The 72,089-nt window shown below is 44.0% G+C and overlaps 2 protein-coding genes across 6 annotated transcripts in view; one reads left to right on the forward strand and one right to left on the reverse strand.

Moving 5' to 3' along the window:
• Positions 1-2,976: 2,976 nt before the first annotated feature.
• HHIPL1 (HHIP like 1) lies at positions 2,977-33,291 on the reverse strand. Its single transcript, XM_081911642.1, has 9 exons — positions 32,959-33,291; positions 23,255-23,901; positions 17,185-17,328; positions 14,962-15,290; positions 10,931-11,057; positions 9,409-9,554; positions 6,841-6,922; positions 6,573-6,655; positions 2,977-4,650 (listed from the first exon to the last, which is right to left on the reverse strand). The coding sequence occupies exons 1-9, from the start codon at positions 33,217-33,219 to the stop codon at positions 4,028-4,030; spliced, it is 2,442 nt and encodes an 813-aa protein (XP_081767768.1). The 5' UTR covers positions 33,220-33,291; the 3' UTR covers positions 2,977-4,027.
• A 29,950-nt stretch (positions 33,292-63,241) lies between these two features.
• The window catches only part of CCDC85C (coiled-coil domain containing 85C), a 165,748-nt gene continuing 156,900 nt past the window's right edge, over positions 63,242-72,089 (forward strand). The window contains exons 1-2 of one of the 5 annotated variants that reach the window (XM_081914051.1): positions 63,254-63,984; positions 64,327-65,078. In XM_081914051.1, the coding sequence (XP_081770177.1) occupies positions 64,373-65,078 (706 nt within the window). In that variant the 5' untranslated portion in view covers positions 63,254-63,984; positions 64,327-64,372. Of the gene's footprint in view, positions 65,079-72,089 lie in introns of all 5 variants that reach the window. The other 4 variants (XM_081914053.1, XM_081914054.1, XM_081914052.1 and 1 more) reach the window with 4 other exon arrangements.

The raw sequence follows: 72,089 nt of genomic DNA on the forward strand, positions 1-72,089 counted from the left end.
CCTGGCCTTGACTCGATGTTTTGACGTCCTGGTTTCCTTCTTCCGCATGATGCATTAAAAACATACTGGCCTTGACAGTCCTTAGTCTGGATTTCCTGACAGTTTTCTCAGACTGAGTCATGTCTCATGGGTTTTTTACCTACTTCCCTGCGACTCGTGGTCTTTCAGTTTTCTAGTTAACAGCGCAATAAAAATGCTCGGATGAAAGACTGAATGTGTTTGGGATGCACGGATTCAGGTTTACAAGGGGGAAAGTCAGGCTGCCCCAGATTTGATTACTGTCCCAGCCCAGCTCCCCCGTGCCAAGGGGCTCCCAGGCCTCACAGTGCCACTGCTGCTACATCACTCAATTTAAAACGCACCAACTTCTAAAACAACCAGAATGTGACGGGCTCAAACAGGATTTTAACTTATTAACAGGTTGCTGGAATTGGGGGATGCAAAATCTGAAAGGAGAAGAGAACACATCCAGATGGTTTCTTGCACGGTGAGGGCACAACTGTGCTACTGCAGTAGACACACCTATGAATCAAGGTGTTGCATTACTTGCGAAGTCAGACATCTGAAGGCATCTGAAGGCAGCCCTCTTTAGGGAAGCTTTTAATGTTAAATAGGTTATTGTATTTTAATATTCTGTTGGAAGCTGCCCAGAGTGGCTGGGGAAACCCAACAAGATGGGCGAGGTATAAATAATAAATTATTATTATTATTATTATTATTATTATTATTATTATTATTATTATTAGTCAGGTATAGATACCGGTAATTATAAAGAGAGCAGCACAGCTGGAAGCCTGCTAAGCAACTTGCTAAACAGAACTGGGCCAATAAGATATGTGTGGCTATGATCAGTACCGGATTTACGTATAAGCTAAACAAGCTATAGCTTAGGGCCCCACTCTCTTGGGGCCCCCCCAAAAATGTAAAGGGGGAAAAACTGGATGTACATTTCCAAAATATAAGATAAAAAAACAAATAAAATAAAACCTACAGATAGCACCAGTGTTTTGTTATGTGCAAATGGCTTTAGATACCTATTAGGTCCATAAATTACCATATAGCATCTATTCAGCGACAATTTGTTGTTGACAAAGGACAGCTAGACATATAAAGGGCCCCATTACCTTCAGCAGCTTAGGGCCTCATGAAGCCTAAATCCGGGGCCCTGGCTATGATTACGTACAAACATGCTCAGCAAATGCAATAAACGCCAGTTATTGGTGCTGCAATTGCCATTTCTCTTACGTGGAAGCACCTTCAATTGCAGTCACTTTGGAGTAGGCATGATTAAAACTGTTGTCACATTACGTGCTGCTGCAATCCTGTCTGGTCCATGGGCCAAATTTGGTGCGCTAGGCCTCCCCCATTTTTCTTGTGAGGCTGTTTCTTGTGAGGCCCAAACCACACATTTCCCCCCATAACAGAACTACCCGAGGGGGAGGTGGTCAGGTAGCCAGATTAGCTGCTTGTGCAGCCAGTCCCTGCAGAAAGCAGAAGTAATAGGGACCTCCATCTTGCTTGATCACCATCTCCCCTCACCAGTACAGGCCAACCTTTGGCAGTGGGGTGGTGGAACCCACTTGCCAATCACCCCATCACATCATTGTCAGATGACTGACAGGTGGGTGGTCCCGTCCAGCTGTCAAAGTCGGCCCATGGGGCGTGGCCCCAAAAGATTCCTAACTCCTGCTATGCATTTCTAAAGGTAAAGGGACCCCTGACCATTAGGTCCAGTCGTGACCAACTCTGGGGTTGCGGCGCTCATCTTGCTTTATTGGCCAAGGGAGCCAGCGTACAGCTTCCAGGTCATGTGGCCAGCATGACTAAGCTGCTTCTGGCGAACCAGAGCAGCGCATGGAAACGCCGTTTACCTTCCTGCTGGAGCGGTACCTATTTATCTATTTGCACTTTGGTGTGCTTCCGAACTGCTAGGTTGGCAGAAGCAGGGACTGAGCAACAGGAGCTCACCCCGTCATGGGGATTCGAACCGCCGACCTTCTGATCGGCAAGTCCTAGGCTCTGTGGTTTAACCCACAGCACCACCCGTGTTCCTTATGCATTTCTACTTAAAAGGTAAGCCCCACTGACTTCAGTGGGCATTATTCTCAGGTAAGTGTGTATAAGACATTGTCCCACCTTTCATTTATATGAAAAGTTTCTCATAGCTGTTGAGATAATATTTAAATTGCGTAGTCAATTTTTCAAAGGCCAATAATAATAATAATTAAACAGGCACACACCTTTTTTTTAAATAAGCGACAATTGTAAATATTAAAAGACCACCTCCAGATTTTCTGAATTGCAATTTTGAGAGAGGAAAACAAAAACACAGAGAAATACAATTTTCTTCATACCAGCTACCTGGAAACCTCAGTTGGTGAAGTGTAACTGTTCATTAGAAGCAATGCTATGGCTTCTTGCATATTAGCTAAAGGTAAAGGGACCCCTGATCATTAGGTACAGTCATGGACAACTCTGGTGTTGCGGCGCTTATATTGCTTTATTGGCTGAGGGAGCCGGCGTACAGCTTCCGGGTCACATGGCCAGCATGACTAAGCTGCTTCTGTCAAACAGCGCACGGAAACGCCATTTACCTTCCCATTTATTACCTTACCTATTTATCTACTTGCACTTTGACATGCTTTCAAACTGCTAGGTTGGCAAGAGCAGGGACTGAGCAACGGGAGCTCACCCGTCGTGAGGATTCGAACCTCCGACCTTCTGATCAACAAGCCCTAGGCTCTGTGGTTTAACCCACAGCGCCACCCTGGTGTTTATAATGTTTCCCATCAGTTACCTTGGGTTATAAGACCTAGGCCCTTGGATCCACATTAACAGTCATGCATCTTTTAAGCACTTAAGAATTTCTGAGCTTGGGTGGGATATTCTCCATAATGTTTCAGTTATTTATTTGTAAAATGTGGACCACAGAATATAAATCCTTACATCAAAGAATAATATTAAACCACCATGAGATGTTTGCCACGTGATCTTATTTTTAATCCAGCTTTCCAACACAATCGTTCTCTTATTTACAATGGAAACCTTTTAAAAAATAAAAAAGGGAAACGAATGCTGGCTAGTTATATATTACTCCCATTTGTAAAATGGCAAGCTTTCACTGACCACAGATGTGGTCAGTTTAGAGACAGTGTACTGCTTTTGTACATCTGGTATACACAAATAATTGGCTAGATCCAGACTTTATTCATGATTAAGCGGTTGAAATCAATGGGTGGTGCCTAACTTAAATCTCATTGACTTCAATGAGTCTACTCTATGCAAGTGTAAGCGGAGAGTGAATGGAAAACTGATAGCTGGGGAATATGAAGCTCTGTTAGGTGAAGTCAGAGAGAACTGCTTCCAGATGGGGGCTTAATACTGTAAACATGTGGTTCAGGTAGTGCACAGTTTTCTGGCATCAGTTCCCCCCTCCCCTGCCCCGAATTTATCATATTTTTTCACTAAAAGGGTAATCCAGACTGAATGCAAAGGAAAGGTGGACTGGCATTTTGAGGCCAATGACATAGTGTGGAAAAAAACTTGCATGTCTTAGAAACACCCACCCCATGATAAACACTAATCTGAAAGAGATAGGGATATGGTGTCAGATTTTTGTTAGCGTAGAGGCAGCCAAAATTGTTGAGCTTTTTTTTAGGGGGGCGGAGAGCCATCTGTGTTAAGGGTGCCGAGAGCAATTGGAGAACCCTTTTCATCTTGCAGAGCTACGTTTTGCAGAGTGGTTTTAACGAGCAATCCCTGTTCCCAGAGAGTTCTGGGGAATGCAGCTCTCTGTAAGGAACAGAGGTCTCCTTGCAGCACTCAGTCCCCACGATTCTATGCAAGAAGCCATGATGTCCAAAGTGCTACGACACTGATTTAAACATCTAGTGCGGATGGGGCCCGAAGTCTGGATCTAGTCATTAGGATTTCTAAACCAAGGTGTGTTAATTACTCATTAAGGGTGTGGGTTTGCTTGTTTATTTGACAGGACAAGACTTGGTACCATCCTGTGAGTCCATTCTCCCTACTGTTCAGTCTCGAAAACATCTTCGTGACTACATATCACTCCCGCGTCTTCTTTGTGGGAGCAATTGTGCCTCCCAATGTTTGCGTGGGAGCATTCCAGGAGCGTCTTCTCACGCCCTGTGCACTGGACGTCATCAAGGAGAATGGGAAGCGAGTGACCCTCCCCGAACGCTGCTTTCTTAGTTGCCCGGATCACAAAGGCAAAGCCCAACTGGCGGCACACAACCGCGGCTGCCTTCGAGTTCCACAAGTCGTCGCACACAGTGCCCCATTCTCCATTGATAAAAATCTCAACCCTCCCCCGATCTTTCCCTTTTGCGCTGCCGTCCATTATCCGGACTGCACCATTCCGTGGCTCCGGGGGAGCACTGGTGGGCTTCTTCCTCCTCCTCTGGCCTCTTCTTCCACCGGCCCTTCCTCCCTTCCTGGGCTTTGGGGCTCTTGTTCTCGGTGCTGCCGTCGTCATCTGCACTCTGTTCTGATTTCTCATGAGGGTCAAGAGTTGCTCCAGCCAATCTGGAGTTGTCGCTCGAGGAGGTCCTGCAGTTGCTCTGCTCCTGGTTGGAGCTCTAGTCGTGGCTCTTAGCTTAGGGCGCTGCGTTGGCTTTTTAATTATAAGCTCTAGAGTGCAAAAAGAGAGACTTGGGTCAGCATTTTAAACAGACCCCTGAAGACCCTGGGTCCAGAAAGCGTCCTCTGCATCACTGCTAGCAACAAGCCAGGAGTTGCCTGGAAGATTCAGGACCCAGGACCCCTCCAGAAGATCCAGATCTTCTGAATATTGAGCGTTCATCCCAATTTTACATGGTTTTGTGTGTTCTGTGGTATTTTATGTATTGGGGGGCTGCCAGGACAATATAACACCAGTCCTAAAGGATCTTCACTGGCTCCCAGTACGTTTTCGAGCACAATTCCAAGTGTTGGTACTGATCTTTAAAGCCTACACCCATTCACAGAAATTGGGTTCTTATTGGATAAAGGCGTGGAACAACACTGCAGGAGAGCTGGGGTGGCCTGCAATGGGGCAGGGGCCCAACTGGTTCTATGATTCTATGGAGCCTGGAGCCAGCTTCTAACGGGGTCGTATTTGCTAGGCTGCAACCTCTCCCCTTTACTGAACTGCCACGCTTGCCGCAATAAAACCCACATGGCTTCCTTGGAAGATGTGGCAATGGCATTATTACGCCAACTCCGCAAGTGGAAATGCAGGCACATGTTTCTGTGGGCTGGGATATTTCTCTCTCGAGATTTCATCGTGAACCGGTTCAGTACACCGCCTGCCATCTACCCGCTCTTCAGAAAGCATCTCAAACGCATTGTTCCTTTCCTTTTCTTTTTGCTGTACCCTTCATTACTACTTCAGATTGGCTCGTTATAGCCTGTGGGAGAGCCAGCTTGCCTGATATGCCAGATACGCTCATCCATTGGTGGCTGAAAATATCGAGCATTCAGAGCCTATTCTCTTCCGTAATTGGAATGTGAATAAAGGGAGTTGCTAAGGGCAACCCATGACACATTCTGCACAAAGGGACGACAACGAATCTTTCCCTTTTCAGTTCTTAATGAGAAAGGCAGCAGGAAGAAGACCTATTTCCTTTTACCATCACAGGTTCCAAAAGCGACTGAGCTGTTTTCTCCCTGCTATCCCCCCCCCATTCATCAACCTCAAGATCTAAAGAAATAGTCTTCAAAGGGTGTTCAGTGTTCATGCCACAGTTGCAAAGAGCCTATGGGAATCTCCGTGATTCGAGCAGCATATTTTTTACATGACTTTCACAACTATTAGAGTGATGTTTCCTCTAAGAGAAAAGACCCACTTCTGCTTCGTACTACAGAATATGTAGAGTGAAGAACTTTTTACCGGTCATAACATGGATGAGTATTTTATCCACAACATGAGAATGCCTGTGCAATTATTCTATAAATCGCCTTTTGCCTTGTTGAGACTAGCACCTCACAAGAAGCTTGATGCAGCTTCAGAGTAAAACTTCCTGTATGTTTTAAATTATGGCTGTAAATTTTTCAGTGGTAATTATATTGTGAATATAAATAAATATAAATATAAATATAACATTTTAGTGCAAAGGCATCACTTTTTGCAAATGAAAGAGATTTTGACCTTGGAAGGCTTGCAATAAATGAAAACGTGGGCAACCCACCCTAGGAAGTTTTGAAAGGACATTCATTGTTTCATTTGCACTACAAATGCAGAATGAGCAAACAAAATTCAAACACCAGCAAAGAGGGCCAAGGCAGCCAATTTTTATTTGTGAGAATGGAGCTCAACTTGCCATTTTAACAGTCAGTTTTCTTGCATGCAGTCATGCCTGCTTCCTACTTGAAGCTACAAGCTTGAATGAAATAGAATTTCTTTGTGTTTTATGTTCTGAACTCTGCATCCAGTTTCTTGGCTTGTAGCTTCCATCAGCCCCCGCCCCCCTGAAACCAGAAGTGTTCATTAAAAATTCTTGTGCGAACCAGAACTTTGCCCCTCAGAAATCCCCAATGTGAATATTCATAAATAAAATATATGCGGCACTCACTTTCCTTTGGAACAAACTTTGTGAGCTTGCCTTTCACTTTCACTGGTAGAGGCTCAACGCGGCATTTCCCAGGCGGTGCTCTCCTGAAAAAAATAGGAAACAAAAAAGAGATTATTATAATGAAGCCTAGCCCTCCTCCCCCTCAGAAATGTTAATGGTTGTGAGAAGAATAAAGACTACAGAACAAAAATTGAAGCACTACGACTTGAGTTTTTTTCCTTCATATCAGAGAATAAACTTTTCTGAGCCAAAACGCACTGTGCCTTACCGTGACGTGTCAACCATTTTGTAAACTACACCATTGGGAGCGGTGGCACTCGGGACTCCAGTTGACATGAAATAAAGTTCTCCTTCATGAAAAAAAAACAAAAACAAAAGAAGGCATGAATCTTTCACATGTATCCTGGGGGCTCCACCGAGTGCTTTACTATCACAAAGCTAAGTAGCACAATGAAGTTTGTCAGCAGCAAACTCCAAAACCAATGATTGAGGAATTCTTATGCATTCTCCAGATCGTCAATTCGATTTAAGTAAATGAAGACTTGTGGTGTGATCTGGGAACTAGAGACCTTTTCAGTGGTGGCCTCATATCTGTGGAATTCTGTCCCAAGGGAGGGAAGTGTGAGACCCACCCCCCTGCTCCACTTTACTGGATTTTTTTAACCTATTCAGTTCAGCATAGCAAGGGAGTTCCTCTTCATGTATGTTAAAACTACTACCTTATTTTCAGATAGCCTTGTTTTGCTTCCAGGTATAGGTAAAGGTAAAGGGACCCCTGACCATTAGGTCCAGTCGTTGACGACTTTGGGGTTGCAGCACTCATCTCGCTTTACTGGCCAAGGGAGCCGGCGTACAGCTTCCAGGTCATGTGGGCAGCATGACTAAGCCACTTATGGCGAACCAGAGCAGCACACAGAAATGCCATTTACCTTCCCGCTGGAGCGCTACCTATTTATCTACTTGCACTTTGACGTGCTTTCGAACTGCTAGGTTGGCAGGAGCTGCGACCAAGCAATGGAGCTCACCCTGTCACGGGGATTCAAACCGTCATCCTTCTGATTGGCAAGGCACCCACGTCCCATTGTTTTGCTTCCAAACTGATACCAAACAGGTGGTTTCATGTATCACATACCTCATACAGTTCCTAAGCTCCAACTCTCTACCTTGAGACTCTCATTCCTTAAAATGACATCCATTTATTGGCTATTTCAGTGCTATCCCCTTTTTAAAAACGAATGGTCCATCTAGTTGTTCTCCATCATCTCTGTTAACAGCAAGTACCATCTATTTGAGTGTCCAGAACCACCACCAGCCCTCAGTATAGCTCAGGGATCTTGGCAAAGAGTCACAATTGCAGACGTCAAGAAACTTCGGTTTACAGTTGCTGGGAGCCAAAACTCGTAAACTGCAAAATTGTGGATGCTGCTGCTTAGCAACAATGGTCAACACTGACGGGGTGACGCTTTTGCCTGCATGTGCTATGGATTGTAAAATGAATTTTCTCTTATAAACCCGTCTCGAGCAAATCATGCTGCAGATCTAATCAACAGAACTGCCCAAGGGAGCGTCACTATCTCAAAGGTCCTTCCTCTCATCCCTGAAGTCTCCAAATCCACGGACCAAGGAATCATCCACATAACTGAGCACCCTGGGTTTTATTTGTCATATAGAAACTCCGAGGGTGGCTATTATCATTAGTTTCCAATTTCGACGACTGAAAGCTTATCTTTTTCAAGAGTTAGCCTTAACCAATGAAACTGATTGAGGGTTGATTTGGGATCACGCTTCTTCATGAAATGCACAAGTAATTTATGGAATTCATTACTGCAAGATGTGCTGATAGACTTTTTTAAAAAAAGAAAAGAAAAAGAAAACCCACAATGATTAGATAGATTCATGGAGAATAGAAACAGGCGCTAGCTAGGATGAGCCGAAACGAAACCTTCATGACTTAGGGCATCCCAGGGGCCAAAGGACAGGGAAGTTCTTCCCCTCCAACTGTAGAAAGGGAGGCAGAAGGAGAGATCCAGAGATACAAGCAACCCGGTTGCGGGGTAGAGAAACCTCTGCTACCATTGCTACTTCACTGTCACTACTCCAATGGAAAAAAATATGTCATCCCAGGGCGGGTGGAAAACCTGCAAAAAGAACTGTAGAAGAAAACACCATCCAAATGAAGAGGACGGAGGAGAAACACGGGGACCTGACTTGGCACAGAACATTTGACATGGCAGAAGCTCTCCAGGGGTATCAGAAGGAGCCTTTCCAAGCCTTACCTGGAGAATGACAGGTGAGGACTAAACCTGGACAAAGCATGTGCTCTGCAACTCAGCTGTGGTCCCTGCCCAGATCATAATGGTGTGTTGCCAAACTGTCTTAGCAGTGAATGCGTTTTCCAGGGGAAAGGCGATGGAGTGGGGGGGAATAAAAGCTTGACGGATCAATAGCACAGAGTTGCAGCGGACCTAAGGTGGGCTGAGGAAGAAGGCTTTGGAGCAAAGAATCTGGCAACCGAGGAATGAAGAATTACGTTTGCCCAAAGAGAAGAAGAAGAGTTTGGATTTGATATCCCGCTTTATCACTACCCGAAGGAGTCTCAAAGCGGCTAACATTCTTCTTTCCCTTCCTCCCCCACAACAAACACACTGTGAGGTGAGTGGGGCTGAGAGACTTCAGAGAAGTGTGACTGGCCCAAGGTCACCCAGCAGCTGCCTGTGGAGGAGCGGGGAAGTGAAACCGGTTCACCAGATTACGAGACTACCGCTCTTAACCACTACACCACACTGGCTCTCTGAGAGGGTTAGCCACACATATTGTTTAGCAATTTAGTGCTTACCGGCCTCGTCTTCAGCAAAAGAGATGATATACTGATAGTAGTTATTGATAAGTCCAGGAAACATGCAGGTTTGCCCTGTTCCCATGCATATTTCATTGTACTGCCAATCCCCAGTTGCTCGATTCTCTCTCAAGGACATGAGGCGCCTGTAAGACAAAAAGCAAATGAGGAGCCCAGGGTGGGGCAGGTGCTTATTAACTTGCATAAAACAATTTGAGAGAGAACTTTGTTTACGCCTGCTCCAATCAAGATGATTAAATGTGTTTCCTCCTTCTCTTCAGAACACTGGGTGCCTTCAACAGCAAATGGGAACTGAAGATGCATATAAGGACTGCCTGCATTTCTGGCACAGCTGAAGTGCACTCCTGAGCCAAATTAATTTGCAGCTCTGACCGCGAGTGATGAACATCATTTGCATATTGAACAGGGGAGGTGTCAAGCTATAGCTGAAGGTCAGTCTTTGTTCTACAAGAATAAGAACATAACAATTTTTTTACCTTTTAAATTGTCTCCTTATTTCCAGTACCTAAACCCTATTGCCATCTTAATCATGAGGACTAGATACCTTTTTTTTTAAAAGAGGCAAAGGTGGGATTCCTTGGAGCACATAAGGCATGGGAACTTGCACATGAAACTCATGGAATATATATTGCTAACTCCAGTTAAACATTGGCATATAACTGGTCTATTAAAGTCAGGACACGCGTGAGCTTTAAAACCATGAAGGCTAGAAAGGCCACCTGTAATTGGAAGCAAAGTATTAAGCACTGAGATTATATCAAGCTGTCAAACACTATTTTAACTAAAGACAATTTTTTGAAAATGTTTATGGCAGGGCAAAATATTCAGATTGCTCTGGACTTAAGTTAAATATAAATCTGACTGCATTCAAAGCATGTTTACACATAGAACAGCAACATTAACCCCTAATCCTACTGTTACATTCATAGACCTGAACATTCGTATGAATATAAAGAAATAGGCTAATGGGATACACGAGTCAGTTGTGATAACGTATTAGTGGCTGAACGCTAAGCAATCATTGGCAGATCGTTCAGTGTTTACAGCGCGATAGGTTTTTGCATCTCATACTTGAAAATTCTGAGAGGAGGAATTTCATTCAGTATGCATTGAAAGCCACAAGATATATATAATTGGCGCTTTCTGAAACAATAATGTAAAGCAAAAACAGAGTTATCCTTCAAAGTTCATGCTGATCTGAATTTCCAAATGCATTTCTCCAGCCAACAATGTTTACCAAAAAAAATGCACATATTAAGGGAAAGTGTGCATTAAAATGTGCTTATTAGGAGAATTTCACATTAAATGCAGATGGATTTTCATGAGGATGTTCTTTAAAAAATATAAGTAAAATAAAATTGCTGCAAAATGTAGAGAACTGAATTTAAGATGGGGGTAAAATGAGGAAACTGGGAGATATGAAATTAACAGTTCCTCTCATCCCCGATTCCAGCTGGAGTTGTTGGTTGCTCACCTAATGGCCGCTCTGCCTGTCACTTACCCGCTCATAAAATCTCCAAATATGTACACCCCATTCAAGTTTGGAGACTCACAACCCCGATAGACATAGCCTCCTGTCACCGACTTCCCCATTTTGTGTGGATAAGCATATATGGGGAGAACATCATCTGCAGAGTGGGGAAAAGAGAATTATCATGCCTGGAGGATGCAAATCAGCCATCGTATAATCATTCATATATCATGGTTCACTGAAGGCTGGAAAGTGTTACACTGAATTCTGTTTTTTATTCTATAGCTTGCTTTGTTTTAAACCCCCATAGAGTAGAAACAGTGTTAGAAACTGAGATGTGAAAGCTAGGAGCTCAATGGCACCTTAAACTTAGGTTATGGGCACAACAATGGAATATCTAGGCTCAATTTTTAACATAACAAGAATACAAAGCTGAAAATGAAGGAACTGCAGCTAAAATATTATGTTCATTTTTCACATGGACTAGTCCTTCCCCTGTCCACCCCCGCCCCCTAATATTCTTAAGAGGGTCTTTTCTCCAGTCTTCAGAAAGTAGCTGGAAGTGGGGAGGCAGAAAAAGGTCCTCCTTTCCATCCAATCTGCAGTTTTAAATATGAAATCTTAGACGCAGTACTGTTCCCAGAGCTCAGAAACAGCTCGCGATAATGAAATTCCCTGTCACAAAATGAGCCTAGAACAATGGGCATTTCGAACACTGAATAGAAACAAGAAGGTATATTTTACAGAACCTTCTTCCAAAGACAGCAGCATTTACAGGGCTCCTCTACCAGAAGATATATCAGGGTTTTATTCCCCAAATACAACATGGTTTAATTCAAAATCCAGTTTATTTTAGCACTTAAAAGTCCCCCTAAGTAATGTTGCATTGTCTGCTTATTGTAGCTCTGGATGTTCCTAGCATGAGCAGGAACATAGGAACCTGCCATATTCTGAATCAGAGTAAGTCCATCTAGTTCAATATACACAGACTGGAAGCAGAGAAAAGTCCCAGCCTTATTTTGAGACACTAGGGGACTGAACTTGGGATCTTTGCCACTGAGCTACAGTCCTGGCACAAGCCACAAACATTTCTAAGGCAGTGCGTTGGAGCTGGTTTTGAGGCTCTGCTGCAACCTTTATGAATGTATAATACATCATAGCAACATTTATGAACTACAGCCAATCCTTGTTTTATGTGGGACTTCTGTTCCAGACCCCTTCCCCCCATGCATCAGCGGAGCATGTGTAAGCCCGCCACTTTCCATGACGTCTTTAAGACATTTTGGTGTCTACTTCCAGATTCAGCACTATGCGCATGTGCACAATCACGTGGCGTCCAGACGCTCCTAACCGGGAGTTCCCTGTATTATAAACTGATACACACACAAATTTGAAGTCTGCCCCAGGCCTCTTGGCTTCCATAAATAAGTCACAGGAGCGTCTACAAACAATTATTCACAGGGGAAGGGCACCATGTTGGATCATTCTGCTTCCTCCAACAAGAAGGGGAGAATAACCTGATGAAAGAATACCAGCCTAATTGCACATGATGTCTGAGCTCATAATGGCTTCTTCACTTATTGCATCATCTGATTTATTATTTCAATCTGATGACAATTAAAAGGAGAAACAAACTGCAATACTGCTTATGAGTGTCAGTCATCGGGATACAGACCCGTGCTAACATTCATCCCTTTTGCTCAGATCCAGTTAGCCAATTTCGTTCAGATGACACTCTAGTCTGAAGTCTAGACTTGCATGCTGGCCGACTGATCTGAAGTCTAGATTTCACAACCCTTCTCTACTGACCTGGCTCAAAATTTAAGAAGCTGGCTTGTTTTCTAAGCAGCAGTGATGGAATTTTATAAAGGACAAGGTAGCTTTTAAAAACAACAAACAGAATGACTAATCTGTGCATGGGATTAAGAGTTTAGAAACTAGGTTTTTATTGCTCTAACTAGACTGTGATTGTAAGCATTCTGGAATCAAGTTCCAGTGAAATCAACGAGGCTTACTTCCAAATACATAGGTTTAGGCTTGGGACTCTCGCATATTTATCCCTTATGGTAAAAAATAAATAAATGAATTTCCTAAGGAAAAAACAGAACACAGAAGCTGGTAACATGTATGCCTCTGTGGGATTTTCATTAAGTAATAGTCTGGACAGCAGAGCTAAATTTGTCTTTTCCACATATTTGCCGAGTCCCTAATGCAACCACTCTGAAAATCTGGCACACTAGGGCATCATTAGCAACATAGCTGGCTAAGAAGCAGAACAGCAGAAACGGAACAGCAGCTCAGATTCCTTTTCCTCTTCTCACTCACTGTATAATCTGAAGAGCAGCAAGCCTGCTTCAGCACATTCTGCAATTCAGTTCCTATCCTCCTGGCCTGAAATTGTGACTGGAAAGTCTGAAGCTAGGTCTGCGGCTTGTGACTCTTCAAGCCTGAACAGAGCCTACCAGTGGCCAGATTGCTCACCAGAACAAGACGGTTTGAGCATATTAACATCAATCCTGGCACAACTGCACTGGCTGCCGGTTAGTTTCCAGGCCCAATATAAATGCTGGTTTTGACCTATAAAGCCTTAAACAGCTCAGTGCCTCAATTCCTTAAGGTCTGCCTCTTCCCATAAGAACTGACCTGGTCCCTGTGCTTGCCATCTGACGCCCTTATAATAATAATAATAATAATAATAATAATAATAATAATAATAATTTATTACTATACCCCACCCATATGGCTGGGCTTCCCCAGCCATTCTGGGCGGCTTCCAACAAATTATTAAAATACCGTAATACATCAAACATTAAAAGCTTTCCTAAACAGGGCTGCCTTCAGATGTGTAATGGTGGTAAGGGGTTACTTGTGCGTAAGTTGCCTGCTAGTTGTGTCCGACTGCCTGGTTCACCATGCCTTGGCTGACAGCACACACTCCGTGGCCGGTCAGTCGCTTGCAGAATCTGTCAGTGGGCGTTTCTTGAACCTTTTCCAGCATAAGAGCTGTTTGATGCTAAGTCTCCTCCTACTTTCCCTGCGCGGAACTCGTCTGCGCAAGTAAGGGGAAGGCAGGGGTGTGCCAGCGCTCTCTCCACTAGTCTCTGATGGAGGGTCTTGGAGACCAGTCTCCAATTCCTCCATCTCCCTCCCTTCTCTACTGGTGTTGCGCTGAATTCCTTCCCCCCTGCTGGTCCCCACTCCGGCATCGCTCTGGAGCCCTGCCTCCGCCTCTCGCTCTGATGTCAGTTCCCTGACAAGATGTCTTCTAAAAGTCTGGTAGTTGTTGTTGTTCTCTTTGACATCTGGTGGGAGGACGCCACTAACGAGAAGGCCCTCTGCCTGGTTCCCTGTAACTTGGCTTCTCGCAGTGAGGGAACCGCCAGAAGGCCCTCGGAGCTGGACCTCAGTGTCTGGGTAGAACAATGGGTAGAACGATGTTTCTCTTTGTTTCCTTCTCTCTGTTTCCCATCCCAGAGAGGTTCGAAGGGTGGCAACAATCGAACGGGCCTTTCCTGTGGTGACTCCCTGATTGTGAACTGCTCTCCCCATGAGACTGTCTTGGCACCATCATTACATGCGTTTAGGCGGCAGGCAAAACCATTCCTCTTTACCCAGGTCTATGGCTATTAATTAATCTAAGGCCTGTGAAAGTGTGGGGGAAAGAACTGTTATTATACTGACTATTTTATTATAAGGCTGTCTGCCAGTATGCTTTTTATTATGTTTGTAACATTGATGTTCTAAAATGTGTTTTTAGTGTTGTTCACCGCCCTGGGATCTTTTGATAAAGGGCAGTATATAAATTGAAATAATAATAATAATAATAATAATAATAATAATAATAATAATAATAGTGACATCTCCATCCTCTTGATGTCCCAGGAGCATCCCTCCCTATATATATATACAGAGAGAGAGAGAGAGCGCGCGCTAGTGATCTAGCTGCATGAAGCCTGATGAGTCATGAGCCCAAAAAGCGTGCTTCCAATTGGGCGATCCAAATTGCCAAAATCACCAAAGCAATTCACTGTCCAATTCAATTACTCAGAAGCCATACTCACCTAATGAGGAATTGGTGCACAGTTTTTTGTCGTAGCAGCTAAACCCTTCTCTTGCTCTCCAGCCGTAATTTTTCCCTTTCTCAACTATGTCGATTTCTTCGAATTTATTCTGCCCCACGTCGCCGCAGAAAAGCCGGCCTTTCCCTTCCTTTGTGTAGGGGTCACCTCTGTCGAAAGAGCAGCGCCACATATTCCTCGCCCCATAAGCATAGACTTCTGGCCGGGCTTTCGGCTCGTTAATGAAAGGATTGTCCGGTGGGATTCTGTAAAGAGGCCCATGGTCATTGTTGTCCACATTGATCCGGAGAACTTTCCCTAACAGCGTTGACCTGTCAAAGGGCAAAACACCAAAATAACATTCTGTTAAAACTTCCCCTTCCATTAGATTATTGCAATACATGAACGCAGCAGCAAGGTTTCCATAAGCAGGGAGGCTAACAGTGCATATAAATTTTATTAGGAGTTCAAACAGATATTTTTGAAGATTTTGCACAGAAGTGCTACGGCATATTAAATAACCAGAAGTGATTTAGTAAATGAATCAAGCGTTTCATTAAGCAATGGCTGGTCTCTGAGATGGGCTGCATAATGTGTGCAAATGTATTTTCAGCTGACTGTGTTTTTGTCTGTTTTGATCCCATTTGAATTGTGTGCTTCCTGAATGTATTTTAATGTGTTCTGCTACTCACCCAAGTTTTCTACTAAATTCACTGGAAAAGGTGAATTAATAAGCATGCATGTCTTTCTTCCTCACAAGCCATACTGGGTGAGAAGATATTGTTAAACCCTTCTGCCTATGTAAATAATAGGTGGTTTGGAATGCATTCTTCCTCGCAGGAACCCTAAAAATTGGGAAAATGACTGGCAAAAGGGCAACATTCATTTTGCTCAGCGGACTGCCTGTGCCATCACTGGGCTTTCTAGTGAGACTACCAAGCTGAGACTGTTTATTCTGGACATTCACACACCAGAACTTGGAGCAAGACCATCTTATTTCAAAGGGGCTATTGAGAATGCTTCCCAAGGATATGCCCTTCTGCGGTCATCCGTGTGACATGTTTAAACTAGTGGCTTTAATGATTTCTTTAAAATCTTCCTTGGCTGCTGACTGAAGTGGGTATCAAGCTACCAGAAAAGCAAGCTCAGTTTTGGAAAACAGCAAAATCAGCTTTTTGAATCACATTGTAAGAAAATCATTATATCATATATGGGACAAATAGAAGAATTTACTGGAAAATAAGACCCCGTGGTGGATTTCACCACTAGAAGTGTTAGCGGTCAAAAAATTAAATATGGAAAGAGGTTGGTTAACTTATAGAAAGTGGAAGATAGAGGAGGAAAATCAGTTGAAACTGAAGAAAATATAAAACATTTGTTTACTGATTTGCTCCAATATCACCAACTAAATGATATATTTAAATTGGATAAAAAAGTGGGTTTTGGGAAAGAAATCTCAAGATTACAAAAAGATCTGTTGGAAAGTAATGAAAAGGTTCTGTCAAAAGTATATAAAATGTTGTTGGAGTGGGAGACAAAAGATGAAGAAGTGAAATCGGTAATGATACATTGGGCAAAAGATGTGGGGCATAATATACAATTTAGGGCATGGGGAAAGTTACGGAAGGTTGATTTAGGATTTATTTACCGCATGCTGTTCACTAAAGGAAAAATATATGAAAATGATGTATAGATGGTATTTAACTCCTACAAGACTTGCAAAAATGTACCAAAAAATGTCAAATTTGTGTTGGAAATGTAAAAATAATGAAGGTACATTTTTCCATATGTGGTGGACCTGTAAATTAGCATTTGGAACCAAGGGTACCTTTTTTTTTTTTGCACTAATTATACAAAAGTTGGCAAATTAGGCAGAAATTTGCCAGATCACAAAATACACAAAATCTGCTCAATAAGAGCATGCCATCATGCCAGCCTTCTCCAAGCTGATGCCCTCTGGATGTTCTGGACTACAAGTCCCATCAGTCCCAGTCTGCATAGCCAATGGTCAGGGATGATAGGAGTTGTAGTCCAGACCATCCAGAGGGCATCAGGTTGGGGAAGGTTGCATTATTGGACTGAGTAGCCCCAGCATGCAACCTGAGCACAAGAAAAGCAATAAGAGTATGCACTACTGCTGAAACTAATCTGACTTCTACATAAAATCAACCGAGTGCTGCCTGCCTGCCCCATTCCCAAATAATATCATGTCTAACGGACTCCTACTTGTTTTGAGCATTTCCAAACAATCCAAAAGGATCACCGGCCATTCCCCCATCTCCAGTGAAGATATAAAGATAACCATCATCTCCAAACAACAACTCGCCTCCATTATGATTGGAAGCAGGTTCATCTATCTCGAGAATTACCCTGCAGAGAAAAGAGAGAGAAATAATCATAGCAGCAAAACATTAGCAATACAGACGAACGCTACAACAAAATGCAGTCTGTTGACATTTGTTAAGGATTGGAAACTTGTTATGGAGTATAGCAGTTGTAAGGCATTATAACTGTTGGTTAGATTGGCATGGATTCATTTAATATGTTAAGGATGGGTGAATCTGTCCATTTTGGTTGCTTTCTGTTTCCCACTTTCCCCATCTTAAGTTCATGAATCAATTTGTGTTCCATGAAAAAGGTTTACTTTTTTTTTTTAAGGCAGAACGTAAAAGTATGGAAACTGTATTCCACAAACCACAAAAGCAAAACTGCATGAGGCAAAGTGTTAACACTTGAATTTATGAAGATAAAGCCAAGATCCTTTTGTTCCCACCCTTCCCCCAGACGTTGTTCATCTTCAAAGCATTTCAGCTCTTGAGTTGAACCAACACACACAACACAGAGATGCCTTAGCAAGAATACAACACTGTATACAATATGCCTCGCAAATCTCTGAAGTGGTTTTATATATATAATGGAGCAAGATGAATAAATGCTTAGTAGGGAATCCGAAGGAAATGCTGTCTGAATTTTAAAGTAAAGGCAAAACACACAGTGAGCCATGCTTGCAGGAAAAGCCTGTAGTTCCTATCTGAAGGACATACATAAAAGGGGTAGATAATCACATTCAATTAGCACTAGAAACAGGTCTTAGAGTCATAGCATTGTAGAGTTGTAAGAGATCCCTGAGGGTCATCTCATCCAACCCCCTGCAATACAGAAATCTCAACTAAAGCATCTATGACAGATGGCCATCCAACCTCTGCTTAAAAACCTCCAAGGAAGGAGAGTCCACAACCTCCTGAGTGAGTCTGTTCCACTACTGAAATGCTTTTACTGTCAGAAAGTTCTTCTGTATGTTTAGCTGGAATCTCCTTTCTTGTAATTTGAAGCCCACTGGTTTGTGTCCCACCCTTCAGAGCAGGAGGAAACAAGCTTGTTCCCTCTCCCTGTGACAGCCCTTGTGATATTTAAAATAGCTATCATATCTCCTCTCAGTCTCCTCTTTTCCAGGCTAACCATATCCAGTTCCTTCAACAGTTCCTCATAAAGCCTAGTTTCCAGACCCTTGGTCACCTTCCTCTGAACACATTCCAGCTTGTTCATATCCTTCTTAAAACAAAGTACTCCAGGTGTGGTCTGACCAAGGCAGAATAGAGCAGCACTATTACTTCCCTTGATCTGGACACAATACTTCTGCTAACATTGAGAGTGAGAGCACCCATTGTGGTCTTTACGGACATAAGAAGAATCTTGCTGGATCAGGCCAAAAGCCCATCTAGTCCAATATCCTGTTCTCAACTGTGGCTGACCAGATGCATTCTTGGAAGCCCACAATCAGGACCTAAGCAATACTCTTCTTGCTTATGGTACCCAAAAGCCAGTACTCAAAAGAGACGAACTGCCTCTGATAGCAGAGGATGAATACAGTCCTCATGGGTAGTAGCTACTGATAGCCTTCTCCTCCATGAAAACTGTCGAATCCTCTTTTAAAGCCATCATTGAATCATAATTTAACTATGCACTGATTGAAGAAGTGCTTCCTTTCTCTGTTCTGAATCTTCCCAACAGTCAGCCTCACTTGATGGCCCTGAGTTCTTATCTCTCTCCAGTTTCTCCATTCCATGTGCCATCTTAATATTTTGTTATCATGTCCCCTCTCCTTCTGTCCGCCCACCCACAGGCATGCGCGCACACACACACGCACACACACACACACACAAATATTTGCTGGCCAAGGCACAAATCCACTTAAAGACCCACTTCTACCTGCACTGATTAAAGTGGGCTGGTGTTGCTTTCCACCCTTCCTCACTGCTGTTTTGTCATGATGACCTCACGTCGAGCTAAATGTCTGGAGACGCCCAAAGTACAACCAAACAAAAGGCAGTCCAGCTGGAACTGTTCTCCTGTGTTCCAAGAGCCCAGACGGTTCAATGAAAAACAAAATGAAGGCCACCTGACGTTATCTTTTCCTACTTGCTTTCCAAAGACATGCTAATAAACGGCCACAGTTGCACATCTAGTTGCATCAACCTGCTTTGCACAACTAGCTTTGCCATTTGAATCGCTGTTTCCTGTTCAACCTAAGGAAACCTGGTCTGTTGCTACTCACCTAGCTATGCCACACCTTGGCTCCAGGCCAACTGACCCCATTATCCAACTTCTTCTGTTTTCTGTCGAGGGCCCTAGTGTTTGGCCTTAAGAGCATAAGGCTCTTAAGTCCCACTGCCCTATCCACTAGAAAGGAAAATGTCCTTTCTGCCACTACAGAAATCACCTGATTTTTGGCAATTCCAACCTTGACGAGCAACTCTTCCATACCTCCCTCAGGTAAAAAAATATAAAGGTAAAGGACCCCTGGATGGTTAAGTCCAGTTAAAGGCAACTATGGGGTTGTGGCACTCATCTTGCTTTCTTTTTTTTTATATATATAATTTTTTTATTAAGGTTTTTTCATACAAATACATATTTAACAAACAAAATAAATTTTATAACATCTTTTCATTCTACTTTGGACTCCCTCACGCCTTCTGCTTCCACTTGCATCATTAAAAAGAGAATTTTTCCAAGCAAATTATCGTTTTGTTTAAAATCTTAAATCCAATAATTTAGGTTAAACTCTAATATAAAATATAATTTGATGGTAGACAGTTGTTTCTACTCTGGCATCTTTGTTAGCATTCAACCAAATTACAGTACTTTTGTAGATAAATCTTGAATTTCTTCCAGTCTTCTTCAACCCTCTCCTCTCCCAGGTCGCGGATTCTGCCAGTCATCTCGGCTAGTTGCATATAGTCCATCAGCTGCATCTGCCTGGCACTCATCTTGCTTTCAGGCTGAGGAAGCCGGTGTTTGTCCAGACAGCTTTCCGGGTCATGTGGCCAGCATGACTAAGCCACTTCTGGCTTAATGGAACACCGTGACAGAAACCAGAGCACACGGAAGTGCCATTTACCTTCCTGCTGCAGCAGTACCTATTTATCTACTTGCAGTGGTGTGCTTTTGAACTGCTAGGCTGGCAGGAGCTGGGACAGAGCAACAGGAGCTCACCCTGTTGCAGGGAATCGAACCACCGACCTTCTGACTGGCAAGCCCAAGAGGCTCAGTGGTTTAGACCACAGCGCCACCTTTTACCTTTACCTCCCCCAGGTAGACACCTCCCCACCAGTGCTATTTTTTCCAGAAAAAGAGGTCCCGGAACTCACCATGAACACCTCCCTCATTCTCTTAGAATGGCAATGGCGTCCACCTAAGAAGTGCCGGAACTTCTTAGTTCTGGCCAAATAAAAACCCTGCCCCCCACCCTACAAACCAATAGGCTTTTGCAGGGCTCAGATGGTTACAGGGGGAAATACGTTGTGGGAATATTTCCTTGCATGAACTTTATTAACTTATCTTAGCACCCAAGCCAATATATTCACCATGCAGCCCTAGCAGGAGGAGGGGGTTTGCCTCCCTATTTTCTTCTGACAAAGGTAGCCCTAAACGCACAAGAGAATCTCATATTGGTGAGCAAACCAGACCAGGAAGATTTTAGGAGAGTAGAGATTGTCAACTGTCCTGTCCTACTGGTGCAAAGAGGCGCCCTTGGGTGTTGTGGATGGCTTCCCTTGCAGTCCCTTCCATTAGGTAGGCAGGGTCATGAAGCACAGACAGAACAGACCTAACGCCCATCAGGTCACTGGAGTCAATCACCACAGTGGGCTCGATTCCTGGCAGCAAAGTCATGGGAGGGAATAAAACATACCTGAGTTCTCACACATACATCACAATGCTATCACCCCTGCCTTTTGAGTAGCAACTTTGCTCTTCACAAACTAAGCGGGAATTGCAGCAAATTTCAGTGCAAATGTGCAGTGAAGAAGGGAACTGAGAAGCACAGGGATATATACATGCCAATGTGCAACGCAACAAGAACATCTTTCAGCTGGTGGCTAAAACTGAAGGGGATTTATCTGAATTCTAAATATTATTTCCCATGGACAGCTCTGCAAAACTTTTCGGTCCCTTGAGAACACTTAAAGCATGATTTGTTTCTGTTCATGCAATCTTAAGGCTATACAGTGGTGCCCCGCAAGACGAATGCCTCGCAAGACGGAAAACCCGCTAGACGAAAGGGTTTTCCGTTTTGGAGGTGCTTCGCAAAACGAATTTCCTATGGGCTTGCTTCGCAAGACGAAAATGTCTTGCGAGTTCCTGCGGGGTTTTTTTCCTCCCCCCCCCTTTTCCTCAAGCCGCTAAGCTGCTTATCAGCTGATCCGCTAAGCCCGCTAAGCCGCTAATAGCGCTAATCTGCTAAGCTGCTAATGGGCTTGCTTCGCAAGACGAAAAACCGCAAGACAAAGAGACTTGCGGAACGGATTCTTTTCGTCTCGCGAGGCACCACTGTAAAGGGAATGAAAGTCATCTTGACCAGGGATGGGTGGCCTGTTGCCCTCCAGATGATGGACTACAGTTCCCATCACCCTTGACCACAGGCCATGCTTTCTGGGGCTGATAGAGGAGTTGAACAGCTGGAGGGTCACAGGTTCCCTATCTCTGATCTAAGACAAAGCCACTGAGCCGCTCCGTACTAATTCCTCTGCAGCTAAACAGTCATTATCCAAAGCATTGTGTGCCAAAAGTAAAAGGCACTGGAGCCATAGGTGTCTGTAGACGCAGAACAGTTTAGTAAACACGCCCAGATGTCTGAAACCAAGCCAGATGAACCACATGCTGCAGAAAATGAAAATTCTCAGGAGGGAACACTCATTTGCAGACTCTAGTATGGAGTTTAGTAGAGTAGTATCTAGTTAGCCACTACATTTTCTCGGCCCTCTGACTCATGTCAATCTTATCCAATGCCCATCTTCAGTTGTGGCGATGGCCAATGAAGGGATCTTCAGAAAAACCATTTTACCTTTTTAAGTTTGTGGGCTTCCTCAGACTGGGGGAGCAGTGTATTCCAGAAGCAGCCAGGAAGCATCAAAGACACAAGCTGCATTTTGTCTATATGACACTTTTTCACACTTCCCTACTCTGAGTGGCTTGGTCTACCCATGCATCAGACTTCAGCTTTCTGTCTGCAATGGAAGCATGCTAAGATGCAGGTAACAGAATGTGTGGCTATTAGACTGTGTACACATTGGCATTTGCTCCGACTCCAATGTGCTCCCACGACTGGCATTCAAAGCCATGTTCACTTGAAATTACCTACAATCCGTATCTAGCCTGCGTTTTCTTGAAAACAACTGCTTTGTAAATGCATTTTCACTGTAACCAGTTTCCATCTGATTTGAAAACGGAAACTGCGGTTAATCTGAGATGTGTACATTTGAAACAGCCATCGCTCATGCCCAGATGACAGCTTCATGAATAGGAGTTATGGGGGGTTGCAGGACTGGGGAAACCAAACATGTTAGGTGGTACCTCGGTTTACGAACTTAATTCGTTCCGGAAGTCCATTCTTAAACCAAAACCATTCTTAAACCAAGGCACGCTTTTCCTAATGTGGCCTCCCACCGCCAGTGACCTTCCACCGTTCAGATTGTGTTCTTAGACCAAGGTAAAGTTCTCAAACCGGGATACTATTTCCGGTTTTGCGGAGTTTGTAAACCAAATTGTTCTTAAACCGGACTGTTCTTAAACCGAGGTACCACTTTACTGTACATTGAGTGAATACATCCCTGTTTCCTCCCTAGCATGTACAGCAACATGTACATGTGACTTGAAACACAGCACGCAGGGATGGGGTGGGATAGCACTTGCTGTGTTTTAAGCCACTAATGTATACACAGCCAAAACAATCCTTAGATGTGCATGTTTGCCCTCCAGCATCTTAAATAAATGTGACAGTTAAAGGTGCATACAATACCTTTCAGAACCATGGTCCACAGAGTTCATGTCATCAGGAGAAATTCTGAACTCACTGATTCGGATTCTCTCTTCATACTGCACTTCAACTGAATAGTAGACATACACTTTACCATTAAATTTGAATTTAGGATGGAAGACTATACCTAGAAAACCTCTCTCATCTCCTTCCCAAGGTGAGGTCAGTACAGCTTCACTGATGTTCAGAAATGGTTTTTCAAGCCGTGACCGATCTGGGAGGTAGGTCCAGACTAAGCCAACTTGCTCAGCAATGAAGAACCTGTGCGTTCCGTCGTTTGCATGCACCATGGCCACTGGATTCCTAAGCCCGTTGGCAACCTCAGCTAGGCACAGCTGTAGACATCCTTCTGAATCAGCAACCACTACCCCAAGGTTTTGATTGAGATTGTTATTGACCAGGAGGTGGGGGAAGCAGTAGTCGGTGTCGTCGAGGGACAAATAACGACAGAACTTTGCCATGTTGTCTTCCAGGGACAGTAACTCTTGATCTGGGGTAAGGTAACGGAACATGGCCCTGCAGGTTTGCCACACTTGTACACAGTAATCTTTGCATAGTCCTGGCACAGTTCTCTCTGGAGTGGAAGGGTCCTCAGCATCATACAGGTGAGCAGCATAGGGGGAGCATTCCTGCAGGTAAAGGGAGAAGCCCGTGTCAGTTGTTTCTATTCATTGTATCACTAGCCCAAATAGGAGACTCTGCTTTGGCTCACTAAAGGCCAAACTAGATGTGATATTAAATGCATGAATGCATTAACACAGGGTTTCCCAAATTTGTGTCTCCAGTTGTTTTGGGACTACAATTCCCACCATCCCTAGCTAGCAGGACCAGTGGTCAGGGATGATGGGAACTGTAGTCCAAAAACAGCTGCAGACTCAAGTTTGGGGAAACCCAACCTTAACATGTCTAGAGTCCCCACCCCCACAACTAACAGCCATGCAGGGAAGCAATCAAAACCATAGGAAAGTGGGGTTTTAACTATCTCTCCCCCCGCCACTCCCAGTGTGATCCCAAAGAAAATTGCTCCTCACTGCAAGCTGCTATTGACACCGGGGGGGGGGGGGCTTTGATTGGCATCAATTTAAAGCTTCTCTCCTGAAGCTATTGGGGATGTTTTCTGGAAATAATACTGGGTTAGATGATTCAAAATGGTACAGGACAGCTTCATATGTCAAGATTAGCTCTGCACTTTGGATGTCTGGAGATCAGTTTACTGATCACGAGTAAAGCTGTTATTTAAATATTGTTAAGATCCCAAAGTTCAAGATACTTTAAATGTTCTAAAGCTGCAGCTATGTTGATTTTATAACATTTTAGTATGTTGAACAACAACCAAAAGGTCTTATTAGTGCGCTGCAACTTCAGGAAGAGAATGGCTTGTTGCACATCAACTCATATTTCTGCACTGAAAAGCAAAAAGATATAGATGTGGGCATTAAGCTACTTTTATTTTTCTGCAACTACAGCTGAAACTTGGGGAGTTTAGCACACAGCAAAATGTGAGAATGTTAGTCATCTGTCTCGCCACAAAGAGACAAACAGAAGGCATTTAGAGAGAAACTGACTCAATGATTGCTTTACCATACATCAAGATTCAGTGGAATATCTCCATGCCATGTGGGGATAATCTAGTATTTTCTTGCAATTGGTTTCAGGACAGAGCTGATCTGGGTTTTAAGGCAATAGCTGTATTGATTTCACTTTCTCCTATGAGGAAAAACCTAAGATAGCATGCCCTTAAATCTCTTATTTATTCAGTTGCAATTCAGCCAGCAATTCCAAACTGTCTGCACCGGGGAGTTTGATAATTGCCAGTTCCCACAAGATCTCTTTGCAGCCAGAGGAAAACTCTTGCTTCTGGTACCCAGGAATGTGCATAACGTATTGTCTGAACTAATTCAGATCCAATGGTAGGTCTGCACAGGAACCTTGTTGGTTTTGCTTTAAGACAGGACTATAAGATACAAAACAACCTTAAGAGCAGACTTCCTCAAACTCAACCCTCTAGATGTTTTTTGGGCCTACAACTCCCATGATCCCTAGCTAGCAGGACCAGTGGTCAGGGATGATGGGAATTGTAGTCTCAAAACATCTAGAGGGCCAAGTTTGAGGAAGCCTGCTTAAGAGCATCCTGAGTCCACAATGCAACTTAGATCTTACACCAGTGTAATGTTTTAGAGTATGTGTGGAACACAAACAGCAAATCCTCAAAAGAAAAAGGACCTACAGATATGGTTCAAGAAGACAGCTAAAAAAATATGCAAGGCATTACCATGCCAAGCTGAACCAAGGTAAGAGGCATTGCATATGTCCTATTACTTTCAAAACCAGCATTCTTAGCTGGGGCGATGTATCTGCTGCACGTACACACCACACTGCCCTTGTTCACACATAACACTAAACCAAACCATGGCTTAGCATAAATGAGCAAATGTGTAGACTCCTGAGATGAGACAATGGCCACTTCCTTCCTCCCCGGTAGTTTTGCACTCATGGTTTAGCTGTCCTTGATAAACTATAGACTGTAAGTTAGTCGCTGGTTACAGCTTATGGTTTGTCTGTGCTAAACCATGGTTTGGATTAGTGCTGTGTGCAAAGCAGGGCACACACACACTGAGAGATGAGCGGGGTATAAATATATTATTATTATTGTTATTATTATTATTACACATAGCACATTCCTCACTACGTAAAGCAGAAATTCTGCAATTTGTATGCAGCATGCAAATTTACATCTGCCTGCCTATTTTCAGTCATTTATTCTGTTTTCATTACACTTGAGAAGCTGTAAGAAGCTATTCTGAAATAGTAACTTCTGAAATACTGATTTCTGAATATGAAAAGCCCTACTGAGCTTTCACTGGATATCTCCAACATCAGTTAAAGCCTATTCTAACAGGCAACAGAGTTTAAAACTTTTTTAAAAGAAGAAGGTAGATGCTGAAATTTGCACACAATATTAAATCACATGCTTTTTTTTTTTTTGCCTTGATGAAGTAATTGCTTTACACAAGTATTCACAATTGCAAAGCCATCATCTGAATATTGAACCCTAAAGTAAAAAAAAATGCATGCAGTGCCTGCTGTGGAACATCTGTCCTTACAATCAACCAATTGAAGAATTGCATCTGGTTTGCTGACTTTAATTTGGTGCTCTTAGTCATATTGTTGGCTGAATTTCACATGCAGCTGGGCCAGCTGAGGACAAGATGTAAAATTCCCTTACATACAAAAAAAAAGTAGTTAGAAAACCCCAACTCATAGAACTAGCAGGGTTTGATTCACTTAAATAAATTAAGAGCCCCGCTGCCTGGATCGACATGGGTCAAGAGACCCCACACTGTGATTAGGATTAGGAAATGTGATTCACTGTGATGTAAAAAGTTCGCCTCGTTGGCTAAAATGTTCTATGCATTTAAGCAGCTGTGATCTGCCTCAGATTTTATTTTCCCTTAAGAAATTAACCGAACCAGCTGGATTCAAGGAACTGCTTGCTCTTGTTGTAGTGTGATTTGTTTATCTATGATATCAGCTTGGCAGCTCCAGCAAAACTTCTTAGAAAACTGCTGTAATTTCTTTTTATATGAGTACTATTACTATCAGTCCCCATCTGCAAACTACAGTACTACAGGAAATCCAAACAATAATCTCCGTCTTCTTTGCTAATAGTTTAACCATATTGGTACATAACGCATGCAGGGAAAGTTACATTTTGTTGAGCACAAAGGAACCCTGCAACAAAATGTTTCGGTATACAGTGATCCCCACCCCATCCCCAATATAAAATTCTGGCTGCTTGTGGAATATATACCATTTGGGTCCAATATGTAGTTGCAGTACTTCCCTTTACATAATTCATTAAATTGGGGAAAATGGATCCATTGGGATTTGTAACTGAAATATGCCATCTATCAGTTTGGTCCCCAGGTGGGGCTGGGAAGGTTCTCTGCCTGAAACCCTGATGCAAAGTCAGCAAAAACAATGCTGAGTTAAACACAAAGCTGCATAAGATGTAACTCAACATGTAGATGTTGATGTAAAGCAGCCTCAAATGTTCCTCTGTCTGCCAACAAAGGTCCGTATAGTTAAAGTTATGGTTTTCCCAGTAGTGATGTATGGAAGTGAGAGCTGGACCATAAAGAAGGCTGATCACCGAAGAATTGATGCTTTTGAATTATGGTGCTGGAGAAGACTCTTGAGAGTCCCATGGACTGCAAGAAGATCCAACCTCTCCATTCTGAAGGAAATCAGCCCTGAGTGTCCACTGGAAGGACAGATTGTGAAGCTGAGGCTCCAATACTTTGGCCACCTCATGAGAAGAGAAGACTCCCTGGAAAAGACCCTGATGTTGGGAAAGATTGAGGGCACAAGGAGAAGGGGACAACAGAGGATGAGATGGTTGGACAGTGTTCTTGAAGCTACCAACATGAGTTTGACCAAACTGCGGGAGGCAGTGGAAGACAGGAGTGCCTGCCATGCTCTGGTCCATGGGGTCACGAAGAGTCGGACACGACTAAACAACAACAATGTTCCTCTGTCATATATATTTGTTTTCAAAATTTCTGACAGTAAGAGCTGTTCAACAATGGTCTCCCTCAGAAGGTGCTGGACTTTCCTTTATAGAGGTGTTTAAGCAGAGGTTGAATGGCCATCTGCTGTGAGTGCTTTAGTTGAGATTCCTACACTTCAGGGGGGTTGGACAAGTTGACCCTCAAGGTCCCTACCAGCTCTTAAGTAAACTCTACCGCTAGTAACCATCATTATCCACCACTTGACCTTTAGAAAAGAAGAACGTTAGGGAGTGGGGAATGTAGCTGAGTCATCTGATATACACAGCTCCACACACAATTCTCTCTGAATCATCCCATCTTTGCAGAACAATGGACCTCATTTCAGCGCGCTTGCACATAAATACATGTTCTCCATTCTGGCACTTATTCCTTAAATCAAAGCCTTTTCTCTGTGTGTCATAAATAAGCTTTCATCAAACAGACCCTTCTGTGTTTCTTGCCATCCCTTGCCACTCTTCGACAATGCCTTGATTGCGTCCCAAGGCCGCAATCCTGCACTCGAGATTAACTGAGCTGAAGGGTCATGAACATGAATAAGAAATCAATCCATCAGAACGTGTTATTCCATAAGTCTCAATGAATGGATGGGAACAGAACAAGAGCATTGTAGGACTTTTTATTTAGCCAGTGTAGGAAGAACTCACTGTGCTCAGGACTGCAGCCCAGGAGAGGTTTCATGGCCGTCAACGCTTTATGTAACTAATGAAATCTTTACTCTGGGTGATAGTCAACATTAGTCACATTTAGAGTAGACCCATTTATTTCAGTGGAACTACTTTGAATATGACTTAGGTATTACCCTCCCACTTGGGAATTAAGGGCATTTGGAGGTGGGTGCTGGTTTCTGTAAGGATAAAATAAGGATGTATCTGATTTTGCCCTGGACCAGTTGAAAGCATCAAGGAAAAATAACCAGTAAGCAGTAACAAATGTTAACATTATTTTCCATGGATAAGGGTTTATTTCCTTAATGTGCAAGCTTGTTTTAAGAAAAGGCTGATCCACACATGCGTGTACACAACTGAGATCAGAAAGGCACCCTTACTTGCTGAACTTCAGGAACTTGACTAAGACTTTCTTGTTCCAGCAAGCATTTTAAGGTAGCGTTCAGTTTTATTATAAACCTTTATTTGTTTTATTGTCCAGTTTTCTGTGGGTTGTTCTTACGTACGCTGCTTAGAAACGCAAACAATTAAGAGGCATATAAATGTCTTAAATAAAAAAATAAACTCACAGATGAATTTATCAACAGCCTCCACTGAAAAAGCAACATGGCTGAAATGATGTGAAACTTCTATAGCTGTGGCATTCAGACATGCAGCTCATCAATCTAGGTGATGAACATGCACATGTGAACCAGTGCCCTGAGATATTTACTGCATTAACCATGACATCTAGTTCATTCCACTGAGTTCATTGGGACTTGTTCCATCGGGAGGTTGTGGACTCTCCTACCTTGGAAGTTTTTAGGCAGAGGTTGGCTGGTCATCTGTCATGGATGCTTCGGCTGAGATTCCTGCATTGCAGCAGGGTTGGACTAAATCAGGCATAGGCAAACTCGGTCCTCCAGATGTTTTGGGACTACAACTCCCATAATCCCTAGCTAACAGGACCAGTGGTCAGGGATGATAGGAATTGTAGTCTCAAAACATCTGGAGGGCCAAATTTGCCTATGCCTGGACTAGATGATCCTCGGGGTATCTTCCAACTCTATGATTCTACTCTTTAGTAAAGCAAGATAAGCTTGCAACCTAGGAGGGTCAGAGATCTTTTTGTAGCAGTGTAATCCCTTTTACTCCCTTTAGGAGGTTCATTTTCCCCATCTTTCCAGGAACGTAAAATATCACAGGGGCAAAAACATAGGGCTTTGACAGTCTATTTGAGGGCTATTGCCAGCGGTGCAGATAGACTGTTCCTTTCGGCTATTGCAGATGGAATAGATATGGCAATGCGATCAACATTTCATTCTATTCCCGGAAGAGAAACAATGTCATATAATAAACCACAACTAAATATAGGAAGAGCTGGAATTTGGAGTATTCACTTTCATACACAGAGACACTTGTCAAAATAATGTGACTAATGAATACATTTTGAGGAAAATTACCATCTGTGTGTCTGAGAAGCAGGGCCTAAATCAGTCTAATGGATTCCTGTAAATTATTCATCTGCTATAGCATAAAAACAAGTGGCGTGTATGGGATTTAAGAGCTGTGGACGATGCAGTTTTTTGACACACAAGATAAGGAACAAAACAATGGCCGTAACCTATGATGGGAGGTTAAATGATATTTAGTGAGCATGCATACTTATTTATTTCTGGAAAGGTTAGATATTGCATCAAGTAAAGGTTATCTCACTTGATGCATTTTCCCATCACTTTCCTTATCGCAAACAGTTCAAACTTTTAGGGAAGTGAATGTGTTGGGCAAGACCTCCCAAACAACTACAAATTGCACGGCCTGAATTTGCCAGTGATCTGAATACCGCTTAAAACTAGTGACAGCCTGGAAATGCCCTAAGTTATGCAACTTTCATGGCCAGTGCAGACAACATGTTAGCTTTCTCTAAATGATGAGGGAGAGATCCAGTGCCCAACACAGAATCATATGCCAACATGCCTGTGTTTTCTTTGGAGAAAATTCCTCCTGTTTCATTACGAAATAATAAAATATGATGAATTAATATAAACATTTAACAATGTCTTCTGAATCATTTGTTCCTGCCTAGGATAAACTAAGAGTTCAATTAGCTCAGTTGGTTAAAGCATGGTGCTGATAACACCAAGGTTGCAAGTTTGATGGGATAGCTGCATATTCCTGCATTCTAGGGGATTGGTCTAGATGATTCTCAGGCTCCCTTCCATCTCTACAATTCTATGATTCTAAATAGCCTTTAGGTCCCTTTCCACTATGCAGCTCTGTGACTCAATAGGACAATACCAGTTGTCATGTTGCAGATATGAAAAGAAGCTAACACATTTGAAGTCCACTCGTGGCATTTTGCCAAAAGATTCATAGAATGAAAATATACAAGGCCAGTATTCTCTCCTCTTTTTGGCAGACACTTACCTAGTACACATTCTACTATGGGAAGAGTACAGGAATAGATTCAGAAAAGTATTGACAATCAAGCAAATCTCCGCAATGCCTTTCATGTATTGGGGTTTTCAGGTGTTGTTACCATCCCCTGGAACATGGACTGAGCACAGAATGGACAAAGCAAGCAAAGAGAATCGCTTGGCAAAGCATATCCTGTAGAAATGAGAATTATACAGCCCGTTCATTGAGACCTGTCCAATGCACCTGGTGCTGGAGGAAAGCTCATGGCTTAAGAACACACAGAGTCCTGATATTAACTTATGTTACCAGCATGTGTTTGGTCCAGCAAGTTTTGCAAGCAAGACAAGGAGGCTGCATGGTATTATGAAGAGCAAAGAGCTTCTTACTTTGCAAAGAGCTTCTTATTTTGCCTAGAAGATTTTGAAAGGAGGGCTAACTCACGGGGGGGGGGGAGACCCTCAGATCATTCACTTTGTTGGAGAAGGTGCATGGACAGAGAGGGATATGATGTCTAACAGTAGGGAAACAGCATCATCTGTGTGTGTTCTTCACCAGCCTAGCTGGTGAATATGGAACCAGACAGAATGCAGGTATCACTTGGATAGCCTACTTTTGCAAAATCCTGTAAGGAGGATCACAGCTGGTTGCAATGAAGATAACTTTGACATTCGCCTCTAGGGTAAAAGCAGAGTGTAGGTTATACTTCATAAAGATGAACTGGGTGCAAACACATATGGGACAGTGGAGCATCTATCCCATCTATCTAAATATGCAGACTGTTGAAGGATGGGCCTATCTGTTTATGGGGAAGGATTTCTAACGGAAGTGCTATTTCACAAGGCTGGACAGCCCTTGCATACCCTTACAGTGGACTGGCAGTGGATGAAAGGATTACAGTGGTGCCCCACAAGACGAAATTAATTCGTTCCGCAAGTTTTTTCTTCTTGCGAGTTTTTCGTCTTGCGAAGCACGGTTTCCCATAGGAATGCATTGAAAATCAATCAATGCGTTCCTATGGAGACCGTCCGGGGACAGAGGGGAAGCGCCGCGCGCCTTCCCCTCTGTCCCCGGACCTGTTTTAAAGCGAGGGGCAGCAGGGAGAAGATTGCTTCTCTCCGTTGCCTGCCCTGCAATCTCCCCGTGCGCGCCTTCCCCTCTGTCCCCGGACCTGTTTTAAAGCAAGGGAAGGGGCAGTAGGGAGAATCGCTTCTCCCCGTTGCCGCCCCTTGGTTCAAAAGGGGTCCGGGGAGAGAAGGGAAGGCGCGCACGCTTCCCCGCTATCCCCGGAGCTTGCAGGGCAAGCTTCATTTTGCGAAGCAAGCCCATAGGGAAATGCGTCTTGCGAAGCGGCTAAGAAAACGAAAAACTCCTTCGTCTAGCGAGTTTTTCATCTTCCGAGGCGTTCGCATTGCGGGGTACCACTGTATAGGAAGCTGCCTTGTCCATCAACTCTACGGATGGGGAACCACTGACCCTGCAGACATGGATAGACTGCAACTCCCATCAGCATGGCCTAAAGTCAGGTATGATGGGAATTGTAGTCCAAATACAGCTGGAGACCCAAGTTTGAGAAAGCCTAATGGAAGACTCCAGCTGCAGCTTAGGCTGCAGTCTTTCTCATCATGTGATACCTGGACTTTTGGATTAAACCTGGCTGGGTGGGACAATCTGCTTTATCCCTTTTTCTGCAGCAGCTGAGTGAAGAATGCCAACAAGACAGGGCAGCGCTGTCCATTTATTTATACCAGCGTGACTGCTCTAGGTGATAACAGGGGACGACGCTTGGCACATTATTCCTTGGGTTTATATCCCAGCTGCCCTGCAAGGAGTACATCCTTCTCTCCCCCTGCTCCATTTTATCCTCACAACATCCCTGTGAGGTAGGTCAGGCTGAAAGGGAGCAATTGGCCCGAAGTCACCCAATAAAGCTTCAGGGCTGAGTGCGGATTTGAACCCTGGACTCCCAGGTCCCACACTAGGCCCCGCTCACTAGGACTTGGGGGGGGTGCGGGTGGGAGGAAAGGGGCGGGCCGCGTGGCCCCGCCGGGCTCACCTGGCACAAGAGGTTCTGCAGGTGGCTGGCGCAGGCGGCGTAGGCGGCCTGGTCGAAGTTCTCGGCCACTCGGTAATAGCGCTCCAGCAGGGAAGCGTCGCGCTCGGCGTCGCAGCAGCCGAAGTCCGAGTACTGCACGCAGAAGTGGAGCGGGCGCGGCGGCTTGAAGGGCGGCTTGAAGTCCAGGCACTGCGGGTGGCCCCACAGCAGCCCCGGCAGCGCGTGGAGCAGCGCGAGGAGGAGCGGAGGAGCCCGCGCCATGCTTCCCTTCCTCGGCGCTGCTGCGCTCAGGACAGGCGCGGGCTCCTGGCGGCGAGGAAGCGGCGGCGGCAGCAGCTCCGGGGCTCGCGCCCGGCCATGGCCCTCGGCGGGCGGGCAGGCGGTGAGGGCTCACACGAGGGTCTGGCGAAGCGCGCGCGTCGCGGTGCGCCTTGGCGCTTCGGCAGCTCCCGCCGCCGTGCCCTGAGGGCCCCTTAGCCGAGGGAGAGACGGGGAAGGCGAGAGGCAGCAGCCGCCTTCTCGGGTTGGGCAGGGAAGGGAGAGGACGAGCCCTCAACGCGCTCGGACGACGACTCGGACGCAGCGCCGGGGGCAAAGGGGACCTGCTTGCTCGGCCGCCCCTTTGCTCGCAGAAGCGCCTCAGACCCAAAAAGAAAAAGCTGAGGAGGAGGGCGGAGGCGCCGCCTTCTCCCCGCTCGGGGCGGGTAAATAGTCGCTGGAGCGGCGCCCGCCGAGCTCGCGGAGCGCCAAGGAGAAGGAGACACGTGCCTGGAGGAGCGAGCGGCGCGGAGGAGACCAAGGCCGGCCGCAGCCTCGGCACTAGTAGGCACCAGGCTTGGAATAAAGGGCACCAAGCCAAGCATCCTCCCATCCCCAATGTATTTCCTCCCCCTTTAAGAACTCTCTCTCTATATATATATATTAGATAGGGCAACAGGGACAGACTGGGATTATAGGGCGTCAAAATATGGCGCCCCTTTCCTAAATAGTTCTGATTTTCACAATAACTGCTCTTGGTACAATTTTTTGAAAAAAAAAATCTTATCAATAGGCACCTGTATAAATATAAGTCTTCTTCTTGTTATTATTTTGCGTCCTCTTGGCTCGGCGCCCTGTGCGGAGGAACCATCCGCACCTCCTTAAACCCAGCAGGAATGCCAAATTATATGCTGTTCCTGGTCTCACCAGAAACCGTGATGGTCAGCAACTTGCACAAATTCAAGATGACGAGGCTATCCTACCAGCCACAAGGTCTATGCTCTGTCTCCACTGTCTGAGACAAAACAAAAAAATTCCTTCCAGTAGCACCTTAAAGACCAACCAAGTTAGTTCTTGGTATGAGCTTTCATGTGCATGCACACTTCTTCAGATACACTGAAACAGAAGTTTCCAGACCCTTCTATATAGTGGGGAGGGGTATTACTCAGAAGGGTGGTGAGAATGGGTGATTGGCAGATAGCTGTGATGAGCCTGTTGACGACTCTTAAGGACTACAATAGGTCTACAGGAAAAAGCAAGGGGTGAGAAGGTGAAAAATGGCTTTGTCATGTATAATGAGATAAGAATCCAAGGTCTTTGTTCAGACCAGGTCTCTCCATGGTTTTAAGTTTGGTGATAAGTTGCAATTCAGCAGCTTCTCTTTCTAGTCTATTTCTGAAATTCCTTTGTAGTAAAACAGCTACTTTGAGATCTTATATAGAATGTACAATGTATAGAGTAGAATGTAGAATGTATAGAGATTCTATACAAGATCTCAAAGTAGCTGTTTTACTACAAAAGCACCCATGACAGATTCCCACCCAAATTCTGCTTAAATATGCTGTAGTATAGCACATTATATTATGCTGAAAACCTTTCTGTTCTGCCAGGCTTATTATGCAGGCCATTAAAAAAAATCTACAATGGTTGGGCGATTTGAAATTAATTTAATTCTAATATGTTTTTATTGTATAGTTTAATGGGTGATTGTTCCAATGCACTGCGATGTTGTTTAGGAGCAATGGTATAGAAATGATTTAATAAATAAAATAAATAAATCATAGCATATAAATCCCAACCCCTTCCTGAACTTCAGTTGGCCCCTTTTGTGTCATTTGTTTCTTCTTTTTCTGGTGCTTTCCCTCTGCACACCCCTAAACAAATCAGTGCAGGAATCATTCGTGGAATGTGGGAAGGGATAATAATGCCTAAGCAAGCAGATTATTTCTCTACCAAGGGCCAGTTGAAGACACGTGCGTGTTCTTGCCAAGCCACTCAGGAAATCTAAAGCAAACTGAAGTTTTCTGCAGGCAGTTCTTTGAACTCTGAAATTCTGGAATTTCTGCTGTAATTTCTACAGCTTTGACCTTTTCCCATGTGTTTTTCCCCCTCTCCTTAAGTGACGCAAGTACTTGCTTAAATTGCTGCTGTTGGAGGAGGGCCTTCAGAAAAAGACTCCTCTGGTTCTGGTTGGCATCTGTTTGTCTCAGGAGACAATGGAAGAGTGTGCCAGAAGTGGATTTAGGGGAGTGCGACCAGTTCAGTTGCACTGGGCGCAGAGCCTCAGGGGCACCACAACTATGATTTAGCATGGAGCGTGAGAGGCAAAGGGCACCAGATTTTGGAGCTGCACACAGCACTCTTGAAATTTGAGACCCTACTGAGTGCACCTTTGAGAACTACTTTTCTTTTATGGTGTTCTACAAACCTAGACAGCATCTTAAAAAGCAGAGGCATCACCTTGCCAACAAAGGTCCATATAGTTAAAGCTATGGTTTTCCCAGTAGTGATGTATGGAAGTGAGAGCTGGACCATAAAGAAGGCTGATCACCGAAGAATTGATGCCTTTGAATTATGGTGCTGCAGTAGACTCTGGAGAGCAAAAGGGATGCTTTTTAAAGCATCTACCTTTGTATGCCTTTTGAATTATGGTGCTGGAGGAGACTCTTGAGAGTCCCATGGACTGCAAGAAGATCAAACGTATCCATTCTTCAAGAAATCAGCCCTGAGTGCTCACTGGAAGGACAGATCGTGAAGCTGAGGCTCCAATACTTTGGCCACCTCATGAGAAGAGAAGACCCTGATGTTGGGAAAGATGGAGGGCACAAGGAGAAGGAGACAACAGAGGACGAGATGGTTGGACAGTGTTCTCGATGCTACAAACATGAGATTGACCAAACTGCAGGAGGCACTGGAAGACAGGAGTGCCTGGCGTGCTCTGGTCCATGGGGTCACGAAGAGTCAGACAAGACTAAACAACAACAACAACTTGTGCATGGTGGGACAGTGTTAGAGCAGCTGTCGAAAGCTTTGGAAGGCAGGTTGCACCAGGTCCATCTCCTTCCTTTATTGAATCTGTGCTGCAGCTGCACTTCTTGTGCTAGTTGGGGCTGATGGGGGTTTTAGTTCAAAACTTCTAGAGGGCACGACGTTGGTGAAGGCTGTTCCAAAGCCTTTTGGTCTCTCTTTTGTTTCCCCTGCCAGTTGTGAATCTAGTGTGGCTTCTGTATACTTTTTTTTTTTAACAAGAAAACTTAAATAATTTGTAGAATTATATGTCTGTCGCCTCTATTTTTTATGTTTCTGGGAGTCTTGACATTAAGAACCACAGTGGTATGGAACAAATCGTGTTACAACAGGCGTTTCCATTACGTCCCCCTTTTTTGAAAGACAAGGATCCTCAGGCAGCATTCTTAGCTATTTCAGTCCTTACAAAATGAAAAATGTGGCTAATAAAAACAAGCCAAAACCTGCACAAAGCCTCCCCTAAAGTATATAACCATAGATGGAAAGTGCCATAACTGGAATTGCACTTATGGCTCAATTAAAAACACAGAGGCCTTTGAAAAATTTGGATTCGGTGCACGCTTTCTGGCTTGACAACGGTTCTCCAAAAAAGGTGAGCGACTTTATTGTAGCCAGCAAATACCCGAGTCCACAAACCTGTTAAGACAAAGCATTTGGAAAAGCTGATTCAGTCCTGTTGGAAGAAGGTGAGACTAAATGGGCTTAAGCCAAGATTATCCCACTTGTTCATGGATTCAGTAAAGTTGTTTTGCAAGTGGAAAAGCTGTTCACTGTATGAAAATGGAGAATGCGAAAGCACAAGTGAGCCACTCTTCTGCTTTCTCCATTTTCTGCAAAGCAGAGGACTTAAAAATGAGCCTAAGAGGGCCATTTCTCACCTTATTTATTTAAAAGCATTTATAAATTGTTCAATATTTTTAAAATCTCATAAGTGTTTATATAATACTGAGACAAAGAATATCATTGGGGGGGGTGATTCAACATAAAACCAATGTAACAGTAATATATTTATATGTATATTAAATAAAACAGGAATTCAGGAGATTCAAGCACTATCTTATGGTCTGGGGAAAGCCTGGGCAAAAAAAAAGAAGTCTTCACAAGACGTCTGAAGCAACTGAAGATTACTGCTTCACGTATGGTGGAAAGAGGAGTGTTCCTTTTCTGGGGCAATAGTAGAAAATGTCAATTTTTAGGTCACTGGCCTATGATATTCTGTGTGGTTCAGTGCAGACAGTTGATCTATACAAGAATATTTGTGCTTTCCTGTAGCTCCATCCTAGGAGTGAATCCCCTGTTTTCTGCAGAATTTCAGATAGCTGTAGAAGGATTCCTGTTGTTGTTGTTTAGTCATTTAGTCGTGTCTGACTCTTCGTGACCCCATGGACCAGAGCACGCCAGGCACTCCTGTCTTCCACTGCCTCCCACAGTTTGGTCAAACTCATGCTGGTAGCTTCGAAAACACTGTGCAACCATCTCAGCCTCTGTCGTCCCCTTCTCCTTGTGCCCTCAATCTTTCCAAACATCAGGGTCTTTTCCAGGGAGTCTTCTCTTCTCATGAGGTGGCCAAAGTATTAGAGCCTCAGCTTCACGACCCTTCCAGTGAGCACTCAGGGCTGATTTCCTTAAGAATGGAGAGGTATGATCTTCTTGCAGTCCATGGGACTCTCAAGAGTCTCCTCCAGCACCATAATTCAAAAGCATCAAAAGCATTTGTGTAGCATATTACAGGGGAAGTAATAAGGCATAGGTTTGCTTAATTTTACAGTGGTACCTCGGGTTACATACGCTTCAGGTTACAGACTCCGCTAACCCAGAAATAGTGCTGCAGGTTAATAACTTTGCTTCAGGATAAGAACAGAAATTCAGATTAAGAACAGTTTCAGGTTAAGAACGGACCTCCGGAACGAATTAAGTACTTAACCCGAGGTACCACTGTGTTTATTTAACAAAATCAGTGCCGCCACACAAGAAGACCAATTTCTTACAGCTGTGGAGTAAGTATTATGTGGCAAGGCCACAGACTGAAGCGGTTGAGGGAACACTTGTGGAATAAAGTGATTCCGCAAGAAAACTGGTCCCAAGCCATTAAATGCTTTATACACACCTTGAACTTAAGTGGCCTAGTAACAAATCTGCAACCAGTGAAGATCTCTGACCAGAGGTGTGGCATGCTCATGGGGTCTCACTCCTGCCAGCCACCATGCACTAACTGCAGCTTCCAGGTCAGGCACAACAAGGGAAGCCCCAGCTAGAGTGCTTTGCAGTAATCCAATCTTGAAATCACAGTTTGTTTATTTTCTTATTTATTTCATTGACCAGACTTAGAGCTGCTTATTTTTACCATGGTGGTGGCCTCATGTGCCTTCAGAATCATATGCTGGGACCACAAATGGAGTGTGTGACTGGGCATCTTGTGACTTCTTCAAATTCTTAGTAAAAGGGACACTTCCTTCTATTTAGAGCAGCCAACCAGGTCAGGGAAGAACAGAATAAGCTTCTTCTGCCTTTTCCAATCTGTCCTCCTCAGCAGCTGCGTCTATCTTCTTCAAGTAGCACTTCCTAATTGGCTCTCGAGCAGCCGTTCGTCTCAAGCAGACAAAGGAAAGAGCCCACAAGGAACTACTGCTCTAAGGAAGCAGACACAGTTGCAGAGGAGTCTCCTTCAGAGGAGATGGAGAGGAGGTGAACTGCAGAAACTCAATGACAGAATCAATCAGAGGTACTGCCAGGCAAGGCCCCCTGCCTTAACCACTTGCCCTTTGTGTTGCCTCCCCATTCTTCTCCTGCCTGCTGTCAATCTTCTTAGACCAGTCACCATTCCACTACTACCCCCTGTGCTTTTTGGCTGGGCATCTGGCCAGCTCGGGGGGGGGGGGTTGTGGGGCAAGGATGCCTTGTGGCACATAGTATTATTATTGCCCACCACCGTTTTGGTTGCCTGAAATTCTTCCAACTTCTGCCAAGCCAATGCTGCCTTTGAGGGTTATAGCCCCAACAATGGCTCCAAAACAGCAAGGAGTTGAAAGAGTAATGCTAAGGTTATCCTACACCTGTGCAGATAGCACTAGTGTTCCATTTTTAAAAATTAGAAGTTCGTGGGGTTTTTTTGCAGACTAATGTTGTGAAAATGTTTTTTTTTAAAAAGTTTTGAAAAATATATTGAATTTTCCAAAGCTCACCATCGCCATCTAGTGTCACCTTTGTATAATGCCCTTTACAACACACTTAAAACGTTTTATTTGCAGCTGTATAGCTGAATCCTAAGAATCTCGGAGAAATGAGGGAAGAATGGTTGCATGGCCACATTGTACAGATCCGACCCCCTCCCCATTGGAAAGTAGATGTACACGTGAACTGGTATACCTGTAAAAAGTAATAACCTGTGGCTATTCCACAGACAGCTCTCTAAAGTCATCCTACAGAATTCTGAAGGTTACCAGCAAAAGCAGCTTTCCTCTGAATAAAGCTATCGGAATAACGTCAGTAATCTGCAAGAAAAGTACCACCAGGGACTTCCGGAGGCGGCGCAAAACAGCAATGGCGGTCCTCTTTACCCAGTGAAGAGGGGCTCCGCGAAAAAGGGTTTTCCGCTACGGCGAAGCGGAGACCCATCCAGATAAACCGCAGGCAGAGCGAGCCTGTGGCCGTGGGACTCGGCGGGTGCCAGAAGCCCCCCCAGAAGCGAGGAAGGGACCTCGTAAGAGGCTCCGGATCGTGAACGGGGGAGCGGCGCTGTGAGTTCATCGCTCTTTTCGCGGAAGTGAAGCCGCGCTGCTGTTGCTGATGAGCGCCGACCTTTCTTCTTGAAAAACATCGAGATTGGCTGCAATTTACCCGTGAGTAAGGGGTACCAAAGAACTGATTAAGGATTAACTTAAATTTGTCTATTTTGGCTGAAAACGGGAGGCGAGTAACAGGAAGTCCGCCTTCCGGTCCTGCTAATCGGAGCAAAGCAAAGAACCCGATGCGGGCTGAAGTGTTAAAAAGAGACTTTGAAAGAAGTAAGAAGGGGCATTAATAGACTGTGTGTTTCTAGAAATCGAAAAAGGGTGAAGAAATAAATGTTTTAGTCCAGTGTGCTAGAGAATCTTCCTCCTATTGTGAAGAGACGTGGAATTGAAGGGGACAACCGAGTTATTGGACTGCCAGTGTTGCAAATGAGTACTGTCAGGCTGCTGAAACTTTTCTTTTAACATAAACTGTTGCATTGATGGATACACTATCGCTTTAATACTGTCATCGAAACCTCTCTGTTACCTTGTGGCACTAATTTGAAACAGAACTCTCTGAAATCCTCCTTTCTGAACTTGGGGATTTCAGTTGAAATAGGAGCTTTGATGGTGGAAAAGAAACTTTCTTTCCTTTGAAAACCCCCCCTAGTGGATTTGCGGAGGCATAGTGGCCTGGGAACTGTATCTTATTGGGATTTTTTGTGGTTTAATTGTTTATACTCTGGACTTGCCTTTCTCATGGACTGAAAGACTATTTGACCTTGAACAGCAGCTGGGGAATGAGTGGCCCAGCGAAAACAAGAGCAGCTAAAGCTAAGGAAGCTTTAGCTGAGGAAGTTAAAGAAAAGAAAAAAGACAAGAGAGCTGGGCAGCTGGTCCAAACAACCTTGATTCATCATCGTAGATCCTCGGTGCCTACTGTGTTGACGGCGCAGGAGGAGGAAGTTGAAACGCCTGCTACAGAAGAAATGGCAGCTGGAGGAACTGATCCAGTCTTGAAACAAATTTTGGAACAATTGGCACTTTTGAATAAGAAGGTGGACGATCAGTCATCTAAAATTGATAGAGCTACATCTACTATCAGCAAGTTAACAGATCAGGTTTCGCAGCATACCCAGGCTATTGAGAAACTGCAAGGAGCTACGGCGGAGAACTACAAATTAGCTGCGGAAGCCAATCAAAAAGCTGAGCAAGCGTGCAAGAAGGTGGAAGAGATCAAAGGGGAAGTAAGACCTCTGAGAAGACAGGTAGGAGAACAGCAAGCCTACCTGTCAATGGTGGAGCTGAAAAGTAAGGAATGTAATCTTAGGCTGAGGGCTGTCCCAGAGTTGGAACAGGGCAACCTAGAGAAATTCTTGACGGAGCTGTTTTCTAAATTTTGGGGGGTTGAAGAAGATAAAGACTTCAAGATTGTGACGGCCTTCAGACTGGGAAGATCGGTTAAAAAAGATAAGTCCAGAGACTGTTTGGTTTGTTTGAGAACAAGAGAGGAAAGAGACAAGATATTAGGCCAACACTTTAAAAAATCCCTGGAAGTCGAAGGTAAAAGGGCAGAAATTTATAGAGACATTCCTAAATATTTGTTGGACCTTAGAGCCACATATACAGACTTGGCCAAATTGTTAAGATACAACGCAATCCCTTACAGGTGGGAATTTCCTCAAGGTCTGTCATTTACCTATAAAGGAAAGAAGGTAAGAATCAAAACGCCAGAAGACCACCAGAAGTTCCTACACGACAACGAGGAGGACCTCCAAAAGAGAGCCGCAGATTCTTGGCCTCCACCACCGGGATTACCACCAGGATCCATACCATCTGGAGGCGGCCCGGCACCACAGCTTCCGGAAAAGGACGACAAATTAGATACCCAACTGTGATACCCAAGAAGTAGACCGGGATGTCTCTACAGCTTCTTAGTTGGAATATAAATGGCGGGAACTCTCCAGAAAAACGCAGAAAAGTATTTCATATTTTGAAAAAAGAACAATTGGATATTATTTGCCTGCAAGAAACACATGTGACAAGACTCCATAGAAAAGTGCTAATCAATAAAAGGCTAGGCCAAGAATTTATTTCATCGGATAAAGTTAAGAAAAGAGGAGTGGTGATTTATGCAAAGGAGAACTTGTCCCCAAAATTTGTATTTAAAGACGAACAGGGCAGAATTTTGGCAATTGAAATCCAGACACAAGGAGAAAAGTTTTTAATTCTGGGAATTTACGCCCCAAATGATGGAAAATCGGAATTTTTTAAGAAGCTGCATGAGATTATGCTGGACTATTTGGACTATAACAACATTATCATGTTGGGAGATATGAACGGTGTCGCCTCAGTGAATATGGATAAGTCACAAAGTGCTAATATAACGAAAGATGGCAGACTTCCAAAAACCTTTTTTGAAATGACTGACAATTTGGATTTGATTGACATATGGAGGATCAAGAACCCTCTAGGGAAAGAAGGAACTTTCTTTTCTGAGGCCCATATGACATGGACGCGAATCGACCAAATATGGATAACTAGAGGGCTGGCACCTAAGACCAGAAAAGTGGAAATCTGCCCAAAAACCTGCTCCGACCACAACGCCTTGAGAATGGAACTGAGACTAAATACAACCGGATCGTTCAGATGGAGAATGAATGACGCCTTGTTAAGAGATCAGGAGATTGTTAAGAAGGCCCAAAAAGTTCTAAAGGACTATTTTGAAATAAACTTAAAGACAAATGTGGAAAAAAGAATAATCTGGGACGCAAGCAAAGCAGTGATAAGAGGGTTTCTAATACAACAGAACACGATTAAAAAAAGACTCTGGAATGAAAAGAAGGAGAAGATCTTGGAGAAAATAAGAGAAGGAGAGAGAAAACTGAGATCCAGGCCTAAATCGAAGGAAGTATTGAGAGAAGTGAAGTTTTTCCAGGCACAATATTCGAAACTGATAAATCAAGAGGTGGAATGGAAAATTAAACAAATGAAACAAAGATCCTTTGAATCTGCAAACAAATGTGGAAAATTGTTAGCCTGGCAGTTGAAAAAGAGACAAAAACTTAACACAGTTACAAATCTAGAGATTGAAGGGAGAATGGTTCAGAAACCCGATGAAATCAGAAGGTCCTTCCAGAAATATTTTAAAGAACTCTATTCTCAAAGGCCACAAAAAAGCTCAGAGGTGGACCAATTTGTTATAACTAATGGATTACAAAAAATACCCCAGGAAATGAGAGCAACCCTGAACTGTAATATTACAACCCAAGAAATTGAATGCGCCATTCAGAACCTCCAACTGGGCAAATCTCCGGGACCTGATGGGCTTACTTCCAAATATTATAAGGTACTGAAGGACTCATTGACACAACCATTGCTGGAAGTTTGCAACCAGATTATGGAGGGGAGGAAGGCACCGGAAACGTGGAAAGAAGCCTTCATCACGTTGATCCCAAAACTAGAATCTGAAAAAACTCAACTTAAAAACTACCGTCCTATCTCACTCCTAAATGTGGATTATAAAATTTTTGCAGACATTTTGGCAAGTAGGTTTAAGAAAGTCTTAAATGAAGTTATTCATAAGGACCAAGCAGGCTTTCTCCCTGGTAGGCATTTATTTGACAACACAAGAAACATCATTGACATTTTGGAGTTTTTACAGATTAATTCAAACACAAGAGCGGTGTTGATTTTTATTGATGCGGAGAAGGCCTTTGACAACATTTCTTGGCTGTTTATGAAGAAAAATTTGGAAAGGATGGGAGTAGGGCGGGGGTTTGAAAATGGAATAGAAGCAATTTATTCAGAACAAAAGGCCAAATTGATAGTAAACAACGTGGTGACAGAGGAGTTTAAAATTGAAAAAGGGACACGACAGGGGTGCCCTCTATCTCCTCTGCTGTTTATTTCAGTCCTGGAGGTGCTACTGAACATGATTAGAAACGACCGGTTGACACAGGGAATTGTGGTCGGAGAGAAACAATATAAACTGAAAGTTTTCGCAGACGACTTGGTATTAACATTACAGGAGCCAGCCTCTAGTACTAAAAGAGCGTTAGAATTAATTTCTGATTTTGGTCGGGTGGCGGGATTCAAGCTGAATAAACAAAAAACTAAAGTTTTAGCAAAAAACTTGACAACTACTGAAATAGAGGAGTTCAGAAAAGAAACAGAACTAAATGTGGTTAAAAAAGTAAAGTACCTAGGGGTGCACTTGACCTCCAAAAATTTGAATTTATTTAAGGACAACTATGAGAAATGTTGGTCAGAGATAAAAAGAGATCTGGAAACATGGTCAAGATTAAAACTTTCCTTGTTGGGCAGAATAGCTGCTATAAAGATGAATGTATTGCCGAAAATGCTATTTTTGTTTCAGTCCCTCCAGATCGTGGATAAGGTGGAATGTTTTGGAAAATGGCAGAGGGATTTATCTAAATTTGTCTGGCAGGGCAAAAAGCCCCGAATAAAGTTTAAAATACTAACAGATGCGAAAGAAAGAGGGGGGTTTGCCCTGCCGGACTTGAGGTTATATTACGAAGCTGCAGCCCTCTGCTGGTTGAAGGATTGGATCCTATTGGAGAACACCGATGTCCTTGACCTGGAGGGATTTGATAATGCTTTTGGGTGGCATGCATATTTGTGGTATGACAAGGTTAAAGTTCATAAATTGTTCAAAAACCATATTGTCAGAAGGGCAATTTTCATGGTCTGGTCAAAATATAAAGACTTATTGGAGAGTAAAACTCCGAGGTGGCTCTCACCGATGGAGGCCAAAGCACGTAAAAGACTCAATATGGAGGCCCACTGGCCTAAATATTGGGAAATAATTGAAAAAATTGGAGATAAATGGAGGTTACAGAGTATGGAAAAGTTAAAAAACAAGGTGCGAGATTGGTTGCATTATGCTCAAATCCAGGAAGTTTTTAAAGCAGACAAAAAAGTGGGTTTTCAGGAGGAAAAATCGAAACTAGAAACAGAGTTGCTTGAGCCAAAATCCAAGCTAATTTCGAGAATGTATAACTTGCTGCTTAAATGGAACACACAGGATGAGATTGTCAAATCCTCTATGATAAAGTGGGCACAGGACTTGGGGCATAACATTATGTTTGAAGACTGGGAAAGGTTATGGAACACCGGAATGAAATTCACGGCATGTACTGCCTTGAAGGAAAACATTATGAAAATGATATACCGGTGGTACATGACCCCAGTCAAGCTTGCAAAGATATATCACCTGTCTGATAATAAATGCTGGAAATGTAAGGAAGAGGAAGGGACATTTTTACACCTCTGGTGGACCTGCCCGAAAGTGAAGGCCTTCTGGGAAATGATACATAATGAACTAAAAAAGGTGCTGAGATTCACCTTACCTAAGAAACCGGAGGCCTTCCTTCTGGGCATGGTAGACCAGAGGATGGTCAAGAAAGATAGAACTTTCTTTATGTACGCTACTACAGCAGCGAGGATTCTGTTGGCAAAGCACTGGAAGACACAAAATCTACCCACATTGGAAGAATGGCAGACGCAGCTGATGGACTATATGGAGTTGGCTGAAATGACTGGCAGAATTCGAGACTCGGGAGAAGAAGAAACGGAGGTAGTTTGGAAAAATTTTAAGGACTATTTGAAAAAGCATTATAAGTTGTATGAATGTTAAAAAATGCTCCTTTCTAGGAAGGTATAGCTTCAGTATCGGCAAATTTCTGAATTGATAAATAAGACACTATAAGACAGAAGTGAGGTAACGAAATATTTTTATTGTGTGGAAATTAAAAATTAATGCAATTGTATCGAAATGTTTACATCAGATAACACGATAAAATGGAAGATATATTGTTATGTACAAAACAAGTCAACAAATTGCTGAGGTTTTGGTTACACAGGGAATGCAGTGCTCGGGAGATGGGGGAAGTCCATTGGATTCATGGAAGCATGTATTTGAAAGTGGAAATTTGTTTATTAAAAACCTAATAAAATATTTATAAAAAAAAATAAAAAAAAAAAGAAAAGTACCACCAGAATCAGCCCTGACATTAAACAGATTGTATCTTTGTCACAGCATCTGTGAGTACACTGGAGCCAAATGGAGTCCTTCACAGATTTTGGAATGCTTCCTTGTAGCTTAGCTGTGCTGAGCAGTTACAAAGAATCCCACTATGAATCATTCATCAGAGTAGATTTGGACTCCCACCCCTCCTCCCGCAGAAGATGCTTTATTGGACATTCAGAGCTGTTTTCAAAGCAGTGTGTGCATGCATTGCCAAGAATGTTCCTTTCCTGGAGGTTCTGGAAACTGGTTTAAAATTTCTGATGCAGTGACAGCCTAAAGTAAACATCCAACTGCTGGCATAGACCTCTCCATAAGTCTATGTCATCATCACTAAGCTATATTGAATTTAGGTTTTAGGTTTTTGGAAACTGTTAGGAAGCAGCTGGCTAAGCATCTTGGCCTTGAGCTTTTATTGATACACATGTCCTGGGACATGGGTGATGCTGTGGTCTAAACCACAGAGCCTAGGGCTTGCCGATCAGAAAGTCGGCGGTTTGAATCCCCGCGATAGGGTGACCTCCCGTTGCTCGGCCCCTGCTCCTGCCAACCTAGCAGTTCGAAAGCATGTGAAAGTGCAAGTAGATAAATAGGTACCGCGGGAAGGTAAACAGCATTTCCGTGCACTGCTCTGGTTTGCCAGAAGCGGCTTAGTCATGCTGGCCACATGACCTGGAAGCTGTACGCCGGCTCCCTCAGCCACTAAAGCAAGATGAGAGCCGCAACCCCAGAGTCATCTGCAACTGGACCTAGCAGTCAGGGGTCCCTTTACCTTTATATCCTGGCAGTAAATAAAGCACAGAACTATCTAGAAACCTCCCTGGTGAAACTTTTATTCAGTGATCATTTATATCACTGTCTTAGAACAATGTCCCATGGTGGGAATTCCATGTGGGTGAAATACGGGAAATCTATAACACTGGACAAACTATGTGTTATGTGCACTGGGAAGGAGGGGAAATGCTTTATGAGACCTATTGCATAACAAGAACTTTTCAGATGTATTCATTGAGCTAACTGGGGGAAGAAGTCATTCGCCGTACTTAATTTTGCAGCTTGGTTGAATTCAATACAGCTCTCCTGACAGCTACATGCAGAACACGAGGGGAGAGCTTTCAAAAGTTTAGAGGGTGAGTTTGGCCCCGGTGGCAGTGGTTTGCATCTCTCTGTCTTAAGAGACAATGGAGTGCGCCTCCGGGCATGAAGTCAAACCGCCACATTAGCAGCACCTAAGTGCACAAGCCTGAGCTGTGTGTATGGAGGTCCTGGGCTGCCCAGATGAGAAGACTCCCCACTCAGCTTCGCTGATATGGTCCAAAGGAAAACAGAGCAATATGTTTGGCACCAGTTTGGCTGCAGCAGTTTCCAAGAGGACTTCACTCCAGATTTGTGTAGGGCTTATTCCTTAGCCCAGGGGTCAGCAAACCTTTTCAGCAGGGGGCCGGTCCACTGTCCCTCGTGGGGGGCCGGACTATATTTTGAAGAAAATAATAATGAATGAATTCCTATGCCCCACGAATAATCCAGAAATGCATTTTAAATAAAAGGACACATTCTACTCATATAAAAACACCAGGCAGGCCCCACAAATAACCCAGAGATGCATTTTTAATAAAATGACACATTCTAGTCATGTAAAAACACGCTGATTCCTGGACCATCCGTGGGCCAGATTTAGAAGGTGATTGGGCCGGATCCGGCCCCCTGGCCTTGGTTTGCCTACCCATGCCTTAGCCTTTTCTTCTCCTGAAGCTATCCCTCAAGGCAAGAGGTTTTCCTTCTCCTGGATGGGCTGCCTTCCCAGGTTGACAAGCCCCATCTACTCCTCACTTCCATACAGCATGTGCAGAAACCCTCTTCTTGGCCAGTGGACCCACTACTGGTCTCTTCCGCTCTATCTGCCGGAGCTTGCAGGGGAAGTCCCTAACTCACTGAGCATTTGAGATCCATTGGCGGCTCTACCCTCACCTGTCCAGTCGAAGGCATTCTGGAGTGCGGCCACTGTCACATCCTGACAGCTTCTAGGAGCTACAGATGAGAGCTGAGTGCAGGGTGGGGACCAAAAGTGGACAAACTACCCCAGAAGAATCACGACATGCACCCCACCAGAAGTTGTGCAAACTGCATAAGCAGCTAGTGTGCTTTGGGCTTTCTGGGTGAATTTAAGAAGACGGTGAGTACTCATTTGCCATTGGATATTTTGCATTGAGCGGGCAGCTGGACTTGATTTCCAAGATCCCCTCTTAGTTCCTTGATTGAGTGAAACTTATCTGTCTGATTCTCAGGACTATGTCTTTTTATTTCGTAAAATTTATACACTGCTTGATTGCAAAACCTCCAGGCAGTTTACCTTCCCATCTACTTGGCTGCCTTTCTGTCTACCACTTCTCTGCATCTCTGCCCCAGCTTCCTTCAGACGACATCCAAGTGCAACTAAAAACAGTGGAAGGAAACAGCAATGGACACAGTCCACCGGGAAATTATTCTTCTCAAGCCCCATATGCTGTGCTCTTGCAATGCATTCATCCACATCAATGGGGTTTGCAGGGAAGAACATTTGAGCAGGTTAAGGTAAAGGTAAAGGGACCCCTGACCATTAGGTCCAGTCGTGACCGACTCTGGGGTTGTGGCGCTCATCTTGTTTTATTGGCCGAGGGAGCCGGCGTACAGCTTCCGGGTCATGTGGCCAGCATGACTAAGCCGCTTCTGAGCAGCGCACGGAAACGCCGTTTACCTTCCCGCTGGAGCAGTACCTATTTATCTATTTGCACTTTGACATGTTTTCGAACTGCTAGGTTGGCAGGAGCTGGGACGGAGCAATGGGAGCTCACCCCGTTGCAGGGATTCGAACCGCTGACCTTCTGATCGGCAAGACCTGGGCTCTGTGGTTTAACCCACAGCGCCACCCGCATCCCATTTGAGCAGGTTATTCCCAGATTAAAGGTCTTCAGCATCCTATGGAGGAACAAACTGCTCCCTAACTCAGAGATGGTGCAATCTGCAAGAAAAAATGTCATCAAAGGCCTTATCCAGCCTACGAAACCTGATTACACCAATGATTCAGCCACAGACCTCTTTCACTTTGTGCAGTGATGCCAGCATTTGGACTATATTTCACCTACCTTGCCCTATTTGGACTAACCTGTTGACTTGATCTACTTATCCTGCTTCACATTTGAACTCCTCCTCAGGGACAAAGATCATAACGTTAGTCACACACAAAAGTGGATGAAAGTGGGGCCCTCTATAAATGACCACTGTGTCTCCATGGCTCTTTGATCTTTCTGTGGAAAGGCCTAGCTGTCTCTCCTTGTTTTCCAGCGCTTGGTGATTTAAGAGTTGCCTTTGAGCTCTTTGACATTATTCTTGTGACAAATAGGAGATATCTCTTCCACAGCTGTGTGCGTGTGAGAGATCTGATGTCAGCCCTTATATCATGAATTGCTTTCATCCAGCACAGAGCAAGCCAGCTCTTAAATACCATCCATCAAACCTTGTATGCTCCCTCAGAGACATTGTTTTCAGCAATTATTCAGAGGTATATGCCGGGAAGTTGTGGGAGGGGGAAAGGAAAACATTGATATCCACTGGCCAAAGAAGACAGGTTTAAAGGCTGGCTGTGCCAATAAATTAACAAGCGGGAGGCTAAAGACTGAAGCGAAATTAACATATTCATTAGCTGTCCAAATATTCCTAGTATTAATTGCCTGTGGCAAGCTCTGCCCAGAAAAGAATACCCCTGACCTACATTTCACCATAGGAAAGCTCTGCCTTCGCTGAGAAGAAAGTAAGACTTCAAAAGAGTGGAGAGGATTTGATTGGGCTCCATCTAGTGGGGCTTTTGTTTCAACCATGGCTGTGTTTTGACCACCAGTCATATTGTCAGGGACTCCAGGGCTGGGAAGTTGAGGTTTATCCTACGGAGCTACTATAGATTGCAAGGGCTCAAGGACCAGAGAGCTTTTTTATGAGTCCAGCATTGAAACTGATAATCAACTGAACTGAACTGAAGCCTCAGCACTGACCAGCCCTGGCATGCATTCGAAGAGTCTGGCTTTTCTCGCTTGCCCGGTCAGGGGAGCAGTGTTTATTTTGTTCATTTAATATGCAGGCCATCTTTCTGCCTGAAGGCCTCCAAGGTGGCTAACAATACTGCAATCAGCAATAAAAAAACCACGCACAACTATAATTGGAATAAGACAACTGCAGGTCAAACAAACAAATGAAAACCCCAAAAACCAGGAGGGAAAATTACAAGGACAACAACAACAATAGCAGCACATTCAGAGTCCAGCTGTATGGGGGCCTCTCATTTTCTTTTCAGAGCAGAGCCACTGTCATTCTTTGCTGCCTTCATGGAATAATTCACAAGTTCCCTTTTCTCAAATTCCCATACAGTGGTACCTTGGGTACTTAATTCGTTCCGGAGGTCCGTTCTTAACCTGAAACTGTTCTTAACCTGAAGACCACTTTAGCTAATGGGGCCTCCTGCTGCCACCGCACTGCCGGAGCCTGATTTCTGTTCTTATCCTGAAGCAAAGTTCTTAACCTGAAGCACTATTTCTTGGTTAGCGGAGTCTGTAACCTGAAGCGTATGTAACCTGAAGCGTATGTAACCCGAGGTACTACTGTATTGTTTTGAAACTGAATGTATAGCCAACTGACGCTTTTTTAGAGATGCATTTCTGCCTTTGCACACAGGAAAGGAAACACAACTCCATCCTTAATTTTCTGTTATGGGCAGTTATCTCCTGAAATAGAAACAATTCATAAACATGAACAGGGAGCAGCCCCACTCCAGCAGAGAGGTCAGGCAAAATACATGCCACCATTTGCCAGGTTTGTGCACTCTCTGGATGAGCCTGCTAATTGAATTTCTCATGGTGTCGGTAGAGGTTATTCTGGTGCCGACATCTGTCCCCCATGGACTGAAAGCACTAACTCATTTCATTTGGCTAGTTAACAGCTGTCAGATGATAAGAGTATTCAGTCACTGCCAGGTTTGCCTGGATTTGAACCAGGAGCTTCGAAATGAAAGACTCGTATGTCATCATTACACTGGTCCCTTGAGAGGTGCAGTTTCCCCTCAGCAGCAGATGTCTGGTGTGTTAGTAGCAAAAAGATGCGAGCCAACGTCTAAAGAAGACATGATATGTGGTGTTTTAAAGAAATTTAGCCATGAGTGCGTTGCACTGATTTAAAGTGAAGTTCTTTCGACACCACCTGGACGTAAACTCTTCCTCAAGCAACACTACATAGCATAATACCTAGAATAGATGCTTACAGAATAAATTCAGCTTGTAAAAAGCCTTGAGCTTTAACAAAATATGCAACCTTTAGCTTTTAATTAGAAATGAACACATTCTTATAAAGAAGTGGTACCGTTTAAACTGCTTGTGTGAAGAAAGAACCCATACAAAGGAGAGAAGTATCTAGGCTATACCAGAGTATTTTTCCTTTGACTTCCTTTATGCTCAACTAGCACAACAATAAGAAAACTTGAAAGCATCATTATCACCCAGAGCAAGATGGCTCCCTGCTGCTGCTGCAGAAGATGGCGCCATTCTTCCTCCTCTAGAGCAAGTCCTGGAGCTATACTCCCCAACTACACCAGGGGTGGGGATGAAGCCTTATCCTGGTAGTAAGACCATGAGAAGAGTCTTTCTTGCAGATCTCAATATTTATGCTGGCTTCTTCTTTGGCGATCACTCATAGCTGAGTAAGATTGTCTTCCATGAACACTGTTTTAACAGTGAGTCCGTAAGTGACTGTGGAGGCCAATTCTGGATCCACATGTCCTTCCATAGTGGGGACATAGGTTTCTGGGTGGGAGTTGATCACAGTGAGGGTTCCTCTAAGCATGTTTCTCCATTTCGTCCTGAGTTTGAGTGTCTTCAAAGCCCATTACATCTTTGGTAAAGGCTGTTTTCCAACTGGAGCGCTCACAGGCCAGTGTTTCCCAGTTGTCAGTGTTTAAACCTCTTTTGTTGACCACCAGCATTACACTTTCCATTCTATCTATCTATGTATCTATCTATGTATCTATCTATATATCATCTATCTATCTAATCTATCTATCTATCATCATCTATCATCTATCTATCTATTTGTCTATAATCTTCTGTAATCATCTATCTATTTGTCTATAATCTTCTGTAATCATCTATCTATCTATTTGTCTATAATCTTTCACATTGGAGTTATTTGTCTTAGTAGGATTGCTTCACCTGTGAGTTGCCATTGGTGATAGCCTGTTTTTGTAGTATGTATTCTTCTTGTTTTGTAAAGAATTGGGATTTTGGGGGGGCGGGGGCGGGGGGATAGAGATTCTTTTCATAATGTTATGTGGAACAGTATCCAGTTCTTTCTCAGAGCTCTTCAGCGCTCTGTAGGCATTCCTGACATTTAGCACTATTGGATGAAAATAATTTATTGCTATGCCTACTAGCCTTATATCATTTTAGGCAGAGCTGAGTAATTTTATACATTCATACGGGAAAGTACTTGATGCAGGACCTAAAAAGAAGACCTGCTGGTTCTGTTTTGATTTGAATGCACGCCTGTCATACTGTCTCTGTCTGGTTTCCTCATCAGACAATATGCTGGCATTCTCAAAGCTTCTATTCCCTGGATGGTTCACAGATCACTGGGGCTTGAATACGAGACATAAGGAGGTACAAAAGTTTAATTATTTGCAGCAAATATCAGCATGTGATAAGGAGTCCTGTATTGCTCCAAATGTAAATGCCCGTTCATGTTTACATTTTGGACCAATAAACAAACTAACCTTAGCTGCATCTACACTGATTATTACCTATCTACGTTCTGATATTCATGTGCACATAAGATTTAGCAGGCTGCAAGACGTATTATCACAGTTCAAGTACTCGTTGGCAGGGCCAGTGAGGGGTAACACATAGAAAGTCCTTAGAAGAGACTGAGAGCTTGGTAGAGAGGCCTGGAGGGCTACACATGGACCCTGAGCCTCTCCACCACTGGTTTAATCAGGCTTGAAGCAATGGTATCAATCTCTTCTGGGTAGATTCTTCTTCTTCTTTGGCAATCACTCGTAGCTGAGTAAGATTATCTTCCATGAACACGGTTTTAACAGTGAGTCCGTAAGTGACTGTGGAGGCCAATTCTGGATCCACACGTCCTTCCACAGTGGGGACATAGGTTTCTGGGCAGGAGTTGATCACAGTGAGGGTTTACGACCGCTGGGTGGTGACTCCACTTGGCGTGGTGATCCAGTCAGAGGAAAGGGGAGACAGGCTATGTTTAGGGCACCTTTTCTAGCCCCTCCCCCTTTTCGGGGTTAGCAGAGTGGATCCTAAATAGGGCTGCTCAGTCATGGATACAGCTGCCAAGCTATTCAACTGCCTCATTCTTTGAGTCAGAGTGACTGAATCTGTATCCACCGCCCATGTGGATGACCGCCCATTTTCATGACCAGGTGCGTCCAGATTTTACGGTCCTGCCCCCGTTACAATTTGCTGATCGCCATGGGACTTTTGGGGTTTGGATTTGGGATGGGTTTGTGGAAGACACCTGTGTGTGAATGTGTTTTATGTGTGGAGATCAGTGCACGGTGACCAATGCACAGTCTTTGCAGTAAGGCTCTATTCCGATAGCATGAGTACCACAATGACCGGTAGATTCTTATCGGCTGCAGCCTTCACCTGCTTTCACAGCAGTTGTAACATACCACGTGTTATCTTCCGCCTGTTCTGCTATTGAGGACTTCTTGGATCAGGCACCCGCAAACTCAGCCCTCCAGATGTTTTGGGACTATAATTCCCATCACCCCTGACCACTGGTCCTGTTAGCTAGGGATGATGGGAGTTGTAGTCCCAAAACATCTGGAGGGCCGAGTTTGGGGGTGCCCGTCTTGGATCATTCTTTGTCTAGCCCCTCCCCTTTGACCTTACTGCCTTGAGCGACTGCTGGGAGTACGAGACTCCTGATGGCTTTGCTCACAAGAGTCATAGGAACGTGCAAGCCCACTCACCACGACAAGGTAATGATCCACTGAGTGAGTCTGGGTTAGATTAGGAATGTGGTGTATCACAGTCTGTGTTTGTATGCAGTGGCATAGCAGGATATTGCTCCATTGACCTGAATTTTAGGAGATTAAGGGGTAGTCAGCTTGGTGCCCAGCAGAGGACAGCGTTCTCTATGCTTGATATTGGGTCATGCTGGCAGAAGCTCATGGGAGTTATGGTCCAAACCATCAGCAGGGCACCATCTTGGTTTCTGTTTCACACATTTCTATGTGGGTAAAGAGAGGATAATATCTAAATGATATCTAGGTGTATGTCTGCAGCTGGACTCTTGTAGTTCTTGCCATTTCAGTTTCTCCTTATTACCAATTCCTCAAAAGATTCCATCAACGGTGTCTCCAAAAAATTTTACACATCACTTGGGAAGACAGGCGAACTAATATCAGTGTACTGGAAGAAGCAAAGATCACCAGTGTTGAAGCAATGATTCTTCAACATCAACTTCATTGGACTGGTCATGTTGTGCAGATGTCTGATTATTGTTTTCCAAAGCAACTACTCTATTCCGAACTTAAAAATGGAAAGCGTAATGCTGGAGCCTGCAAGTGCTCCAATTTGAGAACAGCCTTTACCAAAGGTGTCATGGGCTTTGAATAGACTTGAACTCAGGACGCAAGAGAGAAACGTGCTAGGAGGAAGACATGCTTGGCAAATCCACACTGTGATCAACTCCTGCCCGGAAACCAATGTCCTCACTGTGGAAGAATGTGCAGATCCAGAATTGGCCTCCAAAGTTACTTAGGGACTCATTGTTGAAACCGTGTTTATGGAAGACAATCTTACTTAGCTACGAGTGATACCAAAGAGATATTTGTTTGTTTGTTTTGTCTTACTTTGTATGTGGTTTTCTTTTTTATATATTTTATTGCAATACTGAAAACCTCAATAATAAAAAATATTACTAAACACACACACTTCTTCCTTTTCAGGTTTAGGGTATAAACTTTTTTTAAAAAATTGTAACACAGCAAATATTAAGAAGGTACATAATGCACAGGTATCGTTACATCGTGAAGCTAATTTATCTAGCGCCTGGATGAAACCCAATGTGCTGTGATTTTTCTTCAACATATAATATGAGAAATGTATAATGAATAAATTATAGATAAATAAATAAAGATAAGAACAAGAGACTGTGGGGCTTAGCATGTTTTTGGTGTGCTGAAAGCGGTGGAGTCTGGAAGCTGACACACTCCATCAAATAGAGAAGAGAGGTCTGGATATAACACCACCAATCTTCCTGCTTTATAAAATAAATAAATAACTGAACAGATAAATGCCGGTAACTTAAGAGCATTAATCTTGGAAGAGTTTGCATTTTTGCAATACTCATTTTGTCCTGCAGAGGGAATGTTTTGGTAAGAATTTGGTCCTGTTAAGGTGCAGCTTGGAATTCTAAATCTTAATTGATGTGAAACATTGTTTAAAAAACACCTGCTAATACATAATTTTATTTTATTTTGAGAAAAACCCAGTGCTTAGCCTATAAAGGCTTTCCACAGTTGCTTTCGTCTTATTGTGTGTGCGCAAAATTACTCTAAATGCTGACATTATCATTCTTGAAGCCTAAAAAAAAATTGCTGGGATTTGTTCTGCTGATGACGATACGGCTTGCTTTAAGGGGTGTGTTTAACCAGACTGAGTTCCAAAGGAGGTTCAGGAACAGGGATACAAAATGCAATCTGATCTCTATCCTATGAAGAAGAAGAAGAAGAAGAAGAAGAAGAAGAAGAAGAAGAAGAAGAAGAAGAAGAAGAAGAAGAAGAAGTTTGGATTTGATATCCCGCTTTATCACTACCCGAAGGAGTCTCAAAGCGGCTAACATTCTCCTTTCCCTTCCTCCCCCACAACAAACACTCTGTGAGGTGAGTGAGGCTGAGAGACTTCAGAGAAGTGTGACTGGCCCAAGGTCACCCAGCAGCTGCATGTGGAGGAGCGGAGACGCGAACACGGTTCCCCAGATAACGAGTCCACCACTCTTAACCACTACACCACACTGGCTCTCAGTATGAGGGAAAGTGGATACTAATTGGGGAGTAAATTCTATTTTACTCAGTGGGATTTATTTCTGCATAGACATGCATAGGAGCTCAGTGTAAGGCTCCCATCCTATCCCCACTTACAGGAGAGGAAGCCCTGTTTAACTCAATGTGACTGAGTTAATGGGGTCGTGCTGAAAAACCTTTTGATTGCCTTGACTAACCAATGAACACAAATTATTAAAGTGATTGATGCCACACCATAAATGCTCTAGTAAGTGAGGTGACACTTTTGTGGTTATTTAATGGAGATAATGAGCTATCTGTTCTTTGAATAAAGCAACAAAGCCTGAATCAAGAGGGATGTAAACATGCTTTGCAACAACGCCCTCAGTGCTCTGTGCTCCCTTTGCAAAGGGTCTTGGACAAATGCAGTTGAAACCTTAATTAATTTTATTTGATTGCACCAGTTAATAATGTTTTCAGTAATGGCCAAGGCTAGTCCTGATTACTCGTATAGCACTTTTGATTTGCAAATGTTTCTTTTTGGCCTTTGTTGCATTTGCTGTCACAACAACAGTGGGTTACAATATTACTCTGTTTTACAAATGGGGAATTGGAAATGAAAGGGTGACAGATTCCATTATTAGACATTATTAAACCAAAAACATGTAGGAGGCATGGGGCTGTGTGTGCTGTGCCCTTCATTCTTGATCTTGCTGTGTTTAGTGGCAATGTGGGAATGTTCAGGGTGGCAGGAGAGGATATATTGTTTATTAATATCCTTCCTAATTTGCACTAGCAAGTTCTTTTACATAGCAGAGTTTACATTCCCCTTTTTACATGCACAGCAGATAGCTGGTTGCAGGCTCGTTTGAGCCTCTCACTATTATACAATTCAGTCTGTCTAGGATTGAATTGTACGCTCCTGGTAGGTTCCCTTGAATCCCTCTTAAAAGAATAAAGACGCCACGATCTTATTCAAAGTCAATAAAAGAAGTTTACTTACATCAGTTCACAGTTGGATCCCTGAAGGCAGATTTAGTTATAAATATGTACATGTGGATCTACCCCATATGGGGGAATAATCCCAGTGCTTCTCCTAGCTGAAAGCTAGCAGAGCAGTCCTAGCTAAAAGCTAGTCAAGCGACGAAGGAAGTGGAAAAAAAGAGAATGCTGCATGACTCATCCTTTTGTTACCTGGACAGGTTTGGTCACGTCCACCTTCTTTCACATGCAAAAGGAAGGATGCTCCAGCCAGGAGGAACAGGAAGTTTTGACTAGCTGGACCAAACATTCCCTTGCATGTCTTCTCTAGCGTTACAAGGAATGTTGTACTTGACAGCCTCTCATGGATCACATCCCACAGGCAAGGTCTGAAGGGAGCTTCTAAGCCTGCTTAGTTAAACAGGCTTACAAACCTTCCTGTAATGGAAAACACTGATTGTGGGTTCCCAATCACAGGGAGGCTCATAAGCGCCATCAGGTGAACATGTTCACAAACCCCCTTCAGCTTTAGCCACTGAATGACACAAGGTCAGAGATGGAAAGGGTGACGCCCTACATCTTTTAAATGCTTTCAGTTCAATGAGGGATGTCATGAGGGATGGTTTGCATGTAACACTAAACCATGGCTTGGCATCTAAACCATGGCTTGGCATCATGTGGTGTGAGCCTGAGTGAGACTTGAGCTTCCATGGTCTCTCATTTTTTCTCTTTCTACTGCATGCAAAGCCAGGAGAAGTTCAGCACTTTATATCATACTAACAAGAGATTGACTTATATCATACTAACAAGAGATTGGGTCAAAAAATAAAATAAAATAACTGATCAGTTTAACATCTTAATTTCACAAGCCATGATTTGAAGCTGGCTTGTTTTGAAACTGATCAGCTTCTTTTAAACCACGGTCATCCGCTCTTATGACAGGACGAGTGCAGAATCTGTGACAATGAAACTGAACGCTGCTGGAGTCCTCCTTCTGGTAGGTTGGGAGGAGCAAGAGGGAGTGTGCAAGCTTAAATCTCAGTTGGGCTAGTCCCACTTTGTGCGCTAAACATAGCGCCAAACCACGGTGTAGTATTATGTACAAAGAATCCCACTGAGGTTGTGGCAGAACTGGGACATGAGCTTTGGCTTCATTAATCCAATGTTAGCTTGCTATCCCATGAACCATATCTGAATTAAAAATAGAAATAAAAATTAAGATAATATTAGGTTGCACTGATGTTCTGTTGTGCCTGCCGCATAAAGAATGGCATTAATGTTCAAAGATAATAGTGCTGGTGCAATAGGATTTTGCCATTGCCACCAACTGTTGTTGTTGTTGTTTAGTCGTGTCTGACTCTTCGTGACCCCATGGACCAGAGCACGCCAGGCACTCCTGTCTTCCACTGCCTCCCGCAGTTTGGTCAAACTCATGCTGGTAGCTTCAAGAACACTGTCCAACCATCTCGTCCTCTGCCGTCCCCTTCTCCTTGTGCCCTCCATCTTTCCCAACATCAGGGTCTTTTCCAGGGAGTCTTCTCTTCTCATGAGGTGGCCAAAGCATTGGAGCCTCAGCTTCAGGATCTGTCCTTCCAGTGAGCACTCAGGGCTGATTTCCTTAAGAATTGAGAGGTTTGATCTTCTTGCAGGCCATGGGACTCTCAAGAGTCTCCTCCAGCACCATAATTCAAAAGCAGCTACAACTATGCAGTTCCTTTGCTTTATGCAAAACACAGAAACAAACACAGAGAACAAACAAACACTGTCCCGCTTTTTGGAAACACCTTATATGGAAAGTCCCTGGTTTTGTTATGTTTTTACATCTACCTTATACCGTACAAAAACCGATTCCAAATATTATTTATTTATTTATTTATTTATTTAATTTGTATACCACTCTATACCCAAGGATCTCAGGGTTGTTCACAGCACAAAATCATAATATAACATCCCAACCCCTTCTCTAGTTATTGGGGATACAGGATAGGCCAAATGAAAACGAGTAGGGTAAAGAATTGATTCTATATTTATTGTTAGCTGCCAGGGTGGTTAAAGTAAAAAATAAAATAAAAAGGGAAATATTTAGGAGTTAAAGAAGGATTTATGGTACACTCAAATCTGCAAAGCTAGTGCTAAAAAAATTAACAAAAAAATTAAGGTGTAGTAGAGGACAAAGCTATGTTTTCAGCCACGTGGCAAACATTTATGTTGTATGTAAATTATGACAGAAGTGCCTTCAGTAAAATATGCCATTTTGAATTCTTAGTAACTCTTCAGCATCAAGTGAGTATATCATAAGACCCTGAGGACAGCATCCTGATACAAACAAAACAAATATTTAAAAAGGAAATGTTACTATCCTGCAGTAACAATAGTTCTATCCCCCAGGGATTGTGAGTGAAATGACCCAAAATTGTGCCCTTTTTTGGTATGCATGTTTAATTTGGTATTTCATTTAATTGTAATCCTTCATTTCTGTATAAAATGAAATGCGCAGAATACGGCGTCTTGCCACAGAGAGACCAATCATGGCTGAATTCACTCCCATAAATTCCAAAGAAACATGCTAAAGGGGAAATCTAGCCCTATGAGCTTCCTTCCGTTCTTGTCATATTAAGTGTTGCTCAGTAAACTCATCCCTGATTAACAGAGGGGAGAAAAATTGCCCTCTTCAGAGCAGTGAATGTGATAGGCTTTGATGCTGCATTACATGGGCATAAAAAGCTTAGTGTGGCATGCACATTAAAAATCCCTTTCATTTGGAGCTTGATGAAGGTCCCCCGGCCAAATGTAAGTGTTTGGTCTATTGTTTATTAACAGCCCTTATTTCCCTGTCACAAATTAGCACACATAATATTTTTATTTTTTTAAAAAAATGCAATTTCCTGCGAGACAGAGACAGGAATTGGCTTTGTTAGCTTGCTGTCTACAATAGATAAGCCCTGATTTAGAAAGGTGGAAACAGGATGTATGTATTTTATCATAAGCATGAATCACAATCATAATCATTCTGTTGTCTCCAACATGCCATATAGTGTCCAGGCTGTGCTTTAGCGATGTGCCCCAATTTACTCTGACTAGTGACATTAAGACCAATCTTACTGTGTGCTTGTGAAACATGGGCCACTTATAAACACCATCTCCAACTCCTCGAAAGATTCCATCAATGGCGTCTCCGAAAAATTTTACACATGGGAAGACAGGCGAACTAATACCAGTGTACTGGAAGAAGCAAAGATCACCAGTGTTGAAGCAATGGTTCTTCAACATCAACATGCTTGGACTGGCCATGTTGTGCAGATGCCTGATGATCGTCTTCCAAAGCAACTACTCTATTCCGAACTTAAAAATGGAAAGCGTAATGCTGGTGGTCAACAAAAGTGGTTCAAAGACTCTCTCAAGGCAATTTTTAAAAAATGTAGTATAAACACCAACAATTGGGAAACACTGGCCTGCAAGCGCTCCAATTGGAGAACAGCCTTTGCCAAAGGTGTCATGGGCTTTGAAGACACTCAAACTCAGGATGCAAGGGAGAAACATGCTAAGAGGAAGGCACGCTTGGCAAATCCACACCGTGATCAACTCTAACCCGGAAACCAATGTCCTCACTGTGGAAGGACGTGTGGGTCCAGAACTGGCCTCCACAGTCACTTACGGACTCATTGTTAAAACCGTGTTTATGGAAGACAATCTTACTCAGCTACGAGTGATTGCCAAAGAAGAAGAAGTAAGGTCCAGGTTTCCAATGGGATGTTGAGATTCCTGCATTGCAAGGGGTTGGACGAGTTGACCCTTGAGGTCCCTTCCAACTCTACAATTTTATGATCCTATGGGAAAGGGGGGGGCGGGGTGGAGGGTTCTTTGGGTAAGACAGAGGCAGAGTTGCCTGTGGTGTGTACATCCATCCCACCATTGTCTCCCTTCATGGGATTTGCAGTTATTTTTGTAGGACTCAGAACCCCCTGTATAACCTGTTTTATTAGAGATGACAAGAGAACCAAGTTGTCCCAGAGTAGGGCACAGCCTTGCTGGCGAGATCCAGCCATTGCCTTCATGTCTGACCAGGTGCACCTGCCTGCCCAGACAGAGCACATGTGTGTGCTTGCAGCCTGTAGAGCAAGAAAAGATTGTATGTGAGCTTGCCCCGCCTTGTCTTTAAAAAGCTTGGCGGGAGAGGTGAGTCAGCTCACATCTTCATAGCTTCCATTTGGTTATGACCCTCTTGCTTTGCTCAAGTAACTTGGAACCTTGACTTCTGGACCTTGTGCTTGCCGCTGAGCCTCTATCGCTGTTAGCCTGAACAAAGATAATCTTCCTTACACTCAAGTGACAGCTGCTGTCCTTGTGTTTTGGGATGGTAGCCTGACACAAGGTTCTTATATGATTGGGACCAACACCCAAATAAGACAGCATAGTATTTATTGCAGTGTACAAGTTGCTAAGATCGCAAAACTGCAACAACATCTACCTTGGAGACGTTATACTTGGAAGGCAAGATAATAAAACAATGTTTTGCACAGTACCTAGATTGGGAGGAAGCTAATATATAGCGACAATTTATAAAGTGCCCCAAGATCTAGGTGTTGTGCAAGCCACATTTTCTCCTTTTATTTAAATTTTGCCTTGCAACCTTTACAACACCCCTTGAGGCAGGTGAGAGTGAATGTCCTCAGCAGGAACTGAGATACAGTGACTTGCCTTAATGAGCTACTGAAGTAGAATTGCAGCTATGGGGTTCCTGGTTCACATCTCACATTCTTAGCCAATGCACCAGCTCTGAGGTTATAAAACGACAGATCTTGTGACCATGCTGTGCAAATGTTCTGAAAACAGCCCAAGGTCAAGCAATTCAGGGACAACGCAGAATGCTGCCTACTTCCTGTAAGAAAGGTTTTGCTGACTAGAGTCACACCAAGCTGACTTCTAGTGTTCAAAGCATTTCATATACATTCACCCTCCTTACAATGGCCCTGTAAGGCAGACCAGGGCTGTTTCTTACTTTCCCCAGGACCCCTATAAGCCAATAATGGTTTGCTTAACATACCCTACTGAGCTCTGGCCAGATTTCAACTTTTCAAGTCACAAGCTTACTATAACCTATGATTGAACCTGTGATGTTTATAGGAAGTATCTACTCTACCAGGGAGATAGTAGAGTACCTCCAGCTCATGCTGGCTGATCTCCCTCTCTGTCTTGTTTACCTGTTAGATCAGGCACAGAATTTATAGGGTGGGGTGTCAGCCAGGCCAAGCCTATTTATTTTAAAGGAGGAACCCCAGCAGGATCACAATACCTTCCTTTTGTATTTAAACCTTTACTTGGGTCTGGTTAGAAGAAAAAGGGAAATATGTAAGGAAATTTATTTTAATCTAAAAAAAAAATCCAGACAAAAGCTCCAGAACACATTTATGGGTGATTTTTTTAAAAAATAAAAACATCTATTGGCTTTGCTTCTTGGCTTGGGAGATTGACGTTGAATGAAAGTCCACGAAAGGAGACACATTTCCGACACCCCTGTGATGGGTGTTTTTTTATCCTCTGCGATGCGGGTGCGCGCCCCTTTCCCGCACGTTACAACTAGCCCACCATGGTCGTCCGCGGGTACTTAGCCCCACACTGCTCCCAATTTCTGCCTGCTCGGCTGTTTCTCCCACCCGATCTGAACCCAGAAATATTCCCACCCCACAAACTTAACCGTTCCATTCGCCGTCGTCCTCAAAACGGACGCCCCCCCCCCCAATCTTCCCGCTTGCACAGACCAAAGAAATTCCCGAGCCGATAAACACGAAATGAGAAAATAAAATGAGGCTGCGGCCACAACAAATCGAGGATTTCCCAAGTTGTGCTCCGTTGCGCACGGTTGCCTGCGATCCTTTCCCTGCTCTGGGTTCGAAGGCGCGGGTTAGAGGTGACTTTTAGGAGAAAAGAATAAGAGAGGAAGACGGATCAGGAGCGGGGCGGGAAGCCTCCTTTTGTCTGCTGATGCTCCCGGTTGCTGTGGGGGGGGGGGAGAGGGGCGCGCGCGCGGCCCCTTTAAGCTAGGCGCGCCGCGCGTCTACCTTTCCCTTTTGCACACCTGGCTCTTTCGAACTGCGCCCTCGCCGCCGCCTCATTGGCTGCGGCGCGCCGGCAGCGCCGCTTCTCCCCGGTAACCTGACCCCGGGGCGGAAAGGGAAGGCAACCTGAACGGGCTTAGGGGCAGGGAGGAGAAGCCGCCTTTGCCCAGGGTTCTCTGGATTGGGCCATCGCGAGGCAGCGGGAGGAGCTTGGCTCCGTCATCTGCCCGCCTGCAAAACCGTGCAGGGCTCGGCGGCTGCTGAGAGCAGGGCGCTCCAAGGGGAGAGGGGCGTCTGCAGATCTCTCTCTCTCGATCTCCGCCGCACTCGCTTTCCTATTTCTCGCTTCTTCTTCAGCTGCATTCCAGGTTTTCCTCCTCCCGGAGCCTCCCACCTCCTTTTCTCCTCCCCTCGAGGAGGCGGCGCCTCGTTTCAAGCTCTCTTTCTCCCTCTCCCCCTGACTCTCCTGTTCCATTAAAGGAATGCTCTCCCCTCCGCCCCATCTCGCCATCACCTTCTCGCCGTGAAATTTAAATGCAGTTTTGACACCCCCCCAAAAAAGAGAGAGAGAGAGAGAGAAGAAGGGACTGACATCATCCTGCCTCGGAACTGAAAGCGAAGAAAACGAAGGCGAAGGGATCTGCTTCTCAATTTTTAACCATTATTGTTTCGTTTTGTTATAACTCTCCAAGCTGCTGGCTGGCTCGCCGAGGGTGCGCGCTCAGTGCCCCTAGCGCAAGATTTTTTTTGTTTTATTTTGCAGCGGGGGATCGAGGTGGCAGCGATGTTGGAGCAAGTGAAACGGGCAAAGACCTAAAGCAGGTTGATCTACAAGCCAACAACTGCTCCCCCCCCCCCCGCTCCTGCGCGGCTTGCTGTGGTTTTGATTAACCTCTGGTAAGTTGATTGCTTCACTTGGAGAGAAAAAATAGCTACAGAGCTTTCGGAGCTGATCCTTTTTTAATTTGGGTTGTGTGGCTTTTTATTTTTTTGGCGTCGAATTTTAAGGCATGGGAGTTGTAGGCAGGAGAATGCGATTTTCAGAAATGAGTGGATTTGCTCTTCTTCCTTGTTGTGCTCTTCCCTGAAGAATTATAGTGAACTGGGGGTTTTGTGTGTGTTTGTGTTGTTGTGTTTTTTTTTAAAAAAAGAAACCCTCCAAGATGTTGCATTAAAAAACATTTTGACCTGAAGGATTAAAAAATAAAATAAAAACAATTTTATTTAATTTTTGTGAAGGGCAGTTTTCTTAAAGGAGTAAAAGTAGAAGTGGCTCTTTACAAACATGGCAAAGAATTCTGTGGAAGGGTCCAAGGAAGACCTGAGCAAAGTGACGGAAGAGGACATGTTGAGGTGCAGCAAGGAAGAACTGGTGAAGAGGCTGAAGAAACTGGAAAGCGAAAAGATGAACTTGATGGTGGAACACGGCAACTTGATCAAGGACGTGAACCAGAGGCTCCAGATTCACTTGCACGAGATCAGGGGGCTGAAGGAAGTGAACCAGAAGCTCCAGGACGACAACCATGAACTGAGGGAGCTCTGCTGCTTCCTGGATGACGACCGGCAGAAGGGGAAAAAGCTGTCCAGGGAATGGCAGAGGTTCGGGAGGCACACGGCCGGCGTGATGTGGAAGGAGGTGGGGATGTACCAGCAGAAGCTGAAGGAGCTGGAGGCAAAGCAGGACTCCCTCATGAGGGAGAACATGGAGCTGAAGGAGATTGTCCTGATGTTGGACGAGGAGAGAAACGGAGCGGGCTCTCGGAGTTCGATAGACAGCCAAGCCAGCCTCACCAACCTGAACGGGGGCTCTGGAACCAGGGATGTTGGAGATGGGAGCAGTACCTCCAGCACTGGCAGCGCAGGGAGCCCAGACCATCACCACCATCTTCACCATCACAAACCTGTTGAGAACAAGGCCGGAGCTATCCGGAGGTCGATGGATGACCTTTCTGCACCGCTTCACCACCGGAGCATCCCTAATGGACTGAATGGTAAGTTTTCTTTAAATCCACTTCTCTCTCTCTCTCTGAATTGGAAATAGCAAGAAGCTTAGAGATCAGTCCACCTGTGGGATTTTGGCTTTGTTTGAGGCCTGTTGATCCTGTCTTGCAACCTGACACTTGTCCTCTTGACTTACAACTCGCTTAACAGAAGTCACGCTACGTAGGTTAATGTTAACCCATAATAACAGCCCAGCCATGCTAGCAGTCTGGGTGGTTAAGGAAAACCCCCCACCCCACATTTTTCAACACATATTTTTTGGGAGAGTATAGCTCAGGAAAAAATAGTTATAAGTATGGAACCATGTGTCAGTGCTCAGTTAGCACAGAGGTGCAGTCATTGTGTTACCTGCGTCTCTTGTGACACTCTCCCCCCCCCCCCCGCCCAGTACTCAGCAGCAGGAGCTGTTCTGTTCATGGTACCAGCCTGTCATTTAGGAATTCCTGCTTCTTGGCTCCTGTGCTAACAGAAAGCTTGGCTATGATGTGCTCTTGCTTCTCCACAGAGTCTCCTGGGCAGGAGTGAAGGCTCTGGCCTCCTATTGTCTAGGCTTCACCATCTGCAGCAAAACAAACAAACAAATAGACAGACACAGCTCCCTTGTCTCCAGGGTTTTTGCCAGGTTCAGTTCATTAGCATGTAAGAAAAGCGCTTTGGGACCGAAGATGTCACAGGGATGCATACGAGATCTGGATGAGTGCAGGTCAGGCAATGGTAGCTGAAATGCTGGGTCCCAAATGTACTGTATTGAGGATCTGATTTTTTTTTGTTATTTTTTTTAAAAAACCCCAGTTTCTTTTATTGCTGGTTGAGTGCAGAACAGTTTTGCTGCTGATACCAATGCATCATTGCAATATGTTCGCTAGCTGGGCCATTGAAGTGGAAGTTGTGGTTCTCCCTCCTGCTCCATTATAAGGCTAAATAAATGGATTGTGTGGAGTTTCTAAATTAAACAGTGTTTAGTGAAATAAAATAAAAAGTTTTCCCCTTCAGCCTTTAATGTTTAGTTTTCTCCTGTTACCTGTTTGATCGTTTGAGCACCACAGAAAGCATAGCAGGGATAGTGATGATGGCAGTTTTAAGTCCTCATCTGTAAGGTGGTGGTGAAAATGCTGATTCTTAGGTCTTTGCAATTTTCTCTCTCGCTGAACAATATCTGTGCCAAAAATATTGGTTAGTGTATGTGTAGTTTTGTGTGTGTGTGTGTGTGTGCGCTTAATTTGCTGTTCGTCGGTGATTGGATCCATATAAATATTCTGAGTCACTTCTGCTAAACCCTGATACAAAGCTGATGTGATCTCATACTTATTTTATATATCTGCCTACATGTTGAGCTCATTCTGTCTCGAGGGCTTAGCAGAGTACGGGAACTTGGTTAGCATGCTGACAGTAGGACGAAATGTGTGCGCGCACGTGCCTTTGTAATGTTACACGCATCAGATTGCCAAGTGAAAAACTATCCTCCTTATCGCCTTGCCTGCAGCCGCCAAATTTGGTTCAGATAAAACTTAGCATATCATCTCTGAAAGGTGTTCAGACTTTGAGAGTAGCCAAGGAATGAGAAGTTGATGGAGATGCGGCAGCCGCTCAGTCTGGCCACATGCTTTCTGGACTTTATACAAACAGAAAAGCCATGGGTATTGTAGGATGAGAGGTGGATTTTGGGGTCCTCACTTGAACAAACCTTTCAATTTGTTATGCAGGGCATTGGGCACTGAGCACTATAGTTAATGCATGTGCAAATACCCTTCAAATCTTAGCAGACTGATGCCTAACCTTTTATATTTGGAAGTAAGTCTCACCAGCTGTGTTAGGCTTGTGCTATTGCTTTTGAGTCGAACATTGGTCATGCTGGCTGGGGCTCATGAGTGACATCTGGAGTGGCACAGGATTTATAATGGTGTAGGATGCTCCCCTGCACAGGGTGCTGAGCTGAGGGGCTGCCAAACAACAACAACACCTATATTTATACAGGTACCTACTCAACATTAGGGGATGCAGGTGGTGCTGTGAGTTAAACCACAGAGCCTAGGACTTGCCGATCAGAAGGACGGCGGTTCGAATCCCTACGACGGGGTGAGCTTCCGTTGCTCGGTCCCTGCTCCTGCCAACCTAGCAGTTCGAAAGCACGTCAAAAGTGCAAGTAGATAAATAGGTACCGCTCTGGTGGGAAGGTAAACGGCATTTCCGTGTGCTGCTCTGGTTCGTCAGAAGCGGCTTAGTCATGCTGGCCACATGACCCAGAAGCTGTACGTCGGCTCCCTCAGCCAATAAAGCGAGATGAGCACTGCAACCCCAGAGTCGGCCACAACTGGACCTAATGGTCAGGGGTCCCCTTATCTTTACCTTACTCAACATGAGGCCTTGGTCAGATGGGTGATTGAGTTGCTGCAACTATGACCCAGTGCACTTGAGAGCATTTGCAGAACAGAATGCAAGAGGGATGAGAGCATGAAAATAATAAATATTGGGAGGGGGCACCAAATGTTGTCATCGCTGAGGGTGCCATATCACCAGTGTCCACCGCTGTCTGGAGGGTATCTCATTGGTTACCTCTGCCCTATGGGATATCATTAAGAGAATGAGCCACAGAAGCCCTTGTGTTTGCTGTGCTCCTCCAGTGCTGCCCCAAGGAGGAATTTGGAAACTTCCCGTTCTTTTTTAGACTAACAGCGGTTTGCTGTAGTGTCCAAACCCTGACAAACTGTGGTTAGACTTTGCGATGTTTAAGGGAAACAAGACAGCTTTAAAACATGTTTTACAAAGCTGGTTTGTTTCTCTGTCTGTAGATTGGATTAACCACAGTTTAGGGTCTGGACATAACGCTAAACTGTGCTTAATTTAAAACAGAAGTAGTAGTTTCCAATCTTCTCACAGCCATGCTAGGGATGGAGGAGCGTGCCAGCCCAGATTTCCTGTGGGTCCTCCTTTCAATGTTAAATCATGGCTTAGTGTTGTATGTGAAATGGGCTATTGATTTCATTGGGGCTTGACTTCCAAACAAGTGTGCTTAGATAGGCAAGTGTGCTCAGAAGGCATCTTCTCAAAAGCAATTCAGTTTTGTTAAGAATAATGCTGTGTGAATTGATAAGTAGTGGATATTGTGGCTAAGATGACAAGAAGTGGCCTAGAGATTTTCTCTCTCACACTCATGTAGCCAACCTTTGTAGTAATACACCTGTCAGATTTGGCCTCTGGAGCTGAAAAGACCTTCTCTCCTGCCTCAAACATGTTACTGCCTTCAATCTTGCTGAAAACCTAAGGGAATCCATAGTTATGAAGAGTTCCTGTGCTTCAATTATTTACCAGTACACCACTGATTAATGTACTTTGATTTAATCCAAACCATACTCTCCAGACAAAATTTAGATAAGGGTTTTTAATGGAAAAGTTAGTTCTACACAAACACTTTGACTGAAGAAGGAGCATAACACCACAATTGCATCCCAAGGAACTCCTTGAATCAAGGCAATGGAAATCAAGAACAAAACTGGGCAGAATAATTTAATAGGCCTTTGGGCATGTAAGAATGGGATTCCTGAACAACTGACGGTCCAGGTGCAAATGACTGAGAAATAAGGGCAGAAAACTGGGGAGGAGGTCTGGCCATGGATTAGATGAGTGCGTGGTGTTCATGCTGAAGCTGAGAATGCGCTTGGTGTTTGAGTGATGGGGCAGGTGGATAATTTGCAGTGGAGTTGTGAGGGAACTGAGGTGTGATAAGAGAAGGTGGCTGGAATATTTGAGGTAAAAAAAGGAGGGATGGAGTGGAAGGGATGGATATTCACAATCCTGTTCAGTAGGGAAATATGGCCTCTCTGTCTTGGCCCTTGGGACTCACTCTAGGCCACAGGCCCTCCTAAGCCAAACCCCTCACCCGTTGTGTTTTGCACCCTCCTCAAGTTAGGAGGGTAGGCCCTGAACCAATGGCTTCAAGTTACAAGAAACATCAGGAAGAACTTTCTGGCAGTAATAACTGTTCGACAGTTGAACAGATTCCCTCGGACTCTGGTGGTGGACTCTCCTTCATGGGAGGTTTTTTCATGGATGCTTCAGTTGAGATTTTTGCATTGCAGGGGGTTGGACTAGATGGCCGTTGGGGTCCCTTTTTACTCTACAGTTCTATGATTCCATAAGTGTTTTTTGCCTGGCTGGAATGTGTTCTTGAACTCAGATTATGCTTTTTACTTGCCAGGATAGAGGTGGGTTTGTGCAGGCGGGCAAAGGCAGGACTGCTTGTACAGAGGTAGAAATCGCACGATTGCCCTGCCTCCTTTTGCTTCTGGTTCAACCCACCACTGGCATGCGGCCCCCAGAAGATTGCTGAGAAGGAGATATGACCCCTCTACTGGAAAAAGTTCCTGATCAGGAAATGGGAGAATACACTGTATTATGCAATGCTAAAGGAATGGCCCTCTGCTGTGGCAGGTCTCTTACAGGAGTCAACAATTACCCACAATGCTACTGTCCTTAACTGCCACTGGCATTTGGGCACTGCTGGTTTGTTAAACCCTTCCCAATGTTACTTGCAAGAACACCTAACAAAACCCGGGAGACTTGGCTGACTAAACACTGCCAATAGGAATTGATAGCAGTACTTCTACAAGATGGCGTTAAAGCTCCTATTTAAACTACCCTCTGCTAACCTGTCAAAGGAAATGGTAGTTTGCTTATTTTTGGCATTTTATGTACTGCCCAATCAACCGTGTTGTAGTTCTGCGAAAGAGCTCAAAGAGGAAACTACAGTTCCCAGCATTCTCCAGTTCTTTAGGAGTTCTGTCTTAGAAAAACTGCAGACTCTGCTCTAGTTGGCATGCCGCCTCTGACAGATTGCGGTAAAAAGGTTTCTCCAGTCCCACTTTGGGATGAGCGTTGCTATGCCTCTTTCAATCAAACCAGTTTTAAGTGTGTGCGGTATGGCTGTGCCTGAATAATGGATTCACAGGGCCCTCCACCCTGATGGAGAGAGAGGTTTTGCGCAAGCTCAGCAAGACTTGATGATTGAATTTGGATGCTGCTGTTCTGGCTTGTGATCTCCATAAAATTCTTCTTGCAATCTAGTTCAGCCCTCAGTCCTCATAATCTAAGTTTTGTTCTAATTTTGAGTATCCATACCCTGCCTTTCAGTTGAATGATTCTCTTTTTTAATGGTAATTTAATTTTATTATAAATTTCAATACATTACAAAACAATATACACTTAACATAACATTACACATATTACATACATATGTTACATACAAAACATACAACATATATCTCACCTTCACCACCCCTTCTACCTATCACGTGATTATTGACTTCCAACCAGTCTCATTGTGTAATTTTGTCACTCATTAAATCTATGCGCAATTCATATTATTTATTTTGTTTATCTTTTGTAATAATTACGCCTTTTTCACTTGTCTAATTTCTCTGTTCATTAGATTTATTTATACATCTGTCAGGAGATTTGTGTTTTCTATATAAATTTTGAGATAATCATTGAATATTGACCAATCTTTATTGACCCTTTGTGTGGTATTGCCTCTTAATCTCCCAGACAATTTTGCAAGCTGTGAGTACTCAATCAAGCTGAATGATTCTCAAGGTGACATAAGAATAGGCTGTGTTAATAGTGGGGATTGAGACCCCAAAACTGGACACAGCCACGGTCCAGCAATCCATAGCTCCCCTGGCTGATAGATGGCGCCCAAATATTCTTCCCTCTGGCTCTGCAATGCCAGGGCAAATGGCAGTTGGAGCTGAGTGTTATTTCTGGCAGGGAGAAAGGAAGCCAGCTCCTTGTAGCTGGTCTTTCTCTGGCTGATTGATGAGGCCAGGCTGAATGTCTCATTGCTCCAATTGCCTTTCCCCCTCTATATAACTGACTGCTGCGGTCTGCAGGAGAGAGGACCTCCTGTAGATATAAATTTCATCAAGAAGTGTAAGAACAGGTCCTTTAGTGTGGTGGCACCTACATGTTGGCAATCTCTCCTGGAGATTTTTATCACGGTTTGGATCTGGCTTGAAATTATGTTTTTTATCCTTGATGCTTTGAAATGTTGGTTGCTTTGGGATGTCTCCGGTGGAGTGATTTGCGAATGAAGTAAAAATAAATATTATTCCTTCGGAGGCAGGGGGCGTAACCTCCCAGTGGAAGGCACAGGCCCAAGTTTCTGTCTCATCTTCATAAGGAGACTCTAGAAAAGCAGTCTTGCGGTGGATCCATAAGCCCTCTGAATTCCCACTGTTCTGCCAAGCTGGGAGCACTGGCACTTTGCTGCTGGGTTCCAGGGAAGCACTGACGTCAACAGAAACATGTGTGGTAACTTGCCTAAGCTTCCCCTCTAGGCTATCAAGCCACCCACCCCACCCTCCCTTATGTTGTAGGGTTCTGGGGGTTGAGAAATCACTTGGCAATTTCGCTCCTTTGAATTCCTTTGCCTTGGAATACAGAGACGGGAGAGACGAATAAGTCTGGCACGGGGAAGGCAAATTGCTGCTGAGGCAGTTTTCTTGGGGTACTTCCTCCACTAAGCGCATGTGCGGCTTTTGGGAGAGGTAAAAATGCAGAAAGCGATGGTCTGTTCATAGGTTGAATCTCTTGTTGGGCTGTTGTTGCTGCTGCTGCAGGAAAGGTGCCCTATCCTGAATCATCCATATTATGGCCGTAACGGTGGAGGAGTATTTTACTTCATTTATTTACCAACCAATAGTTTAAACTCTGGTAAGCGCCTAAATGGGAGACATCTTGGGGACAATGGAATATCCATAGCTCAGTGTCTGGGCACATGTTTGGCATATGAAAAGTTCAAAGTTCAACCCCAACATCTCTAGGTAGGTCCAGAAGGATCCCTACCTGGAGATCCACTGCCCATTATTGTAGACAATGCTGAGTAGAAGGGATCTATGGACTGACTGGGGGATAAGCTAATTCCATATGTATTCATAGTGGGGGTCAGGTACTATCAAGTTCCAAAAGAACGTTTGCAAACCAGTTTGCAAATCACTTTTGTGGCA

The sequence above is a fragment of the Podarcis melisellensis genome (genome assembly GCF_964234715.1).
Source record: "Podarcis melisellensis genome assembly, chromosome: 1".
Lineage (NCBI taxonomy): Eukaryota > Metazoa > Chordata > Lepidosauria > Squamata > Lacertidae > Podarcis > Podarcis melisellensis.

Excerpts from the sequence above, each read along its gene's own strand:
- HHIPL1 (XM_081911642.1), bottom strand. The coding sequence starts at position 33,219 with ATGGCGCGGGCTCCTCCGCTCCTCCTCGCGCTGCTCCACGCGCTGCCG. Across the intron at positions 6,923-9,408 it reads TTTTGCTGAAGACGAGGCCG|GAGAACTTTATTTCATGTCA; the intron begins GTAAGCACTAAA and ends TTTTTCATGAAG. Across the intron at positions 4,651-6,572 it reads AAAGTTTGTTCCAAAGGAAA|AGCTTATAATTAAAAAGCCA; the intron begins GTGAGTGCCGCA and ends TTTGCACTCTAG.